The 72,089-nt window shown below is 46.7% G+C and overlaps 1 protein-coding gene across 1 annotated transcript; it reads right to left on the bottom strand.

Annotated features, from left to right (window-relative positions):
- Positions 1-40,901: 40,901 nt before the first annotated feature.
- LOC148524903 (cyclin-dependent kinase 5 activator 1-like) lies at positions 40,902-57,671 on the bottom strand. The gene is made up of 3 exons (XM_088471350.1): positions 57,380-57,671; positions 45,277-45,391; positions 40,902-41,736 (listed from the first exon to the last, which is right to left on the bottom strand). Exons 1-3 carry the CDS (start codon positions 57,669-57,671, stop codon positions 40,902-40,904), a joined length of 1,242 nt encoding a protein of 413 aa, XP_088327476.1.
- Between the last annotated feature and the right edge of the window lie 14,418 nt (positions 57,672-72,089).

The following is a 72,089-nucleotide window of genomic DNA, read 5'->3' as shown; positions in this document are numbered from 1 at the left end:
TGGCAGCCCCAGTTGCAGGAGAAAATGAAGAAGGAGCCGTTGACGTGTCACGTTCCGCTTCAGCTGACAGTGTGTTCACCAGCAGGTCTTTGCACCTCTGCAGGCTTGTGTCGGCCGGAAAGAGAGACACCACATAGGCTTTAAACCTAGGATCGAGCACGGTGGCCAAAACGTAGTGGTCTGATTTCAACAGATTGACCACCCTGGAATCCTGGCAAAGCGAATGAAGGGCTTCATCCACAAGTCCCACATGCCGAGCGGAATCGCTCCGTCTTAGCTCCTCCTTCACTTTCTCCAGCTGCTTCTGCAAAAGCCTGATGAGGGGAATGACCTGACTCAAGCTGGCAGTGTCTGAACTGACTTCACGTGTGGCAAGTTCGAAGGGCTGGAGAACCTTGCACAACACGGAAATCATTCTCCACTGCGCTTGAGTCAGGTGCATACCCCCTCCTTTGCCTATGTCATAGGTGGATGTATAGGCTTGTATGGCCTTTTGCTGCTCCTCCATCCTCTGAAGCATATAGAGGGTTGAGTTCCACCGCGTCACAACCTCTTGCTTCAGGTGATGGCGGGGCAGGTTCAAGAGTGTTTGCTGGCGCTCCAGTCTTCGGCACGCAGTCGCTGAATGGCGAAAGTGGCCAGAAATTTTTCGGGCCACCCAAAGCGTCTCCTGCACGCCCCTGTTGCTTTTCAGAAAATTCTGCACCACCAAGTTTATTGTGTGAGCAAAACATGGGACGTGCTGGAATTTGCCCAGATGTAATGCCCGCACAATATTGGTGGCGTTGTCAGATATCACAAATCCCCAGGAGAGTCTAAGTGGGGTAAGCCACTGGGCGATGATTTCCCTCAGTTTCTCTAAGAGGTTGTCGGCGGTGTGCCTCTTACTGAAACCGGTGATACACAGCGTAGCCTGCCTTGTAACGAGCTGGCATTTCTGAGATGCTGCTACTGGTGACGCTGCTGCTGTTGCTGCGTAAGGTGATACATCTACCCAGTGGGCTGTCACAGTCATATAGTCCTTAGTCTGCCCTGTTCCACTTGTCCACATGTCCGTGGTTAAGTGGACATTGTGTACAACGGCATTTTTCAGGACACTGAGGACACTTTTTCTGACGTTTCTGTACAGTCTCGGTATCGCCTGCCTAGTGAAGTGGAATCTAGACGGGATTTGGAACCGGGGACACACTACCTCCATCAATTGTCTAAATCCCACTGCACTAATGGCGGATACCGGACGCATGTCTAACACCAACATAGCAGTCAAGGCCTCAGTTATACGTTTTGCTTCAGGATGACTGCTGTCGTACTTCATCCTCCTCGCTAAGGACTGTTGGAGGGTCAATTGTTTAGTAAAAGTAGTGGTGTTCCTACTTCCTCTCTGGGATGATGAACGACTCCCAGCAGCAGCAACAGCAGCAGCGGCAGCAGTAGGCGTAGCAATGCAGGATCCTCCAGAGGAATCCCGGATAGGAGAGTCAGTCATGCCAGTGACATGGCCTGCAGGACTACTTCCGATCCTGACTAAGGAGGAAATTGACGAGGAGGGAGTTGACGGTGTGGTTTGCAGGCGCTTGGATACAACAGGACAACGGGATTTAGGTGTCCCTGGACTGCTTACGGTCTTAGCCAAAGTTTCTGAACTTGACAGTAACTTTTTATGAACGCGCTGCAGGTGCCGTATAAGGGAGGATGTTCCTAGGTGGTTGACGTCCCTACCCCTACTTATTTCACCTTTACATATGGTACATATGGCAAGACAGTTGTTGTCCGGATTTGGATAGAAATATTGCCAGACCAAAGAGGTGGAATGTTTGGTCTTCTGCCCAGGCATGACCGTGATGGGCTTTTTCATCCCACGGACAACAACTGTCTCCCCCGGAGCCTGATTTAAACAAACCACATCACCATCAGAATCCTCCTCGCCAACTTCCACCTCAGCGCCAGCTACACCAGTATCCTCATCCTGTTGTACTTCAACAGTGACATCTTCAATTTGCATATCAGCAAGTGGACTGTGGGTGCTCCTTTCAGCACTTGCAGGGGGCGTGCAAATGGTGGAAAGAGCCACCTCTTCCCGTCCAGTGCTGGGAAGGTCAGGCATCGCAACCACCACCACACTTGGACTCTCCTTGGGGATTTGTGATATCTTCTTAGAAAGCACAGTTCTTCGCTGTGCTTTTGCCAGCTTAACTCTTTTGATTTTTTTAGTGGGAGGAGGGCTTCCATCGTCATGTGAAGCTGAACCACTAGTCATGAACATACTAGGGATCGACCTTAGCCGTTCCTTGCCACTCCGTGTCGTAAATGGCATATTGGCAAGTTTACGTTTCTCTTCAGCTGATTTAAATGTCTTTTTCAAGGTCATTTTCCTGAACTTTGCCATTTGGGATTGTATGTGCCCTCTACTATGACATTGGGCATCGGCCTTGGCAGACGACGTTGATGGCATGTTATCGTCTATGTCATGACTAGTGGCAGCAGCTTCAGCACTAGGAGGAAGTGGTTCTTGATCTTTCTCTATTTTATTTTTATCGGAGAAAGTTTGGTCCTCCATTTATGTTATATCGATTTGATATATACGTACGGCTAAACACAGAAAATAATTTTTTTTTTGGTTTGGACTGGAGTGTACTTTGTGGGTTACAGCACCCTTTAACGGTCAAGCCAGCCGGCCCTTTACTTATGACACAGGCGCACGCTTGGCACTACTTTGTTGATGCACGTGCGGCTACTGCACACACAATTCACAAACACAGAAAATAATTTTTTTTTGGTTTGGACTGGAGTGTACTTTCGGGGGTTACAGCACCCTTTAACGGTCAAGCCAGCCAGCCCTTTACTTATGACACAGGCGCACGCTTGGCACTACTTTGTTGATGCACGTGCGGCTACTGCGCACACAATTCACAAACACAGAAAATAATTTTTTTTTGGTTTGGACTGGAGTGTACTTTCGGGGGTTACAGCACCCTTTAACGGTCAAGCCAGCCGGCCCTTTACTTATGACACAGGCGCACGCTTGGCACTACTTTGTTGATGCACGTGCGGCTACTGCGCACACAATTCACAAACACAGAAAATAATTTTTTTTTGGTTTGGACTGGAGTGTACTTTGGGGGTTACAGCACCCTTTAACGGTCAAGCCAGCCGGCCCTTTACTTATGACACAGGCGCACGCTTGGCACTACTTTGTTGATGCACGTGCGGCTACTGCGCACACAATTCACAAACACAGAAAATAATTTTTTTTTTGGTTTGGACTGGAGTGTACTTTCGGGGGTTACAGCACCCTTAACGGTCAAGCCAGCCGGCCCTTTACTTATGACACAGGTGCACGCTTGGCACTACTTTGTTGATGCACGTGCGGCTACTGCGCACACAATTCACAAACACAGAAAATTATTTTTTTTTGGTTTGGACTGGAGTGTACTTTCGGGGGTTACAGCACCCTTTAACGGTCAAGCCAGCCGGCCCTTTACTTATGACACAGGCGCACGCTTGGCACTACTTTGTTGATGCACGTGCGGCTACTGCGCACACAATTCACAAACACAGAAAATAATTTTTTTTTTGTTTGGACTGGAGTGTACTTTGGGGGTTACAGCACCCTTTAACGGTCAAGCCAGCCGGCCCTTTACTTATGACACAGGCGCACGCTTGGCACTACTTTGTTGATGCACGTGCGGCTACTGCGCACACAATTCACAAACACAGAAAATAATTTTTTTTTGGGTTTGGACTGGAGTGTACTTTCGGGGGTTACAGCACCCTTAACGGTCAAGCCAGCCGGCCCTTTACTTATGACACAGGTGCACGCTTGGCACTACTTTGTTGATGCACGTGCGGCTACTGCGCACACAATTCACAAACACAGAAAATTATTTTTTTTTGGTTTGGACTGGAGTGTACTTTCGGGGGTTACAGCACCCTTTAACGGTCAAGCCAGCCGGCCCTTTACTTATGACACAGGCGCACGCTTGGCACTACTTTGTTGATGCACGTGCGGCTACTGCGCACACAATTCACAAACACAGAAAATAATTTTTTTTTTGGTTTGGACTGGAGTGTACTTTGGGGGTTACAGCACCCTTTAACGGTCAAGCCAGCCGGCCCTTTACTTATGACACAGGCGCACGCTTGGCACTACTTTGTTGATGCACGTGCGGCTACTGCGCACACAATTCACAAACACAGAAAATAATTTTTTTTTTGGTTTGGACTGTAGTGTACTTTCGGGGGTTACAGCACCCTTAACGGTCAAGCCAGCCGGCCCTTTACTTATGACACAGGTGCACGCTTGGCACTACTTTGTTGATGCACGTGCGGCTACTGCGCACACAATTCACAAACACAGAAAATAATTTTTTTTTTGGTTTGGACTGGAGTGTACTTTCGGGGGTTACAGCACCCTTAACGGTCAAGCCAGCCGGCCCTTTACTTATGACACAGGCGCACGCTTGGCACTACTTTGTTGATGCACGTGCGGCTACTGCGCACACAATTCACAAACACAGAAAATAATTTTTTTTTTGGTTTGGACTGGAGTGTACTTTCGGGGGTTACAGCACCCTTAACGGTCAAGCCAGCCGGCCCTTTACTTATGACACAGGCGCACGCTTGGCACTACTTTGTTGATGCACGTGCGGCTACTGCGCACACAATTCACAAACACAGAAAATAATTTTTTTTTGGTTTGGACTGGAGTGTACTTTCGGGGGTTACAGCACCCTTTAACGGTCAAGCCAGCCGGCCCTTTACTTATGACACAGGCGCACGCTTGGCACTACTTTGTTGATGCACGTGCGGCTACTGCGCACACAATTCACAAACACAGAAAATATATTATTTTTTTAGCACTTGGGGGGAGCACCCCTGATGGACAGAGCACCCCCTGGACAACACTACAGCACTCCTTTAGGACTGGGACACTGCACAGGACTTTGGAGTGGACACAGCCCCTATGGAGAACTGACTGCACAACACAGTCCAGCCAGCCCCTATGGACTTTGAAGTAGTGGACACAGCCCCTATTAACAACAGCAGCACAGCACAACACAGCCAGCCCCTATGGACTTTGAAGTAGTGGACAACAGCAGCACTACACTACACTACACTACACTACACTACACTACACAGCCCTAACTCCCACCCTCCCTCTTCACTGTCCACAGCCGAGTGAGAAAATGGCGCCGACGCGGGTACCTTATATAGGATCCAAAACCCGCGAGACTCGGAAGGCGGGATGATGACGTTTTGCCTCGATTTCAGATCCGAGTCAGGCGGGAAAAGTCGAGCCTGACTCGGATCGGACTCGGATTGGGGGGGCTCGGGGGGGTTCGGATTTCAGAAATCCGAACCCGCTCACCCCTAGTGTGTATGCAGTGTACGATCAATGATGCACGCTCCCGCGGGTCGTTATCCCCAGGAGCATTTCGCAGCATGGCCCCCCCCACCGTCGTTTGTCGTGGCCAACATTGCCAATTGTGTATACACCTACCGATGTCGGCACCCCCGCCGGGCCCGCCACATCCAATATCGCTCATCACACACATCGTCTAGTGTGTATGAGCCTTTACAACGACAATTTAAGCAGTACGTTATTAAATGTCCCTCCATCCCTCTGATGAAATGTCCTTATTGTAGCAGTTTGTTTGATCTATCATTTTTATTTTCTTTTTATTATCACATATTGTATGCATCAATCCCCACCAAGGCTCGAAATCAAGCAATAGTCACAAAAGCAAGGGCGAAAGCTTAGCATGTTGTTCATCTTGATCTAAATGTTGTTATAATGAATGTACAATAAATGTAAAATGAATAAGTCAAATATTAAAAATATATACATTTGTTAATATGTGACCATAATTAAAACCATACATGCATATAATACCAGTATTATTAAAAAAAAATCAGACAGAAGGCTTTAACTAATTACTGTATACATACAGTGTATCCGGAAAGTATTCACAGCGCTTCACTTGTACCACATTTTGTTATGTTACAGCCTTATTCCAAAATGGAATAATTTCAATTTTGTCCTCAAAATTCTACACACAATACCCCATAATGACAATGAAGAAATCACATGTACATAAGTATTCACAGCCTTTGCCATGAAGCTCAAAATTTAGCTCAGGTGCATCCTGTTTCCACTGATCATCCTTGAGATGTTCCTACAGCTTAATTGGAGTCTACCTGTGGTACATTCAGTTGTTTGGACATAATTTTTGAAAGGCATACACCTGTCTGTATAAGTTTCCACACTTGACAGTGCATGTCAGAGCACAAACCAAGCTTGAAGTCCAAGGAATTGTCTATAGACCTCTGAGACAGGATTGTCTCGAGGCACAAATCTGGGGAAGGGTACAGAAAAATATCTGCTGCTTTGAAGGTCCCAATGAGCACAGTGGCCTCCATCATCTGTAAATGGAAGAAGTTCAGAACCACCAGGACTCTTCCTAGAGTTGTCCGGCTGTCTAAACTGAGCGATCGTGGTAGAAGGGCCCTAGTCAGGGAGGTGACCAAGAACCCGATGGTCACTCTGTCAAAGCTACAGCATTCCTCTGTGGAGAGAGGAGAACCTTCCAGGACAATCATCTCTGCAGCAATCCACCAATCAGGCCAGTATGGTAGAGTGGTCAGACGGAAGCCACTCTTAGTAAAAAGCACATGGCAGCCCACCTGGAGTTTGCCAAAATGCACCTGAAGGACTCTCAGACCATGAGAAACAAAAGATTGAACTCTTTGGTGTCAATGCCAAGCGTTATGTTTGGAGGAAACCAGGCACCGCTCATCACCAAGTCAATACCATCCCTACAGTGAAGCATGGTGGTGGCAGCATTATGCTGTGGGGATGTTTTTCAGCTGCAGGAACTGGGAGACTAGTCAGGATAGAGGGAAAGATGAATGCAGCAATGTACAGAGACATCCTGGATGAACACCTGCTCCAGAGCGCTCTTGACCTCAGACTTTCGACGACAGTTCATCTTCCATCAGGACAACAACCCTAAGCACACAGCCTAGATATCAAAGGAGTGGCTTCAGGACAACTCTGTGAATGTCCTTGAGTGGCCCAGCCAGAGCCCAGAATTGAATCCGATTGAACATCTCTGGAGAGATCTGTGCACCAACGCTTCCCATCCAACCTGATGGAGCTTGAGAGGTGCTGCAAAGAGGAATGGGCGAAACTGCCCAAAGATAGGTGTACCAAGCTTGTGGCATCATATTCAAAAAGACTTGAGGCTGTAATTGCTGCCAAAGGTGCATCAACAAAGTATTGAGCAAAGGCTGTGAATACTTATGTACATGTGATTTCTTAGTTGTTTTTTTTTTTTAATTAAATTTGCAAAAATCTCAATATTATGTGTAGAATTTTGAGAACAAAAATTAATTTATTCCATTTTGGAATAAGGCTGTAACATAACAAAATGTGGAAAAAGTGAAACACTGTGAATAGTTTCCGGATGCACTGTAATAATGACATCTAAGCAAAAGTCGGAGCAGCAAAATCTTTAGTATGATCATATCCGAATAATATCTGTAAGTCCACCAGAGTAAGTGATAAGCATACAGATACCACTGGAGTTAACTTAATATATATTAGGTTAATGTAAGTCTACTGGAGCATGTAATAACTAGGCAGGTGAAAGAATCACTCCAGTAAGAATACAGGATGAGTCTCCCATATCCCAAATATGGAATATTCTGAAATACTGAATTTTTTTTGAGATAATGACACCTTTGCTTTCTGATGGTTCCATGTGCACAAAATTTGTTTGTTACACAAAATTATTAAAAATATTGTATAAAATTACCTTCAGGCTATGTATATAAGGAGTATATGAAACATGAATGCATTCTGTGTTTAGACTTGGGTCCCAACAAGATATCTCATTATGGTATGCAAATATTCCAAAATATGGAAAAATCCAATATCCAAAATACTTCTGATCCCAAGCATTTTGGATATGGGAGACTCAACCTCATACTTGCCGACATTCCGGGAGGGAGCAGACAGGTCGGCATAGCGCGGGGATGGATTGGGTGGCATAACATAGAGGGGGTATAACCGGGGACATTAGGGGAGAAGCGGTGTGTGACATCATCATAGCCCGCCCCGCTACACAATGATGAGTTTACCGGCATTGTGAAGCAGGGGACGGGACTAGGACAATGAGATTCAACGCAAATCGCGTCATCACCCCTCTTCTCTCCCCCACTGCAGGTGTGTGTTTGGGAGGGTGCGGATCCGGGGTTAGGCGGCCGTTCTGGGAGAGTGAACAAGTATGCTCATCCTGTCCTGTACATCAGTGTATTCATCATTACTAAAAAAATTGATGGAGATAATTAGGTTTAGAACTCGCATGGAGTTCTACCTAATTACCGGAGGAATTCATCAATCCTCCTCCCCATAACTATCTATTCCGAAAAGCTATAATTTTTGAGATAGCTTTTCTGAAAATAGATACTTCTCCCTGCTTCTCCTACCTTACCCCAGCTGTAGTCAGTTCTGCGCATGCACAGCTTCTTTCACAGAAGTGGCACATGTGAAGTATTGATTACAGCTGCGGTAATTGAATTTAATATATATTTACTTTTCCAAGAAACTTTTATCCATGTTCTCCCCAGTGCTGCATGCTGCTGCAGATAGAAGCATCTCCCCTCTGCTCCCCGGTGGCACTTGTAAGTGCTTCCTCATTTAACTGTTTATAGTAAATAAATTAATTCATTATTAAGCTTACTTATAAGTGCTTACTTATAAGGGGAGATGCCTCCATCTGCAGCAGCATGCAGCGCCGGGGAGAACACAAGTTGAGCAGGAGGGACCCCGAATGAAGAGGTCGCGTGAGATCCCGAAGAACCTGCTGTATTCAGTAGGCAGCAGCTGCGGTAAGATCTGTCCTGCTATGGGAGGAGAGGGCAGCCTCTGTCAGAGGAGGAGAGGGAGGAGGAGTGCACAAGCCGGGGGAATATATGCTTCACAAGCTGCCGTGCCATCTAAACAGCAGCTTGTTAGCGCTTTCGGGGGGCTGTACGCCATCTGCAGATGGCGTACATTTACAGCATCAATTACATTTATTACATGAATACAGTTATTTCGACAGCCCCATATTATCATATGGGGAATGTGGAAATTAACGAAGACTGACTTAACCTGGAGATATTAGTCAAGACATACATAAATTAGAGATGTGTGCTGACCTCCGTGTTTTGGTTTTGGATCTGGATCTCCCCTGGTTTTGGATCTGGATTGGTTTTGCCAAAACCTCACCTCTGTGTTTCAAGTATGGTCGCCAAAATATAGTGATCTGATTTCAAGAGATTGATGACCCTTGGATCCTGTCATAGCGAATGAAGGGCTTGATCTACAAGTCCGGCGTACTTAGCGGAATCATTCAGTTTCAGCTCCTCCTTCAGTTTCTCCAGCTGCTTTTGCAAGAGTCTGATTAGAGGAATGGCCTGACTCAAGCTGGCAGTGTCTGAACTAACGTCACGTGTGGCAAGTTCAAAGTTTTTGAGATCCTTGCACAACACAGAAATTATTCTCCACTGCGCTTAACTAAGGTGCATTCCCGCTCCTTTCCCTATGTCATAGGCCATAGTGTAGCATTGGATGGCCTTTTTCTGCTCCTCCATCCGCTGAAGCATATAGAGGGTAGAATTCCACCTAGTCACTACCTCTTGCTTCAGCTGATGGCAGAGCAAATTCAAAAGTTCTTGCTGGTGCTGCAATCTTCGACACACAGTTGCTGAATGTCGAAAATGTCCACAAATCTTTCGGGCCACAGAGAGCATCTCCTGCACGCCCCTGTCATTTTAAAAAAAAATGTTACACCACCAAATTCATTGGGTGAGCAAAACATGGGATGTGTTCGAATTCGCCCACATGTAATGCTTGCACAATATTGCTGGCATTGTCAGAAATCACAAATCCTGAGGAGAGTCCAAGTGGGCTAAGCCATTTTGCAATGATTTCCCTGAGTTTCTCTAAGAGGTTCTCAGCGGTATGCCTCTTACTGAAACCGGTGATACACGTAGTAGCCTGCCTCTGAATGAGCTGGCATTTGTTAGCTGCTGCTGCTGTTTGCACTGTTGGGGGCAATACACCTACCCAGTGGGTTGTCACACTAATGTAATCTTTAGTTTGCCCTGTCCCACTTGTCCACATATCTGTGGTTAAGTGGACAGTGGGCACAACAGCATTTCGGAGGGCATTAATAAGTTTTTTTTTTTAATGTCCTTGTACAGATTGGGACTTGCTGTTCTAGAGAAGTGGAATCTAGAAGGGACATGGTAGCAGGGACACACAACCTCCATCAACTGTGTAAAATCCACTGCATTCATGGTGGATACTGGACGCACATCTAATACCAGTATAGCTGTTATGGCGTCAGTAATCTGCTGTGCAACTGTGTGTTTGCAATCATACTTTTTCCCCAAATCAAAGGATTGTGTGACAGTCAATTGTTTGGTTGAACTTTTTGAACTACTAAAAATAGTCTTCTTCCTGGTCCCCTTCGGGGGATTACTTCCGATCATGAATGAGGATGTTGGTGGTGGATATTGCAGGCGCATGGATCCAGATAGAAGGGAGCAGCAAGGTGACACTGGACTGATTGTTGTATGTTTTTTTGTCCCCAAAGTTTCAATACCCTTTCCAGTCTGATGAATGCGCTGCAAGTGACGTAACAGGGAAGAGGTTCCAAGATGGTTAAGGTCCTTACCTCTACTCACTGTTACATGGCAACGGTTGTCCGGATTTGGGTGGAGATGATTCCACACATGAGATGTGGATTTTTGGGTCCTTTTACCCAGGCATGCCAACAATGGGATTTTTCCACCTTGGGCAACGACTGTTGCCTGATTGTGATTTACAGTTTTTACACAAATAGCCTCGGCATCAACATCATCATCAACATACTCATCATCCTTGTTCTTATAGCCAACTACATAAATATCCTCCTCATCCTCCTTGTGCAATTCCACAGAGGCATCATCGATTTCTACGTCAGCATGTTGACTTGTGCTGCTCATCCCCACATTTGCAGAGGGCACACAAATGGTTTAAGTAGGATCCTCTTCAAGTACAGTATTAGAAAGGTCAGGCTCACACATGGCAACCGTGGACACACATGGACTCTCCTCGGGGATCTATGACTTTTCAGAGGCAATTTTAATTATTTTTGTACCTCTTCTACAAGCAGAAGGGCTTATATCATCACAACTAGAACCACCAGTCATAAATACAGGCCAAGGCCTTATCCTTTCCTTGCCACTTTTTGTAGTGAATGGCATATTGCCAATTTTTTGTTTCTCTAATACTGACTTTGATTTAGATTTTTTTTTTCTTTAACAGGGTAAAAGTAAATTTTTTAGGCTAACATTTTAGGCCTGACTTAAGCCCTAGTACATCGGCCTTCATAGATGACGTTGACAACCTTGCATCGTCATCATGACTGCTGCCGGCAACTACAAGACTGGTATGTGGGTCTTGTTCTCCTGTCATGTGACTGTCCTCCATACTCACTGCGGTCCTACAGCAGTGTCTCGAAGCAATTATAGCGCAGCTAAGTTGCGGCTAACGTACACAACCAACCACACACACAAAAAATTGTTTTATTTTCACACTGGTGGTGTGGCTAATACGTAATTACACACATACAAATAATGTTTTAATTTTCTCACTGGTGGTGTGGCTAATACGCAATTACGCACACACAAAAAATTGTTTTTATTTTCTCACTGGTGGTGTGGCAAATACCCAATTAAGCACACACAAAATTTTTTTTTTTATTTTCTCACTGGTGGTGTGGCTAATACGCAATTACGCACACACAAAAAAATTGTTTTTATATTCTCACTGGTGGTGTGGCTAATACGCAATTACGCACACACAAAAAAATTATTTTTATTTTCTCACTGGTGGTGTGGCTAACACGCACACACACACAAAAAATGTTTTTATTTCTCACTAGTGGTATGGCTAATATGCAATTATGCACACACAAAAAAATTGTTTTTATTTTCTCACTGGGGTTGTGGCTAATACGCACACACAAAAAATTGTTTTTATTTTTTCACTGGTGGTGTGGCTAATACGCACACACAAATTTTTTTTTAATTTTAACACTGGTGGTGTGGCAGGCTAACACGCACACACAAAAAAATAGATATTGTTTTTGTCACACTGGGGTGAAGAGCACCCCTGAACGAGGCAGCATCCCCTTGATAAATGAGACACAGGTAGCACAGCACTCCTGCGCACCTACGTTGCTGATAAGTGTGGCTAACAGGCGCGCACACACACAGAAATAAAAATAAAATACTTTATTTTTTTTAGGGATGAGCAGGTTCGGTTCCCTGAGAACCGAACCCGCCCGAACTTCTGTGATCCGAGGCAGATCTGAGTTGGCTCAGGTTTCCCGCCTGACTCGGATCTGAAAATGAGGATAAAATGTCATCATCCTGCTGTCGGATTCTCACGGGTTTTGGATTCTATAAAGGTTCCGTGAATGCCGCCATTTTTCATTCCGGCTGTGGAGCGTGAAGAGGGAGGGAGCTGGGATCTGTTGCTGACCTGGTGCTGACCATAGGAGCTGGCTGGCTGGCAACTGTTGTCCATATAGGGGCTGGCTGTTGTCCTGTCAATAAGGGCTGTTGTGTCTATAGATGGGCTGGCTGGCTGTTGTCCTGTCCATAGGGGCTGGCTGGCTGGCTGTAGTGCTGTGTTGTCCAGGGGGTGCTTTTTCCTTCAGGGGTGCTCTTCACCCACCCCCAGTGAAACTTTTTTTTTTCTGTGTGCGTGTTAGCCACACTTGTCATCAGCGTAGGTGCGCAAGGGTGCTGTACTGCTGTCTGTCAAGGGGTTGCTGCCTCTTTCAGGGGTTCACCCCCAGTGTTAAAAAAATAAATAAAAATGTTTCTTTGTGTGTTAGCCACACTTGTCATCGGCGTAGCTGCGCAGGGGTGCTGTGCTGTGCTGCTCCTGTCTGTCAAAGGGCTGCTGGTCCAAAAATAAATAAACAATTTTTTTTGTGTGTGTTAGCCACACCTGTCATCGGAGTAGCTGCACAGGGGTGCTGTGCTGCTGACTGTCAAGGGGCTGCTGCCACCCCCCAAAATAATATTTTTTTGTGTGTGCATGTTAGCCTCACCTGTCTTTGGCGTAGCTGCACAGGGGTGCTGTACTGCTGTCTGTCAAGGGGATGCTATCTCTTTCAGGGGTTCACCCCCAGTGTTCAAATAAAAAATAAACAATTTTGTTTGTGTGCGTGTTAGCCGCACCTGTCATCGGCATAGGTTCGCAGGGGTGCTGTGCTGCTGTCTGTGAAGGGGCTGCAGTCTCTTTCAGGGGTTCACTCCCAGTGTTCAAATAAAAAAAAAATTTGGGTGTGGTTGTGTGCTTAGTGAGTATGGAGGACAGTCACATGACCGGAGAGCAGGATCCACATACCAGTCTTGAAGCTGCCAGCAGCAGTCATGATGATGATGCAAGGCCGTCAATGTCATGTATGAAGGCCAATGTACCAGGGCTTAAGTCAGGCCAAAAAGTTAGGCTAAAAAAATCAACTTTTACCCTGTTAAAGCAAAAACAATTTAAAGCTAAGTCAGCTTTAGAGAAACAAAAAATTGCCAATATGTCATTCACTACACAAAGTGGCAAGGAAAGGATAAGGTATTGACCTGTATTTATGATGACTGATGATTCTAATAATAATTTAAGCCCCTCTGCTTGTAGGAGAGGTACAAAAAAATTAAAAATTGTTAAGACGAGTAAGACACCGGAACCAACTGTGTGCTCTGAAAAATCACAAATCCCTGCGGAGAGTCCAAGTGTGTCCGCTGTTGCCATGTGTGAGCCTGACCTTTCTAGTAATACTGTACTTGAAGTGGATCCTCCTTCCGCCATTTGTGTGCCTTCTGACGTAGAAATTGAGGATGCTTCTGTGGAATTGCACGAGGAGGATGAGGAGGATATTTATCTAGTTGGCGATAATAATGAGGATGTTGATGGCGAGGATGTTTGCGTAAAAACTGTAAATCAGGCAACAGTTGTTGTTGCCCATGGTGGGAAAAATCACATTGTTGCCATGCCTGGGCAAAGGACCAAAAAATCCACTTCTCATGTGTGGAATTATTTCCACCCAAATCCATACAACCTTTGCCAAGCCATTTGTAACCATTGCCAAGTAACAGTGAGTAGAGGTAAGGACCTTAACCATCTTGGAACCTCCTTCCTGTTACATCACTTGCAGTGCATTCATCAAATTGGAAATTGTATTTCAAATTCTAAAACTTTGGGGACAAAAAAAATGAACAACAATCAGTCCAGTGTCACCTAGATGCTCCCTTCTATCTGGATCCAAGTGCCTGCAATCTCCACCACCAACACCTGCATCATCATCAACATCCTCATTTTTGATCGGAAGTAGTCCTGCATCTAATTTCATAAACATGACTGACTCCTCTCCTATCTGTGATTCCTCAGAAGGATCCTTGAGCCTGTTGCTGCTGCTGGGGGTGGATCTTCATCCCAGAAAGGGACCAAGAAGACTACTACTAGTAGTAATTTAAAAAAACAATTGACTATTAAACAGTCCTTTGATAGAGGAAGTATAACAGCTGTCACCCAGTTTCACAGCGGATCACTGACTCTATGACGGCTGTGCTAGTATTAGATGGTGAAATAATAAAAAATGAGGACGATAGTGTGGAGGAAGTGCAAAAGGAGGATGAGGGGGAAATTTGTGTCCTATCTGACGGTAATGAGAATATTGATGATGAGTATGTTATTTGCGCAAATCAGCCACCAGTGGCAGCAGTTCTTGCTCATGATAAAAAGAAAGCCAGAAAAGCCACGTCTTGGGTGTGGAATTATTTTAATCTAAATCCTGACAACAGTTGTGAAGGCATCTGTTTAATTTGTAAAGCCAAAGTTATCAGAGGAAGGGACGTTAACCATCTAGGACCACCTCCTTGTTACATCATTTGCAGTGAGTTCATGCAATTTGTTTAACAAAATTATAATTAGCAAATTAATAACAAGAAGTCCAGTATCAGCTACCAGCAGTTTGGACCAACACATGCTATCTCCACCACCAACACCCTCATCATCAACCTCCTCCTTAATAATTGAAGGTAGTCCTTCCAAAAAATGTTTTGTGGGGGCCCAAACAAACCAAGGAGTTCAGCCACAAAAGTGTCAGTCCTAGTCGCTAAAGTGCTTGGTTTGTTAAACTGTGCATGTCCTTTTTTACATAAGAGTGGGTGGGAGGGACAATTCCATCTTGCACCACTTTTCTTTACATTTTGCACAATTTGGGGCATTGCTGAGTGACATTATTATGGTTTATTAAACTGCCACCCTGTCTGCCACTGCTGTGTGGTAATTTTTCATAGATGTCCTATATTTTTTTAAACTGCCGTGCGTTTGTGCTGCCGCTCTGTTGCTTACTTTAGCCAGCCAGCTCGCTGCAGCCTTTGGCCTATATTGGTGAAAAATAGTGAAATCAATATTGTGAGCTGTGAGGTGGTTAAAAATGCCTAGAAATGCCTGAAAATGATTGTTATTAAGGTTAATAATACTGTAGGAACAAAAACAGGTCCCAATTATGTGGTATTAGCTGTTTATATAAATTTTGGGGAAAAATACAGATCCAAAACCAAAAAAACAAAACACCAAGGAAAAAATCCAAAACCAGATTCAGATCCAAAACCAGGGGAGATCCAGATCCAAAACCAAAACCAAAACACGAGGGTCGCGCAACACATCTCTAAGTTTTTTCACACTGGGGGTTAATAGCACCCCTGATATACAGAGCACCCCCTGGACAACACGGCAACACAGCCAGCCCTTATAGACAACAGCCAGCCAGCCCCTATGGAGTGGACAGGACAACAGCCAGCCAGCCCCAGTATATATGGATGTTATAGACAACAGCCAGCCCCTATGGAGTGGACAGGACAACAGCAAGCCAGCTCCAGTATATGGATAACAGCCAGCCCCGCCCCCGATGGACATAAGCAGCCAGCCCCTGACACAACAGTTGCCTAGCCAGCCCCTATGCACATACAGTATGGACATAATAAGCAGCCAGCCCCTGACACAACAGTAGCCAGCCCCTATGCACAGCAGAACAGCACAGCACAGCCCCCATCTCCCTCAGCACAGTTCCTAGCTCCCTCCCTCTTCAATATCCACAGCTGGAATGAAAATGGTGGCGATCGTGGGACCTTTATACAATCCAAAACCTGCGAGAATCCGACAGCTGGATGATGACGTTTTGCCTCGTTTTCAGATCCGAGTCAGGCGGGAAAACCCGAGCCGACTCAGATCCCCTAAATTCGGGTGGGTTCGGATCTCTGAGATCCGAACCCGCTCATCTCTAACATAAACATGAATATGTAAAAATTACATGAAAAATGAAACTTTAGGGTTGATGAATAGACCCCTCAATTTTTTAGTAGAACTCTGTAAAACAGAATCAAATAAGATCACCAGTCAAATTGGGGATGTATCCTGTATCTCTGGCACCTGCAAACTTCTATAGGCAAATGGCTGGCATGGTATCTACTTGATTACTTACCCCAGATACTTATAATAACACATGTTATATAGTAGCTATTTAGGAATAGCTTTTTCTCCAAAATGTGTAATGGGCACTAAGCAAACTTTCCTGTCCATTTAATAAAATGGGTATACTTGGTTCAAGCTGCTGATGTTATCTTACTGTATAAAGAGGGATGATGTCACTGGAGGGATGCCCAAACCCCTGTCACTGAAAGGGTTAAATGGGAGTCAATCGCCATATTTAGCAGAGATCATGACAGCCGAGGACAGCTCGTCACCTAACAGAGTCATCTCGCTAGATTTAATACAAGCACAATAGTGTGTAATAGTTGGCGTGGCATCTGAAGGGTTGGAGTGTATACAGTAATAGGGCCAAACTCAGAGCACATCGCTCATCTTTTAAGTGGAGCGCAGCCATTTCAGCAATACACAAATGCTGTAAATAAATAATATGGTAAAATGGAGCATTACACACACAACCATTATTGTAGTATATTGCTTACAGATAGCACTTATCTTCCCTTTATTTTTCCCTTAAATGGACAGTAGAATATGTAAGTCTCTCGTATGCACAGTACATACCTAAGGACGTTTGTATTTTGTGTTGTACATGTGTGTACTAAAGGTTACCTAGCGGTTCCCACCACTGAAGTCAATGGTGGGAACCGCTCATTGGCTGAGAGAGGCGGAGGCTCACCTCTCTCAGCCGATGAACGCTCAGCCAATGCATTTCTATGGGAAATGTAACGGCTGAGCCCTCATTCGCGAGGTACCGTCCACATGTCTGTGTGGTAAAGTGTTCTCTGTTGTTTTCCGAATACGCTAGATGGCTACATGGACAGAAGCGGACCGGAACAAGGGGTAGGTGAGTATGGTATTTATTTTTTAACAGGTCCAGATCTTGGAATTTACTGGAGATGGGGACAGGCCAGGACTCGGGATAAGGTAGTGTGAGTGCAGGTGAGTGTGAGTGAGTAATCGAATGAGTGAGTGCATATGAAATAAAATATTAAAACCTTCAGTGTTCGTGTCCTGTGTTTCTTTTAATATATCTTTTGCAGGTGAACTACAGGTACCAGCGGGCCCTTAATGCCCCGCATGCTGGTACTTGTGGTTCTCCAAGTAACAGCATGCAGGGAAAGCTTGCTGGGATCTCTAGTTCTACTGTAAATGACAATATTATCTCATCTATTTTTTATCAAACCGACACCCACCGCCCAAAGGTGCCGGGGTTAGCCCTGGGCTATAATTCCAGGTCTGGGGTGCCCTGGAGAGGGAGAACCCCTTTATTGGTGAAAGGGTCCCAACACTGTGGCATTACACCCCCGCTAGAAAGAGTCCGGTGCTGGTTGTGGAAAATACACGTACAAGTTTAGAAAAGCAAGATTCTGGTTTGCTTTTAGGGGGGGGGACCCCACATAGTTTTTTATTATTATTATTATTATTATTATTATTATACTTTTATAGGTTTTTTTAACACAGAAGCATGCATGTATCTAATTGATCTGTGCATGTTTCTGTGTAACTCGTGCCTGCTTAGGCTTTACTCGCTAGCCTGAAGCAGGTCTTTTATTTTACGAGTTTTAGGTCAGTAATAGTGTGCGAGTTAAAAACCTGCACTCTATTACATTGCCCCAGTTGTACCCTCACAATGGCAAAACATCTGGATGTGTGTTTTGAGATTGTGAGTTGCGGGGGGGTGAGAAACATGTGAGTTTGCATGTTCTCACATCCTATTACACAGGGTGAGTTCTAAAAATGTACGAGTATAGCTCTATACTTGCACATTTTCCAAACTCGGACCCTATTACAATTGGACCCAGATCTTCAACTGTGACTTTGACCGTCATTCCCACCTAATGCAGGCTGCTGCCCTCTTACAAAGGGGTAAATGTATAAAAACTTCTAAACAGGACACGTGGAGAAGTTGCCCATAGAATCTAATAAGATACTAGTTATCATTTTATAGAATGTACTCAATAAATGAATGTAGATAATTGGTTGTTATGGTCAACTTCCACTCTAGAAGATTTGCTAAATCTTAGTCAGTATATTTATTATGCTATTGTGGTTTTTATCTGTATCAGTGGATTTTTAGCAGCACATAGATTGTTCATAGTCAGTGTTATTCATGCTAATTGTCACAGAATAATTGGGCCCCATTTCTATGTATCCCAGAGGGGGCCCTTCAGCCTTTAAATAACATACTCTGGTACAGCCCATCACACACAAGTTGTAGTAATCAACACTCACTTGGAGGAATTGCAATCAGTTATACCTAGGACTGCATCAGCCCCATTTACCTCTAACATACAAGTGGAACCCAGAGGTAAGTTACAAGAAACAATTGGAAGTACTGTTCACTACTGGCTCAGTGCTGTTTGGTATTCAAGAGTGGCCTTGAACATTCAGCACTGAATCTCCAGTGATGGACAATCCTGATCCTGTTAAAGGGAGAAAGCCCAGCCTGGGCTACCTTGCTATTTAAAAGACAAGATCCTTTTCTTAATTCACTATACACATTAATACAAGTCATCGGCAGAGTTCTTGGTGACCCACATAGAGAGCATGCTGCAGGTCATCGGCAACTTCTTGATGACCCACATCTAGAGGATACTGCAGGTCATCAGCAAGTTCTTGGTGATCCACATTGAGAGGATACTGCATAGTACGTTTTTCTAACTTACATCAAGACTCACGATCTGTCATGGACTATGTAGGGGAAAATTCCATCAGTGGATGGATAAAGCAGATTGCAATATGACTGCAACTAGGGGTAAATCTATGAAGCAGTGAAAATAGTGGAGAAGTGTGCCAGTGGAGAAGTTACCAGTGGCAACCAATTAACTTCTACCTATAATTTTATAGAATGTATTTGATAAATGCAACCTCAAAGCTAATTGGTTGTCATGGGCAACTTCTCCAGGTGGGCCAGATGGAGTGGGAATGTGTCCCCACACGATCTTCAGTCATCGGTTTGTTGGCTGATACTGCACATCGGGCCAAGTTATTCTCCCTCCTGCAGAGCAAATAGGAAACTTTAACCTAATCAGCAAGGGAAGGGTAAACATTGCAGAGCCAGCTGAGTTGAGATATACAATTTCCATTGTAGAATAAGTAGTAATAGTTTATTAAATGAAGAATGCGACACCTGTATTAGTTCATCTTTAAGAACATACTGAATTGTAGTATATACAGTACTTTGCTAGGCAATTACTTAATATGCATTGTAGTGACCTCCATACAATGCAGAGAACCGCAATATCATACAGAGCGCATAGTAGATTACGCCATGCAAAACAACCCATCCTAGTCACTCTTATGCAACACAGAGTACATCCCAATGACCGATATATAATACTGAGGGGGGGTTTCCAAATGTTGGATTTTACCATGAACCAAGAGTTCTCAATTCCAAACCACAAGTACCACCAACTGGTCATGTTTTGTGGATGTCTTTAATCATGAACAGGTGAGGTAATCTATTTTGCTGGGTCAGTAATTATCCCACCTACTTCCATAGACAGAAATCCTCAATACATGACCTGGTGGGGGTACTTCATGCTTGAGGTCTGGGAAACACTGCCATAAAGCAAAAATAAATAAATAAATAAATAAGGAGAGTAACCATATAACGAGTAAATAAAATGTACATAAACTGAACAATGCCTAATCAAGTCATGTGCTTCATTATGTAATCGGTATGTAATGCCGCTGGAACTATTCCCGGTGGACCAAATACCAACGCCGGGAGCATGAACAGTGAAGATCCCGACTAGGGCTCGTAAGTACCATAACCCTCCCCTCTCCCCCCCCTAACTCTAACCCTCCCTTAGTGGTGCCTAACCCTATCCTCCCCGGGGGATGCCTAACCCTAATGTCCCCCCAGTGGTGCGTAACCCTAACCCCCCCTTCCCGGACCCTAAACCTAACCCTCCCAGGGGAGTACCTAACCCTAACCTCCCCCCCAGTGGTGCCTAGCCCTAATCCCCCATTCCCCTAACCCTCCCCGTGGGGTGCCTAACCCAAAGTCCCCCTGGGGGTGCCTAAGCCTAACCCTCCCCCCCCACGGCTAACAGCTACAAAAGCCCCGGCTTACCATCGTTGATGCCAGATTTAGATGCCTATCTTTAGTCCATGGATGTGCTCCCAGCGTCGGGATTCCAGCGGGCGGCGGTATGTTAACCGCATCCTGTCCTTTGGATATCAGGCATATCTACGCTAAGACAGATCATTAGCACAATGTTTGGCTCAGCATAAAAATTTATATAAATATGGCGATAGTCGCATAGCGATGTGCCACGATAAACTGCTTTATATTTCAAAGGAAAACAAAAACATAATCTCTACTCTCATACTCACTTCTCCTCCTTGGTCAATCCATCTCGCCTCCTTAGGTATGCACTGTTTGCACCTCATCTCTCCTCTACCTCACTTCTGTTTTTTTAATTTCACATCAGCTCGGCACTGTACTCAACACCATGGGCATCATGCCACACCTCCCTCCCTACAACTCTACAGGGGTCTATTTATCAAGCAGTGAAAAGTGTGGAGAAGTGAACCAGTGGAGAAGTTGCCCATAGCAACCAATCAGCTTTGAAGTAGTATTTATAAAGTACAGTCTATAAAATAATAGGTAGGAGCTGATTGGTTGTTATGGGCAACTTCTCCACTGGTCCACTTCTCCACACTTTTCACTGCTTGATAAATAGACCCCTGTGTCCCTGAACGGAGATGTAACTTATGATCCCCAGTGTTGTACAACGGTACTAACCAATGTGCCACTATGCTGCCAACTATCTACTATTGCTATCAGATATTGATTCAGACCCGCTCGCTAGATGCGTTCGCAAGCAGCCGTCAGATGCCAAAGTATGCAAATCCGGCGATCGCACGGCAAGGCATTAGCACACCCACTATGTCTTGGCATGCGATCGCGGTGTGTATTTAGACGCCCACCAGCCTGTCTTAAGACGCCCACTTATACACGTCATCAACAGGAAGCGTATGCAACAATTGCTAACATCGAGTACCATTGAAAGCGTACGCAGCACTAGTGGCTGACCATACCCTACCGCAAGCACTGCGAGTGCTTCGGTGTGTAAATCAGCCATGTGACGTGTACTATGACGCTGCGTCTTAGTTATGCACGCCTCTGAAACAGCGTTAAGATGCTCAGATACGCCTACGTTTGCACCACCACTCCCCCGTTTCCATCAACCAACCCCTGTCACCACCCTCAAACGGCTCATTCTGTCACTCAATCTAGCGAGCCGTCTATGCTTAAGGGGCGATCACATGGACTGGTTCGCGCACGCGCACTGCGATGCGCACATTGCAAACATCGGCAAGCTATGTGCGCACGCATTCTGGCGAGTGGGTCTGAATTGGGCCCTCAAACCCTATCTCAATAAGAAAGCACTTGGTGATATGGATCACAGTGTGCTTATACATACAGTCAATGCACCGAGAAAGCATTAATTGCAGTAGGCTATGAGGCTCCTGTAGACAGGGGCGCTGAGAGGGGGGGGGAGCGGGTACAGATTACCCGGGCCCGGGCTTCCTGAGGGGCCCAGTGGGGGCCCGGGTCCCGCGCCACTCCCCCCCCTCACAGCAGCCCAGCACACAGCGTGTGCTGAGCTGCAGTTGGAGACTGCTGTGGCTGCTGAGCAGCAGCCACAGCAGTCTCCTATGCCTGTGGAGGGGGAGCGATCACACTGATAACGCGCCCCCCCTGGCTTTGCGCCGGGCTGAGGGGACTCAGAGCGCCCCCTCCCCCCAGCGCGCAGCACCGCTTCGCGGCGCTGCAAATCTTTTTTTTTCTCGGCAAGGTGGCGTGGCCACGCCTCCCCGATTAGGCCACGCCCCCTATTTCCGGGGTACGCCACGGCTCTTGCCGGGCCTGCCTGTAGAAGGAGGGTACTGCTGGCTGACAGTGCATGTTTGTACTTGTAGTTCTACGACTAATGGGCAGCCACATGTCTAAATGTGCTTCAGGCCTAAATCTGCCCTTTTGTATATTTTTATAGTGTTAGACTGAATGCAGGTCACGCTCTGATCATGTGAACCGCTACTTGTGATCACTAGCAGATTCCAGCACTAACTTCTTACATGTAGCGTCACACATCTGAGGCCTCTGTTAGTGTCTGTTTTGGAATTGTCGCCTAGCAACCAAAACACTTTTGGCCACAACTTCAAGTATATTAATGTGCCATTAAATCTTAAAATTACCAGCTCTTCTCAAATGTTTTGACAAACTTTTGTTGATGAAAACCAAAGCATTGTTTGACTGGCTGAAATCCTGAGGATTTGGTTTTCTTCATCAGTCCCCCGTATCACAGTTGTGAAACCACTGTAACTATACATCATCCATCAATTTAACATTGCCAAATGTGATTGCGGTCTGACAATAAACCCTGTCCTGATGTATCGCCCCTGCAGTATGCACAGTTTTGCATGCAAAATGCAGAATTTGTGCTTAGACAAATAGAAAAGATAGATGTACTGGCCCTGGCAGAGGAGTACCGGCTTAGGCGTACTCAGATGCTTCGGTACTTCCCCCTCCGCCGGGTGATGGACAACCCCGTCCACACCTCCCAGCGGGATGTAGACTACTCAACTGGGGGGCCAGGTGAGAAGTGTATGTCTAGGAGGGAGGGGGTACGAGGTAGTTCATGACCCGGCAGAGGAGGAAGTGCCGAAGGTGCACCTCCGGTGCCAGCACCTGCGCATGCCTGTGCAGATGACCATGGCTGCCCGATGGTGATCTGATGCTGTGTCAGACGCAGCACTTGGATCTGCAATGGCGGCAATGGGCGTCTTTAGCCGTCAACGGCGTTACCATTTTTTTATCATTGCTGCTGCATCCAAAGAAACCGCAGTGATACAAATAGCCCTATGTACACAATGAGTTTGAAGTCACTGGTATGTTATGCCTGTACCCTATAGGTAGTGTTGGTTGAAAGATTTAGCTCTCATTGATTTTGCCAGATAAGTATTTTGTGAAGCTAAGGGTGTACTTCTACAATCGGCATAATCCAACATGCTAAAAATCCTCGGCTCACCAATCCTGATAATTTTTGGGTCGGAATCAGCAAATTGATGATTTCCAACATGTTGGAGTAACACAGACTATCAGCAAAAACGAGCACTACGCCGATAGATTGTTGATGTACAGTATGGGCCCCTTTATCCCCCCAAAAAAAACCAGGTTGGATTTGTTCTAACCTTCTTTTAAACTAGGCAATAGGTGGTGCAGATTGTTATATGCTTTTATAAGATGAATAGTGTGCTAACCCATCTTCCAGTCTACACATCAGGGAGACTTTCTCATTTATACTGAATCTATCCCCCTACATACATATCCATGTTATGGGCTGCCAAATGTACATTCATGAGGCCCAGGGGCGGATTGGGATGGAAAACCAGCCCAGGAAATTTATGAAAGCAGCCCTAATTGGGTCATGGTCTGATGATGAGGTGGGGTCAATCAAGGGGGCAGTATCCCTCCTCATAAGGCCTACATAGTGTATGTCCCTGTGTTGGGGGGCAGGGTGGGGAAGTAATGTATACTGGGGGCAGAGACATCCTTAATTATGTGATGGGCAGACTCAGTGGTGCCCTCCGCAGATCCTGGTGCGCTAGGCAGCTGTCTAGAGCTGCCTAATGGTAGAGCTGGCCCTGGGGGTAGGGTTAGACACTAGAGGGAGGTTTAGGGGTAGGGATTAGGGTGATGGATAGTGGAGAAATACTTCTAACATGTCGACATTTCACTATGTTAATGAGTATCAACATAGTCATTGTCGACAATATGACCATGTAAACGTTTTCATGTCGATATGATGAATGTCAACCCGTTCACATACGCCTATCTTCAAATCGCTCTATTGGGCCTTGGACATTACAAGTAAGCCACGCCATACGCCACACACCTTTTTGTGGAATATGCGTCTTATTCTCATCAATAATGTGACAAAAGTAAAATAAGGTTGACATTCAAATAGTCGACACAAAAGAGTTTGATGCGTGATTTTTTATTTTATTTTACCCTAACCCAGACCTTGACCCCTAATCTAAAAATCATGAAAACCATGTGTCCACATTTTAACCCTGTCAACCTAAGTCCCTCTTGAACCAATTAACTGTCAACCTTTTAACCATGACAACCTATTGATTGGCGACCTTCTTCTATTGACCTATTAACTGTCTAACTTCTTAAGGTAGACCTACCGCCGGATACCAGGAACAATACCTTGAAACACATTGGGGGAAATGTATCAAACCTTCTAAAGAGTGGACAAGTAGAGAAGCTGCCCATAGCAACCACGAAACTTTGAGGTAGCACTTATTAAGTTCATTCTGCAAAATGATAGGTAGAAGCTGATTGGCTGCTATAGGTAACTTCTTTACTTGTCCACTTCTCCAATCTTTTGTATGGATACATTTCCCCCAATGTGTAATAAAAACAACTACTAATGAAAGAATAGCTAAAACAGGGGCATCCCAGTGCAATGCCAGAATACAGGAATCCTCTTGACTTAAACAAAGACCAGACATGGATCTGTCTTTCGTATGATCACTGTAATATATACTGTTCAGCCACCGCTGGGTTCTTTCCAGAATTACGTAAGAGGCTTCCAATGATATACTTGGGAAGCTGATCGGAATATACAGATCGAAAAGAAAGATATAATAAGACGATGAAGATCTCTGGAATGAATGTATGCCACTCTGCATACACGCAGATCATATTACTAATGTAATTGCAGTAAGGAATCACACAAGGAAAATGCTATAATGATCACTATACAGGTCTGCATTCTGTATCATATTCTGTATTTGTCTCCAGATGTCTCTAAATGTATGCCTGATGATTCATGGTTCTTTATGCTATTCCATTAAAGCTCATACTAATGTTAGGTAGGATACATGGTAACTACTTAGTGCTGGTGTGCTAATATAATGGAACACAGGAGTATATATATATATATATACACATATATATATATATATACACACACACAGACCTCACAACCAGGGGTGTAGCTACCATAGGTGCAAGGGGTGCGGTTGCTAAGGGGCCTGGCTCCCCCCTGCGCCCATTTGTTATGGAGTGAGTACTGGTGAGAGGAGGGACGGGGCTGATAAGTCTGGCAGGGGACCGCAGCGCTGATGGTTCCCTCCTATGATCTGGGTCTTCAGCCTGTGACTAGGAAGCAGTTTGCTGCAGAGAGATCATCAGCGCTGTCAGACTTATCAGCCATATCCCTCCTCTCATACCACTCTCCCCACCAGCATCAGTGAGGAGAGACACTGCTATGGGGGCACCATAGCAAAATGTCACTGCCCGTGGTGCATACTTGCCTACCTTTTGCTTCTCCTCCCCGGGAGAAGCCTGGGGAGAAGCAGGTGGGTTGTGATTGGGGCGGGGCCTGATGGTTTGCGTCATTAAACCCCGCCCCCTTCATGGCAAAATGTCTTAAAATTAAATAGGGGGTAGGACTAAATGCAATCGCCGCGGAAATTATTCCCATTCTGTCCACTTCACTATGAAGTGAGAAGAATGTGCGAGAAGTGCCTACCCATCCGGGGGTGCGGAGGGGTACCCGAAAAATCGGGAGCCGTGGTGGGATGTCGGGGGAGGTTGGGCATCAAAATGTTGCTATAGGGCCCCCATATGTCCAGCTACGCCCCTGCTCCCAACCATCCTGATATTATCAGGACAGTCCCACTTTTTGGGCGCAGTCCCACCCACAGGCCGCAGTGTCCCACAGTGGGGGGAGGTTACTGTAGGAGGCCTCCTCTCATCTGCTGCTCTGTTTATCAGGGCAAGCAGTGAATAGATGCCATGCTCATGCATATGGTGTATTTCAGTGCTCGAAGTGGGAATTTAGAGGTGGGGGTATGGAAATTTTAATTCCCCCCCACACTCCCTGCTACCCTTTTCGCCCCTGGTTCTCTCACCCACTGCACCTCTCAGTCTCCTCTCTCACCCCCTACCACCTCTCTCACCCTTTCTATTCTCTCTAACAGAATCCCTCTACCAGCCCCTCTCTCTGATTCCCTCTTACCTGCTACGGTGCATCTGGAATAGAGCCGGGGCCTGGGAGCATGGGGTTCCTGCTTCATTTTCACTACAGTATAGTCAACACCGGCCACCAGCCAATCTCGGCTCGCGGACTGGCTCACTTGCAAAAGAAGGGAAGGCTTTTTAAATTCAACCTTAGTCACATTACACCACACAGTAGTGTCCCTTATTCACATTACACGACACAGTAGTAGCGCCATATAACACAGTAGTAACCCTTATAACACATTAGGCTATGCAGTAGTAGTGCCCCTTATAACACATTATGCCGCACACAGTAATAATAACGCCCCTAACACATTATGCCACACACAGTAGTACGTAATGCCCTTTACAAATTATGCCACACCAGGGCCGTAGCTAGGGTAGTGCGGCCGGTGCCATCGCACATGGCACTATAGGTCAGGGGGGCGCTGTTTGGGCCTGTCAAATTTCTTTTTATTATCATTCTTGCTTGTAGCTTCCTCTTATTTCATCCCCAGCATCTCCTGGCCTCTCCTATCTCTTCCCTGGCCCTTCCCCATGAAGCCATGGCCCTTTTTTGGGTGCATTGTGTCCCTTTGAAAAATGAGGGGGGCACCAATGATCTTTCTGGCACAGGGCACCAAAAAGTCTAGTTACGGCTCTGTGCCACACACACGTAATGCCCCTTCCACATCAAGCCACATACAGAAATGCCCCTTCCACATTATGCCACACATAGAAATGCCTACACATAAAGATATGCTTGGCAGGTATCTCAGCAGCCGGTATGGTGTTTGTCTATTTCTAGAATTTATAACAGTGGGACTGAGAAAACAACAGAGATAATTAAGATGGCATATTAGGGAAACAGGCCTGTATGAAGTCAGCATCAAACGGTCCATTTCCTGAACTCACAAGATGTCAGATTACAACTGATACAGGTCTGGGCATTTCCAAGATGTCACAGTGTGGTGACGCCATCTACAGTTGCGCCCAAGTTCATTGTGGCCGACCTCAGCACAAACGTTCCTGCGAGTCGCGCCACGTGCCCGCTATGCTACGACGCGTCCCCGATCGCGGGAGTGCATCTCTATTAAGTCCTATGGAGAAGAGAATGCGCGTCCATGATCACGGAAGTGCGACTTACGTTATGTCCTATGGAGATGCAAATGTGCGTTTCCGATCGCGGGAGTCCGTCTCGCGCCACGCATGGCGCCAGACGCTACGCTACGGACAAAGAAGCAGCTGGGCAGATCTGTACATAGTGCTAGCCCATGACTTTTGGCACTTCAGTGTATTTGAAACTTCTACTAAGGCCTGAGTTTCCACCATTTATGATCAAGTTGGCAAACACGATTTATGATAAATTTCCGTGTTGTATTCCTGTCTATGGAAAGTACTTGTGAGTTGTTTTGATGGTGTAATTTCTTGTATTTGAGTTTTCGCCGTGTTTTACAGATCAAATTGTGCTTTTATACCATTGTTTGCCTTTGGTAAATCTCTGTGTTTGGTAATCAGGCGAAACATGCCGGGAATGCAATATCAGCCAGACACGATTCTCAGTAAATATACCCCTTACGCTCCACCATTCGGCTAATCTGGTTTCTGAGTATACTCAGCACAGAAAGAGTGAAAAAAGCACATTGTGAAAAACAAAGTACAGAAAATGAAACACATCATGTTAATACTGGGTACAAACAAATGCCAAATAAATGTCATACTGGTAATAAATATGTCTCGGCAACCAGTTATATATGATCATAAAATCATTGGAATTATTTGGTCCTGGCTTTCTCTGAAAAATGTGCACTGAGCAGAAGGTGGAACTGAATGGTTCCAGTCCCATTTCAAAGGCTCCATTTCTAAACTTGTCCTCGTTAAATTTGTAGAAGAAACAAACCAGGTACTCAGAGCTCAGAAAAGTATTCACATTGTGCTGTGCAATTAGCCTTGGTACCTTATAACCGTCCAATTGTATTTGACCACATACATAAAATGTGTTTGCAATTCATTTACAAAAAATGATAGATTTGTACAATGTAAATAAGCTTTCACTGGTGCATACACACGGGACGATTGTCAACGATAACAATATCACTGAATGATCTCCCTGCACCTTCCCGGAGTGCTGGAGGATCAATATCGATCATCCAGCACACCACCAACGACGGGCTAGCGACCCGCAATCATCGATCGTGGGTCCCTATGTAACCAGGTTGGCCTGCATGCACGGGCGATGGTCGATATCATTATCGTCCATATGTGCCCGTGCATTGCTGGTCGTTTGTGAGTTGGAAGGTATCAGAAAATGCACAATATGAACGATAATGATATGATCAATATCGTTATAGCTCATATCGTGCTTGCATCTCATGGTTGGATACATGGAACCACAATGTTTAAAACCTGTGGAGTTGTGCTGTATGTATTAGAGGGCTACTAAATACATATTCATGTTTTAATCCAGAGATTTTTTTGCTAATAAGTCATTGGCCCGCTGTGTATGAACTGCAAAATGCTTTGTCTTTGTACAGGTTTACCTACATCAGGGGCGGCCAAACTTTTGGACTCGTGATCTAATCAGAAAAGAAGGACGTGCAATACCAAAAAACGGGCGTAGCTTCGCGGGCAAGAGGCGTGGGCGCTGTCCTGACAAAATCATACATTGTTCCCCACAGGAAAATATAAAACACATTGTCCCACACAGAAAAGTTATACATAAATTAATTTCCCCAGCCCTCACACAGAAGACTACAGACCTGACCTGTCTTAGCGGTCTATTTATTAAGCCTTGGAAGGAGATAAAGTGAACGGAGATAAAGTACCAGCCAACCAGCTCCTGTTATTTTTCAAACACAGCATGTGACATGGCAGTTAGGAGCTGATTGGCTGGTACCTTATCTCTGATCATTTTATCTCCATCCAAGGATTAGTAAATAGACTCCTTAGAGAGAGTAGCTCCCAGTCCCCCCCTCCCCTAAGCTGTGGGCAGCACTGTCAGCCCAGCAGCAGACTCCAGAGCACTGCGGGTGCTGTTAGGTACGCCAGTCTCGATTGGTCCAGGGTTCCACTAGTCGCCGTACTGTGCCTCCTATGAGGTGGAGTCCTCTAGCCGGCTTTGCCCCATGCTCCCCCTTATTTCAGCTCTCTGCCACTGGCGCAAAGGACGCTGTTACATGTGACAGTCTCAGCCAATAAGAAGCATCAACCTGATTCTTACTGGCTATTGTGGTCACAGTGACAGGCGACAGAGACAGCCGTGGCTACAGCCAGCTGTGGCTTCAGTTTGCGTGCAGCTAGCCAATAAGAATCAACCTGAGTTTTAGTGGCTGCTGCTGGACATCCACTGCGATCGACCAGTCGAGTGTCCATGGTCGACCAAAATCAACCTTTTGCCCACCCCTGACCTGCAAAGTTTGGAAACTCACATCAAGGTGTACATCTACTTTTAGTTCTTGAGAAAGCTGCCTTTGTAATCTAGAAGTGTGCAGAGGTGGAAAAACCTGTGCAGAAATGTGACCTTCACATAAAAGTCCATCTTCCTTCCATTTTGCTAGTCCCTTCTGTTTAAAAAAAATAAACTTTTCAAATTTTTGCCCTAAAATGCTGCTCACTGTTTAGTATTCTGAACTTCATGACAGTATGGAGACATCTGGCCTTTTTAGTACGTACTACATGGAGCACTACTTTGTGTGTGACTAATTTTTTATTACATTGTTTGGAAAGCACATAGGGCTCTATTTACTACAATCCGCATATTCAATGCGGATTGTAGTGTGATATTACCAAGTGAATTCGCATTGCGAATTCAGGCAATATCACAGGGATTTACTATAAATCCCTTGCAGGGACAGAGCTTGCGATAAAGCTCTGTCCCTGCGGATCCCGCAGACTAAGAGCCCGCGCATGCGCCGACCCACCGTCGCTGCTACCCTCCACCGGCGGTAAGCCCTGCCCCCTGCGATCTGGTCGGATCACATTTCCCATTACAGTTATGGGAAATGCGATCTGCTTTACTAAAAATGAGTGATACTTAGGGGATGGAGTAGAATTTTACTAATTCTACTCCAATTGCCCTATAGTAACTACAGGTGATACTAAAATAATGTGAAAAGGGTGTGAAAACACCCTTTTTCACATTATTTTAGTAAAAATAATGTTGATAAATAGAGCCCATAGAGAGACATTTCACTACCAAAATGGACAATTAATGCACAAAACTCCTAAATATTTTAGTATAGCATTAGTGATTATTTGATTTTTAGTTATGTCTGAGTTAGCCCCCTTTGTTATGAAATAACATGGGGATAAGATTAACAGGGTATGTGTCACACACCGAATCCTGGGACCCCATTATTGGGTTTGGGATTGCCTTCTGCTGTCCTCCAGACACCTGCACGTATTCCATCCCTCGCTGCAGGCCTGGTTTCTCCCCGGCGGTTCCCGTGCCCAGTGTCAGATTAAGGTCCACATAGGCCTGGAGCTGAAATTTATGAAGGACCTATTGTGTGCCACTGTAGGGGGTGTGACCAGCCCTGAGTGTGACTAGTGATGTGGTGTCATAACCGGTGCTGCAGAGGTGTGGTCTGCACAAGGGGTGTGGGTAACGCCATGAGGGGCATAGTTAGCACCTGTACTATTTTTTAGCAGGAACTCAGTTCCTGAACCTCTCATTAACTATGACGTAATGTCCTGGGCTAAATGCGTGTGCATATATGTGTGTGTATATATATATATATAATATAATTTATTTATTGTTTAGCATAAGTCCTGATAAAAAAGCCCTGTGTGGCTTTGAAACATTGACACCTTGTGTGATATGCCATTCTAATATATATAGTCTATTCTGAAGAAGGAGTGCCGCCTCTTTATTCCTGGAGCTATCTGTGGCTTCCTGAGGGGTAAATAATTGCTATTGCCTGTTTGGAAAGGCACCCTTAAGATTACTTATCCTTGTCCAGAGTGCCTAGTGCCCAACTGCATAATTCCCTTCCCCCCTAGCTGGAGTACCCGGCGTTGCCTGGGATTTTAAGAATGTTTACACATCATCCTCCAACCAACCTCTCCTTAGGTAGGCCTCCCGAAAAGTGTGACAAACTTCCCCATCCACAGTCCTAAGGTCTTTTAAGGAAGTAGGACCTGTAACGGTGTAAAGCAAACTTCGGAGATAGAAGCATTCAAAATTTGTCGGATGTACAGTGTAAACACGGCCAAGAGCTTCTGTTGCTCTGATACCAGGATGACTGTGTACTTCCTGGTTGTTGGATCGCACTATGAAATGCACAGCAACCACTTCCAGTTCCTTATGCAGCTGTTTCCGGCATTCAGGGTCTCCATGGTGTATACAATTCATTCAATCAGTTTTACCCTTCAGGGGCTGACAAAGGAATGAACCGGAAGTAGCCTCTGTGCGTTCCATAGTGCGGTCCAGCAACCAAGGAGGTAGACAAAACAGTTTGGTCGCCACTGTTGACACCATCTAGTTGTGTAAGCTGATGCATGAACAAGTATAAATAAAAGTTTGTGCTGCAGAGCTGCGTTTTTGCATCCCAGTATAGTTGCCATCTTTATGGGGCTGACTGTAAATCAGATGGATCTCTCCTCATGGATGCAGATACCAATTTTAACCATATTCAGACTCCTAATAAGCCTGACTTAATAGCAATAGTGGTTCCTCAGTGCAGGTTTGCTGACTGTGTCGGCAGTGCAGGGGTATTCTCAATGCAGGTTGCCGTTGATGACGGCAGTGTGGGGGTGCCAGCGGTGTCCTCAGTGCAGGTTTGCTGTGTTGGCAGTGCAAGGGTGTTCTCAATGCAGGCTGCCGGTGGTGTCGCCAGAGCGGGGGTGCCAGCGGTGTCCTCAGTGCATGTGTGCTGACAGTGTCGGCAGTGCAGGGGTGCTCGTGGTGTCCTCAGTGTGGGAGTGCCAGCAGTGTTGGCAGTGTGGAGGTCGCTAAGGGTGTCCTGAGTATGTGGGGCAGCATTGCAGGCATGCCGGCAGTGTCAGCAGCGGTGGTGTCGTCAGAGGGGGATGCTGGCAGTGTCAAGCAGCGAGGGATGATGGGTGCCATCTTCTTTTGCTTCCTGTGTGCATATTAAATGGGCTTAACGCTGATTGGCTGAGAGCCGTGACAGATGGCTCTCTCAGCCAATCAGTGTTAAGCCCGCTCAATACAAAACCTTGCGACCCGACAGCGGCATTGCGAGGTTTTGCATCGGGTAAGGGATCCGGGACAGGCAGGGAGATCAGAGCTTGGCTCGGATCGCCCCGGATCCCCGAAATTTGGGTGGGTTCGGTTCTCTGACAACCGAACCCGCTCATCCCTAATAAATTCATACAGCATTTAAAAGGTACTGTAAACTCCATGCGAGAGCCATAGTAAATGATGCTCAGTGACTTAGATTATATACTACAGAATAAAATTCCATAATTCCTTAGTATGTAGCAAAATGCATGTTATAAAATCAAATTATGAAATGAAACAAAAATAAAATCTTTATATTACAACCAGGAAGTACACAGTCATCCTGGTATCAGAGCAACAGAAGCTCTTGGCCGTGTTTACACTGTACATCCCACAAATTCTGAATGCTTCTATCTCCAAAGTCTGCTTTACACCGTTACAGGTCCTACTTCCTTCAAAGACCTTAGGACTGTGGATGGGGAAGCTTGTCACACTTTTCGGGAGGCCTGCCTAAGGAGAGGTTTGTTGGAGGATGATGTGTAAACAAACATTCTTAAAATCCCGGGCAACGCCGGGTACTCCAGCTAGTGTGTGTGTGTGTGTGTGTGTGTGTGTGTGTGTGTGTGTGTGTGTGTGTATATATATATATATATATGTATATATATATATATATATATATATATATATGCAATGGGTACGGCATGCCAGCGGTCAGAATCCTGCCAATGGCATCCTGACAGGGTTAGGATACGGACACCTGTTGGTAGGTATCCTAACCCTCCCCCTTTAGTGCCTAACCGTAACCCTCAACACTAATCCTTGCCCTACCTTCGCTACTTACCTTCGGGATTCCGGTGGTTGAGATTCCGGCAGGATATTGACTGCATCATATATATATATTATATATATATATTTATATATTTGTGTGTATGTATGTGTGTATATATATATTTGTGTGTATGTATGTGTGTGTGTATATATATATATATATATATATATATGCCTCAGGTGAGCTTTATGACAGTCATCTGTGACTTTGCTCTTCCTTGGGCAGCTCACGGCACACAATTAAATGTCTCTCCTTCCTGTCCCTCCATCCCAGTCTCTTACAAAACCAGCCCAAGCTGCACCGCAGCCTCCCTACTGACAGAACATGTGCAGACAGTGCAGCGCAAACGGCCTGACAACGGTCACCCCCATTGAGAGTTGAGGGTTTAGGCAGTGCCAAATGAAGGTCTGCATGGCCCTGGAGCTACAATTCATGAATGGCCGTTTATTTTATTACCAGTTATTTATATAGTGCACACATATTCCCCAGCGCTTTACATTCCCATCTGTCCCTGCCCCAGTGGAGCTTACACTCTATGTACCCTACCATAGGCACACACATACACATTAGGGTTATTTTTTGTTGGGAGCCAATTAACCTACCAGGGAAACCAGGGCACCCGGAGGAAGCCCACGCAAGCATAGGGAGAATATACAGACGTCACACAGGTAGGGCCGTAGTGGGAATCAAACCTACTATCTTTCTACTTCTTTATACCTCTCTCTCTCTCTTCCTCGCTGCACTGCTCCTCTGGTAACTTATCAGAAGCAGCAGACGGTGATAGCCAGGAGGAAGCTCCGCGATGGCAGTGGTGAGAACAGTCACAGCCAGAGGCATATTATAATACTCCTTTCACCCTCTGACTCGTTGTGTCACATGGCTCCCGTACCCTTCTTCTTATGACAGAAGCATGTCTGTTCTCCAGCTCCCGGTTGTTCTTTCTACCTCCGCTGGTGGATAAGGGCTGGCAGGGGTGCTTTTAAATGTGGAGCCCACGGTGTGCCTGCAGCATTCACAGTGGCCTCAATAATTTGGTTATTGCAGAAGAAGTCCCTCTGGACAATGGGGGAGTGGACACTCAAAGGGGCTGTGTACTTAAGACACCTCCCATTTCAATCAGTGTAGTGTACCACACCAAAGTACCCCTTATACACATTATGCCACACAATAGTAGTGTACCTTATAACACATTAAGTCATGCAGTGGCTTTTATATATTATTCCGCACAGTAATGCCACTTACAGTGTAATGCCCCTTAAGGCTTACACATGATAAGCCTTAGTAGGAGGCTTACACATGATAAGCCATGATAGTAGGAGAGGGAGATGAGAAGGAGGGGAGAGGAGTGGGCGGGAAGGAGGGAGAGGGAAGGGAGGGGATTTGGATGGGGGTTGCAGATACAACACCTTGTTGCTTTTCCCTCCTGAACTGTGCGGAGCATGCGGTGATAGTAGCATGTACCACCTGTGAGGAGAGCAGATAAGTGGCTGGCAGGGACCCATAGTGTGCGCTGCCTCACGAAGGCAATGGCAGCATGCCCACAATGATCTAGTCTAAAAGGGGAGACCTGGGACACTGCTTCCTGGGTTTTTTTAGATAAATATTTACTAGTCCCACATCCTATTTGCAAACAGATATTGGTGTCCAATAAGGCGATCTCTGGTCCCTCTGCAGGATATTGTTACAGTGAAAAAAAAAATCACAAAACATTGCATAGTAAAACCCTGTCCATATATTAGACCTGCAAAGCAAAATAATACACCAACCAATTTTATAGAAGAAAACCCAAAACATTTTATTGTAAATGCAAAGAATATTATAAATTCAAGTCACTGTGTGTCAGTGCACAGTCTGGAGCTGATGACGAAGCTTGCTGTGTCAGAGCATAGTCTGGAGCTGATGATGAAGCATGCTGTGTCAGAGCACAGCCTGGAGCTGATGATGAAGCTTGCTGTGTCAAAGCATAGTCTGGAGCTGATGATGAAGCTTGCTGTGTCAGAGCATAGTCTGGAGCTGATGATGAAGCTTGCTGTGTCAGAGCATAGTCTGGAGCTGATGATGAAGCATGCTGTGTCAGAGCACAGTCTGAAGCTAATGATGAAGCCTGCTGTGTCAGTGCACAGCCTGGAGCTGATGATGAAGCTTGCTGTGTCAGAGCACAGCCTGGAGCTGATGATGAAGCATGCTGTGTCAGAACACAGTCTGGAGCTGATGATGAAGCTTGCTGTGTCAGAGCACAGTCTGGAGCTGATGATGAAGCTTGCTGTGTCAGAGCACAGTCTGGAGCTGATGATGAAGCCTGCTGTGTCAGTGCACAGCCTGGAGCTGATGATGAAGCTTGCTGTGTCAGAGCACAGCCTGGAGCTGATGATGAAGCATGCTGTGTCAGAACACAGTCTGGAGCTGATGATGAAGCTTGCTGTGTCAGAGCACAGTCTGGAGCTGATGATGAAGCTTGCTGTGTCAGAGCACAGTCTGGAGCTGATGATGAAGCTTGCTGTGTCAGAGCACAGTCTGGAGCTGATGACGAAGCTTGCTGTGTCAGAGCACAGTCTGGAGCTGATGATGAAGCTTGCTGTGTCAGAGCACAGTCTGGAGCTGATGATGAAGCTTGCTGTGTCAGTGCACAGCCTGGAGCTGATGGTAGAGCTTGCTGTGTCAGAGCACAGCATGGAGCTGATGATGAAGCCTGCTGTGTCAGTGCTCAGCCTGGAGCTGATGATGAAGCTTCCTGTGTCAGAGCACAGTCTGGAGCTGATGGTAGAGCTTGCTGTGTCAGTGCATAGCCTGGTGCTGATGATGAAGCTTGCTGTGTCAGTGCACAGCCTGGAGCTGATGATGAAGCTTCCTGTGTCAGAGCACAGTCTGGAGTTGATGATGAAACATGCTGTGTCAGAGCACAGTCTGGAGCGGATGGTAGAGCTTGCTGTGTCAGTGCACAGCCTGGAGCTGATGATGAAGCTTGCTGTGTCAGTGCACAGCCTGGAGCTGATGATGAAGCTTCCTGTGTCAGAGCACAGTCTGGAGCTGATGATGAAGCTTGCTGTGTCAGAGCACAGTCTGGAGCTGATGGTAGAGCTTGCTGTGTCAGAGCACAGCCTGGAGCTGATGATGAAGCTTGCTGTGTCAGAGCACAGTCTGGAGCTGATGATGAAGCTTGCTGTGTCAGAGCACAGTCTGAAGCTAATGATGAAGCCTGCTGTGTCAGTGCACAGCCTGGAGCTGATGATGAAGCTTGCTGTGTCAGAGCACAGTCTGGAGCTGATGATTAAGCTTGCTGTGTCAGTGCACAGCCTGGAGCTGATGATGAAGCTTGATGTGTTAGAGCACAGCCTGGAGCTGATGATGAAGCTTCTTGCTGTGTCAGAACACAGTCTGGAGCTGATGATGAAGCTTGCTGTGTCAGAGCACAGTCTGGAGCTGATGATGAAGCTTGCTGTGTCAGAGCACAGTCTGGAGCTGATGATGAAGCTTGCTGTGTCAGAGCACAGTCTGGAGCTGATGATGAAGCTTGCTGTGTCAGAGCACAGTCTGGAGCTGATGATGAAGCTTGCTGTGTCAGAGCACAGTCTGTAGCTGATGATGAAGCTTGCTGTGTCAGAGCACAGTCTGGAGCTGATGATGAAGCTTGCTGGGTCAGTGCACAGCCTGGAGCTGATGGTAGAGCTTGCTGTGTCAGAGCACAGCCTGGAGCTGATGATGAAGCATGCTGTGTCAGTGCTCAGCCTGGAGCTGATGATGAAGCTTCCTGTGTCAGAGCACAGTCTGGAGCTGATGGTAGAGCTTGCTGTGTCAGTGCATAGCCTAGAGCTGATGATGAAGCTTGCTGTGTCAGTGCACAGCCTGGAGCTGATGATGAAGCTTCCTGTGTCAGAGCACAGTCTGGAGCTGATGATGAAACATGCTGTGTCAGAGCACAGTCTGGAGCAGATGGTAGAGCTTGCTGTGTCAGTGCACAGCCTGGAGCTGATGATGAAGCTTGCTGTGTCAGCGCACAACCTGTAGCTGATGATGAAGCTTCCTGTGTCAGAGCACAGTCTGGGGCTGATGATGAAGCTTGCTGTGTCAGAGCACAGTCTGGAGCTGATGGTAGAGCTTGCTGTGTCAGTGCACAGCCTGGAGCTGATGATGAAGCTTGCTGTGTCAGTGCACAGCCTGGAGCTGATGATGAAGCTTGCTGTGTTAGAGGACAGTCTGGAGCTGATGATGAAGCATGCTGTGTCAGTGCACAGTCTGGAGCTGATGGTAGAGCTTGCTGTGTCAGTGCACAGCCTGGAGCTGATGATGAAGCCTGCTGTGTTAGAGGACAGTCTGGAGCTGATGATGAAGCATGCTGTGTCAGTGCACAGTCTAGAGCTGATGGTAGAGCTTGCTGTGTCAGTGCACAGCCTGGAGCTGATGATGAAGCCTGCTGTGTCAGTGCTCAGCCTGGAGCTGATGATGAAGCTTCCTGTGTCAGAGCACAGTCTGGAGCTGATGGTAGAGCTTGCTGTGTCAGTGCATAGCCTGGTGCTGATGATGAAGCTTGCTGTGTCAGTGCACAGCCTGGAGCTGATGATGAAGCTTCCTGTGTCAGAGCACAGTCTGGAGTTGATGATGAAACATGCTGTCAGAGCACAGTCTGGAGCGGATGGTAGAGCTTGCTGTGTCAGTGCACAGCCTGGAGCTGATGACGAAGCTTGCTGTGTCAGTGCACAGCCTGTAGCTGATGATGAAGCTTGCTGTGTCAGAGCACAGTCTGGAGCTGATGATGAAGCTTGCTGTGTCAGAACACAGTCTGGAGCTGATGGTAGAGCTTGCTGTGTCAGTGCACAGCCTGGAGCTGATGATGAAGCATGCTGTGTCCCTGCACAGTCTGGAGCTGATGATGAAGCTTGCTGTGTCAGTGCACAGCCTGTAGCTGATGATGAAGCTTCCTGTGTCAGAGCACAGTCTGGAGCTGATGATGAAGCTTGCTGTGTCAGAGCACAGTCTGGAGCTGATGGTAGAGCTTGCTGTGTCAGTGCACAGCCTGGAGCTGATGATGAAGCTTGCTGTGTCAGTGCACAGCCTGGAGCTGATGATGAAGCTTGCTGTGTTAGAGGACAGTCTGGAGCTGATGAAGAAGCATGCTGTGTCAGTGCACAGTCTGGAGCTTATGGTAGAGCTTGCTGTGTCAGTGCACAGCCTGGAGCTGATGATGAAGCCTGCTGTGTCAGTGCTCAGCCTGGAGCTGATGATGAAGCTTCCTGTGTCAGAGCACAGTCTGGAGCTGATGGTAGAGCTTGCTGTGTCAGTGCATAGCCTGGTGCTGATGATGAAGCTTGCTGTGTCAGTGCACAGCCTGGAGCTGATGATGAAGCTTCCTGTGTCAGAGCACTGTCTGGAGTTGATGATGAAACATGCTGTGTCAGAGCACAGTCTGGAGCGGATGGTAGAGCTTGCTGTGTCAGTGCACAGCCTGGAGCTGATGATGAAGCTTGCTGTGTCAGTGCACAGCCTGTAGCTGATGATGAAGCTTGCTGTGTCAGTGCACAGTCTGGAGCTGATGATGAAGCTTGCTGTGTCAGAACACAGTCTGGAGCTGATGGTAGAGCTTGCTGTGTCAGTGCACAGCCTGGAGCTGATGATGAAGCATGCTGTGTCCCTGCACAGTCTGGAGCTGATGATGAAGCTTGCTGTGTCAGTGCACAGCCTGGAGCTGATGATGAAGCTTGCTGTGTCAGTGCACAGCCTGGAGCTGACGATGAAGCTTTCTGTGTCAGAGCGCAGTCTGGAGCTGATGGTAGAGCTTGCTGTGTCAGTGCACAGCCTGGAGCTGATGCTGAAGCTTGCTGTGTCAGTGCACAGCCTGGAGCTGATGATGAAGCTTGCTGTGTCAGAGGACAGTCCGTAGCTGATGATGAAGCATGCTGTGTCAGAGCACCACCTGGAGCTGATGGAAGAGCTTGCTGTGTCAGTGCACAGCCTGGAGCTGATGATGAAGCTTGCTGTGTCAGTGCACAGCCTGGAGCTTATGATGAAGCTTGCTGTGTCAGAGGACAGTCTGGAACTGATGGTAGAGCTTGCTGTGTCAGAGCACAGTCTGGAGCTGATGGTAGAGCTTGCTGTGTCAGTGCACAGCCTGGATCTGATGATGAAGCTTGCTGTGTCCCTGCACAGTCTGGAGCTGATGATGAAGCTTGCTGTGTCAGTGCACAGCCTGGAGCTGATGATGAAGCTTGCTGTGTCAGTGCACAGCCTGGAGCTGACGATGAAGCTTTCTGTGTCAGAGCGCAGTCTGGAGCTGATGGTAGAGCTTGCTGTGTCAGTGCACAGCCTGGAGCTGATGCTGAAGCTTGCTGTGTCAGTGCACAGCCTGGAGCTGATGATGAAGCTTGCTGTGTCAGAGGACAGTCCGTAGCTGATGATGAAGCATGCTGTGTCAGAGCACGGCCTGGAGCTGATGGTAGAGCTTGCTGTGTCAGAGCACAGCCTGGAGCTGATGATGAAGCTTGCTGTGTCAGTGCACAGCCTGGAGCTTATGATGAAGCTTGCTGTGTCAGAGGACAGTCTGGAACTGATGGTAGAGCTTGCTGTGTCAGTGCACAGTCTGGAGCTGATGGTAGAGCTTGCTGTGTCAGTGCACAGCCTGGATCTGATGATGAAGCTTGCTGTGTCAGTGCACAGCCTGGAGCTGATGATGAAGCATGCTGCGTCAGAGCACAGTCTGGAGTGGATGGTAGAGCTTGTTGTGTCAGAGCACAGTCTGGAGTGGCTGGTTGAGCTTTCTCTGTCAGTGCACAGCCTGGAGCTGATGGTAGAGCTTGCTGTGTCAGTGCACAGCCTGGAGCTGATGATGAAGCATGCTGTGTCAGAGCACAGTCTGAAGCTAATGATGAAGCATGCTGTGTCAGTGCACAGCCTGGAGCTGATGATGAAGCCTGCTGTGTCAGTGCACAGCCTGGAGCTGATGATGAAGCTTGCTGTGTCTGAGCACAGTCCGGAGCTGATGGTAGAGCTTGCTGTGTCAGTGCACAGCCTGGAGCTGATGATGAAGCATGCTGTGTCAGAGCACAGTCTGAAGCTAATGATGAAGCATGCTGTGTCAGTGCACAGCCTGGAGCTGATGATGAAGCCTGCTGAGTCAGTGCACAGCCTGGAGCTGATGATGAAGCCTGCTGTGTCAGTGCACAGCCTGGAGCTGATGGTTAAGCTTGCTGTATTAGTTCACAGCATGGATCAGATGGTGGAGATTGCTGTGTATAGTATTTAGCCTGGAGTAATGTTGATTACTTGTCCAGTACTATACTAGGCTGCTCTCCTGTTCACCCTCAGCTTGGAGATCAACAAAGATCTGGATGAAATAATGGTGGTCGGCATGGAAGAAAAGCATCTTTGAGCTCATGAAATTAATGATGTAGAGGCAACGACTCCAAAAGTCTTCCTTTGAACTTTCCACTACGAATGGCTTCATTGGATAAGAGATCTCACTACCCACGTATGCGTAGGATATATACAGACATGTGGATAGAAATGCCAGTAGGTCTTGCTCACTGTCCAACTCTGATAGAATGAACTCTCGCCAGAGCATGTAGAGGAACACTACATTGGCCGGGTTGATGAAGCCTTCTTCCTGCCAGTATCGAGTGAGAGAGTCGTCTATACTTGTCATCCATAAAATGATATCTGTAGGTGACAGATTGTTCAGCTGGTGACACCTTCTACAGATGAACTCGGCAAAGCAGGTCAGGAGCTCGCTGGTGGATGCCTGCATCTTTGTGCATTTTGGATTCAAGCACACTTGCTGGTCTTCAACAACATTAGAAGCAAGCATCTTAGCAAAAGTGTTGTCTGAGGCCTGCGTGAAAATTGTTAAATCAACACAGGATAGAGAATCCTTCATGCTCTCTCTGATGAGGTGAGTGACATCGGTTTCACCATGTCTGCGTTGTCTCCTCTTAGCCATAAATCGCCTAAAACGCCAGATGAGCGACTGTCTTTCGACAGATCTTCCAGTCTTGCTGTTCTCGACAGCAGCATGATGGGTCCCGTTTGATAATTCTTCCTTGTGCTGACCTGTCTTTCGGAAGCACCGAAATGGGAGACAATTCCACATTCCTATTCTTTGTCCACGGTACCTGCAAGCAGAAATGTCTGCAGGAATCAAATTCAGATTCGGATCTGTGGTGGTTCTGACTGCAGCAGACAATCAGATAGGCACAATCCGTTTCCAGCACTTTGTGAAAGAAGCTGCCCGTTTGTAGACTAGGCAGCGCCTGAGTCCAGGAGGTTGTTGTCAGAGGTACTCTGCTTACATTGGGCATTGTGACACGGAATGATGATTGTGATGCGTTATTTATGCTAATGAGCTACTGATAACATTTCAAAAAGTGACATAACCTTATGTGAGTACACTGAATGTGCTGGCCAGGCAACAGCAGAAAACTATAGTAAACCAATCTAGCACTGATTATCTATGTCCAGTGTGTAAATATTAAGAGTAAAATCATTAACTGAATACGCAAGTCTGTGGCACCCAGGTAGCACAAGCCATCAAAATGAAATTATAGTTTTTGAAATTCATTATAGCAATTACCTAAAATAAATCATTAACTCTGAGGTTCTGTGTGAGATTTTTGTGTAATCCTAATAAATTAAAACCCCTTATAACAAACCGGTGTTAAACCAAAGTCCAAAGAAGAGGGAGTCAATTTACATTTCACTGACATAGAAAATCTAATTTATGTTGCCAGAGATTTGTCTTAACAGTGTTTTCTGTATCTGGTTTAGCTTATACACCCGGACCCTTTACCTTAGATATCAGTCACAGGTGAAGGTAAGGAGCTCTGCTCGCCGACTAAAACTGCATCTTTACAGTGAGTTTTAGGTCCAGAACATGCCGTGGCTTTGTCACCATAGTGAGAAACGTGTCCTGATGTATTAGATATGTACAGTACTATATATTATAAGGACACTTTTATGTATTCATTTTTATCACAGCTGAGGCGCCAAATTCAAAAGTGCTCTCTCTGGGGGAGATGTATTATAGCCGCATGCATCATGCCCCTAAAATTGTTCCTGCTTCACCTCTTTAACGAGGCAAAGCAGGAAGCGGTACTGACGAGATGTAATAACAAGTGATAACTCCCCCTCCGGCGCATTAGCCTAGCGCTGTGTCTTACCTTAGGCCGGCTCCACTGGGCATACACAAGATCTCACGTGCAGCCCGGAGTCGGCAGCCGCGGCAACCAGGGACGGTGCTGCCCCTGCTGTGGTGATAGGGGAACATCAGCTGTAGTCATACATTGGGTGGTACATCGGCGTGCTATCTTCTAGATAGCTGCGCCAATAATGACAGTGGTACATATCATTTTCCACCCATCCCCATATTATTACATGGGGAAGAAGCAGTATCAGCGCACATAACGTGCACTGATACCACTAATTTCCCTAACGCCTGTTCCTACATCTCGTCCTCTGTGCAGCTTGCGTACGGCTATCGGCGATGTATCAGACAATCTCTGCAGTGTGGATGAGGCTGTAACTAAGCAGACATAAAGGCAGCGCTAGACATTGTTACTGTGTGTATCTGCGCTGTAAGATGCCGGTGTCTGCTCTCACATACACACTAGTAGGTAACATGCTGTGTGTATTATAATAGTATACAGGATCGGATTATAGTCAGGGCGGATGGGGCCCCCACACCAGTGCCAGATTAAGTTCCAAAAGGGCCTGGAGCTGACATTTATTTAGGGGCTTTTGTGTGCTGCTAGAGGGGGTGTGACCAACGCTGTGTAGTGTGACTATTGATGTGGGTGCATAACTAGCGGTGTGTTTTGCACAGGGGGTGTGGCCTGTGCCATGAGGATCCACGGAGGGCACAGCTAGCGCCCTCCACGGAGGGCACAGCTAGCACCTACCTTCAACCACTTTATAGTGGAGCTATATCAAAAATATATATAGTTTTTTTGTAAAAGGGTGTGATCTGTGGGCCTGATTCAGAGACGGTCACAATGTTTTCATAAATGGCTGATTTTCTTCTACTGCGCATGTGTGAATGTCACACTGCCCATGTGCTGCAATGGCCTGCGACAGCTGTCACAGTGAGGATTTTTCTGCAAAGTAATTGACAGGCTTAGGTATTAAACACAATGTAATATGGAGGTATGTTACAATAATCAGCATTTTGTGTAACTTAAATGACTGAGGGGTCTAGTTACTAAGCAGTGTTAGGAGACAGAGTGAAAAGTGATAAGGTGCCAGCCAATCAGCTCCCAGCTGTAATTTTTCAAACACAGCCTGTGAGATGGCAGTTAGGAGCTGATTGGCTGGCACCTTATCACTTTTCACTCTGTCTCCAGTCCTAACACTGCTTAGTAAATAAACCCCTGATTGTTTTATGTATCTATGAGTTTATAATGTCTTGTGCCTTTTGCTAAAGATTCTACGTTGGCATTATAATATTATTTATGCTGTATAAACATTTAAGGCAGGCTTTAACTTTAAAAGGAAAAATGTGTTTAGGGGCCTATTCATGATCCCGAACAGACCTGATGCACATGCAGAAACGCTAGTCCACATGTTTTACTTTTCTGTAACAGCCGCCTAGGATTCAGCAAACTTTAGTTTGCTTGTGGTACCCAACAACAACTTAAGATGGTGGTGATTCCTGGATCCCCGCTCCTTCTAATGGGAAGAAGGTCTGAGGTTGCGAAGAGGGATCCAAGCAGATCCCTTCACCACCTCTGCACAGTGAGCCCTCAGGTCACACATGTGCAGTCAGCTGGGTCGTCTGGGGTAGTGTAAAGGTTGGTACACACTAGAAGATTTGTCGCCCTGATCCCGCGGATCAGGCCATCCTGGGCCTAAACCTAACCCTCCTCACTTAGTGCCAAACCCTAACCATCCCCCCTAGGGGTGCCAAACCCTAACCTCCCCCCAAAACCTACCACTAACCCCACTAAGCTTACTAAACCTAATCCTCCCCACATAGTGCCTCAACCTAACCTCCGCAGTGGTGCCTAACCCTAACCGTTCCCCCTAAGGGTGCCAAACCCCAACCTCCCCCCCAAAATCTAACCCCACTAAGCTCTCTAAACCTAACTCTAAGGGCTCCCCGGACTTACCTCATTCGGGCATGCATCCTTCGGCTTTCCGACGTCGGGATTAAGCTAGGCATCGGTATTTCGACACCTATCTTAAGTCCCTCATCGGGATACTGTTGTCGGTTATGAGACCGGCGGCATTGCAGCATCATATGGGACATACTCCAAGAAGACGACAACAGCACTGTCCTGCATAGTACGTATAGGAGAAGAACACAGTCTATGATGTCACTCTATAGGAAAAGGCAGCCCCATAACAGAGTGCCAGTACGCCATAACCCTGCGCCCCGTGCCACTTCACCAGGTAAATAGGGTGCTGCTTGGGGCATCCTAAGGGCACTCCGAGCAGCAGTACAGAGCCCACGGGACTGTGGGAGACATCATGCGATGCGCCTATCCCAACACAGTGCAGGAGATGGGAATAAGGAGTAGGGCACGGGATGCAGCCGCTGGTTCTGCTGTCAGGGCACCCCGCTCTGTGCGACTGTGAGTAGGGACTGCAAAACTGCTGAATGGGGATTAAAGTCTGAGCCTGTGTTTACATACATGAAACCATAATTAATGTCCACTCACTTCTCAAAATCCACCCACTGGAAGAGTTCTTTATGCTTCTGATTATCCCTTTCTGTTTTAGCTTTCTGCTTCTTCTTCTGGAGAAAACACTCTTTATATGGTTTATCTTCAATATCTACATCCCCAGGTAAAATGAATGTGCCATGCACAGGATGACATAACGGCAAATAAACTGTAAATGTGTACCTTTGACGTGAATAAGGGGGCGGAGCTTCAGATAGTCACGGTGGGTGGATGGCGCTTCGGTCGTCTGTGGGCGGGGCTTCGCGCACCTGGCGGCGGGGTGGGTAGTGGGTGAAACTGTGAATAGGTTGGGCCTCTCCCTCAGGGTATGAATGTGCTGAGCGTCAGACGGCCGCTTGTGGTGACAGGACATTTTTTTACCTGTCGACACTGCACTGCCTGCAATGAAGCTTGTGGGCCTATTCTTATGGGAGGCCTGGAGCTGGAGCTCCACCCGCCCCATTGTTAATCCGGCCCTGCCCGCGCCTCTGGTCTATGTGCCATGTTTTAATGAGGTCACCCGGACATCCACACAATCCTAGGTAGGCAGGTCCTGTACATATGATCGACTGGCCCAATAACCGGCAAGGGTGCCCTTTTTAATCTATCAGGTGCTGGCAATGAGTTACCAGTACAACTTCTCTTCGAGAGGCCTCAGTACTTTGGCTTCAGGTTCCTGTGTGCTTCATAGTAATTCCTGTGCAATCCTGAGATCCTGCTGCACAATTTTACTAAACCTGCACCGTACAATCCTGCTAATCTGCACTGTGCATTTCTGTTATCCTGCTGGGCAATCCTGCTAAACCTGCACTGTGCAATCCTGATATTCTGCTGGGCAAAGTTATACCTACATTGTGCTAGCCTGATATCCTGTTCAGTTCAGCAATACTGGATTCCTACAAACCTGTCTGGTGCAGAGCTGTACTTTTATTAGTTGTACCCTGCATCCTATTCCGAGTGTCTGCATTCATGCATCTTGTATATCTGTTAACTCTAGCTACCTGTGCAGCTGCTGCATTCATATAACTTATAATAAGGTGCTGAAAGGATTAGACAACAGATGTACACAGCTACTTTCTCTGACACTTAATTGAAGTAATTTACAAAGCACAAAACAGCCAAAGTACATTCACCTGTGTACTTTTGTGTGCTGCAAAGTTCATCTAGATGTCCTCCGAAGCAAATGGGTTTACAGAGCAAGATCACAGCGTTGTGTGACTGGTGCTGCAGCCCCATCACTGCTCCTTTCACAGGCTTCTGGGGTGCCACGAAGGGCACTGTCACATAACCGTGCTAGAAACCTCCGGCTGAGACCCATGCATCTCCCCATGCGCTTACGTCATCACGCCTTGCTGAGCCCCCCGCCGCTCCTGTCAGTGGAATCCAGAGTGGGGCCTATGCCTGAAGGTGGTTTCCTACATTCCCGCTGTTGCCTAGGTGTCCCAGCCACACTTCCATGCACTTCCTGCACTTCAGCGTATCAGACCTCCGGATCATGGGCACGGCCATCTTGGATCAAGTCAGGTGGTCCAGACCGATCCAGTCAGCAGCGCTCTCCAGTTGCTCCAGCCAATCACCAGCCGACCAGGGGTATAAAAGCCCTTCCCCTGATTCAGACCCGCAGAGTGGGTTGATGGTGCCCTAGTGCACATGCGCACGATGGAGGGAGCTCCGTCGTGCGCATGCGTGAGACCCGAATAGCGATGGCCAAGCCGTCGCTATGGGTCTCGCACCGAAGGGGGCGTGCTGTCGATGGTGAGTGAGTGACAGCACGCTCCCTTTGGTGGGCATGCCGGGGACGTTGCTACCCAGACGGAGGCTTTCCCATGGAAACGCCTACCGTCTGGGGCCGTCTGACACTAGTGATGTCAGTGGGAGTGCTTTTGGCTCTGATAGAGCCAAAAGCACTCCTGGGCTTGCGGCAGCGTGACCCTACCGCAGGGTCTCGTCGCAAGCCTGATGGTCACCCACAGCTATGCGAGCGGCCAGGAGGCTGCTCCAATATTAGGTAGGAGGGCCCTGATTCAGAGCGAGCGCTCTTGTCAGAGTGTCCGGCTCTGAATCAGGCCTTCTGTCTCACTGCCAGTTCAATAGTGCTCTTTGCTACAGCAAGACCTTTGTTCCTGAGCGCTGCTGGTTTCCTTTCCAGTTTGCCTGCCTCAAGTTCCTGTATACTCCAGTCGGAAGTACTCCTGCTTCCAGTCCAGCACACTCCATCCCGGAGTCCTATTCAAAGTGCTCACCCAATCCAGCACACTCCATCCCGGAGTCCTATTCAAAGTACTCACCCAATCCAGCACACTCCATCCCAGAGTCAGACTCAAGTTCCCACTCCAATCCAGCGTACTCCACCCTGGAGTCACATTCAAGTATCCAATTCTTATTCAGCAAACCTCAGCCCGGACTCTATTTCAAGCTTTAATATTCCTTGTCTAATTCTACAGTTCCAAGTCTACAGTTCTTGTCGACACGTTACTTCGTGTACTCCAGAGACTTTTGTGTTATAGTTTTATTCAGTATCCTTTGTTGTGCATCTCTGCATAGAGGACATTATTCTACATCTCATATTAAAGTCCTCATTCAGTTGTATGACCAAGAATTACATTAAACCATCTAAATGCCAACTACCCACTGGTCCAGGTGTCTCTGTTCATCAACCTAGTTCGGGTTCACCAATCCCAATTACCCAAGCTGTGACAGGCACCCAGCTGCTTTGGGGAGGCACCCTGCTCCCAGCCACTCTCCTCCGTGATGTCATGATGTCACATGTGTGAGCATGGGGAGTTTTACCGGCTAGCACACTGCGCAAAAGTACATTGCTGTGGCTGGCCACAATAGTTAGCACTCTGCAATGGACTTGATTTTACAACTAGCTCAGACCCGAGAGTCTTGAAGCCCATTCTATATGCTTAAAATGGACAAGGAAAAAGAGAACCTGAGAAAATCCAGCTTTCCCTTTATGTCACTATCTTATAATGACCCCCTTGAACTCCAATGACAGCCCTTGCACTTGTGCCATTTCCTCTATATCAATACCAACATAGAGAATCTCAATATTATGTTATTTATATAGCGCACACATATTCCGCAGCACTTTACAGAGAATATTTGGCCATTCACATCAGTCCCTGTCCCAATGGAGCTTACAATTTACAGTATATTCCCTACCATATGCTCACACACACACAAGGGTTAATTTTGTTGGCAGCCAATTAACCTACCAGTATATTTTTCGGAGTTTTTGGAGGAACCTGGAGCACCCAAAGGAAACCCACGCAAACACAGGGAGAATATACAAACTCCACACAGTTCGGGCCGTGGTGGGAATCACACCCACGACCTCAGTGCTGTGAGGCAGTAATGCTAACCATTACACCATCTGTGCTGCCCCTAACCCCTTTCACACATAAACCCCAGCTTTAACCCACCTAAAAGGCTCTGATCGGCCGTCTCAGTGGCGCTTTGAGTAACCCTCTGCTGGACAGAGGGTTACTCAGATGTCCAATGGTCACGTAGTTGATCCGATGCTGAATCCTCAGACGTAGCAGCAAACAACGGAAGCCGGCAGGAGGTATATTTTTATCCAAGCCTGCTGTGGTTTTGCATATTTTAGCACAGCCGCTGCTTACAAAGACGCAGCGGTTGTGGTAGCTTCCATCTCTTATCTTTTTAAAGGGGAGATTTATCAAACCTTCTAAAGATGACAAATGGAGGTGTTGCTTATAGCAACCAATCACATTCTGGCTATCATTTATCTAGTACATTCTATAAAATGACAGCCAGAAGCTGATTGACTGCAGGGCCGGTTCTAGGGGTGTTCGACCTGAACGGTCGCACAGGGGCGCCACCAATAGAGGGTCCCCAACATCTCGATTTCAGCAGGACATGCGCTAGGCATCCATTCAGTGACGGGAGAGGGCTGGGGGAAGCCCAGCTAGTGAGGCTCTCCCCAGCCTGAAGTTATTTGGAGGCAGACACGCCTCCTAATAACATCACGTAGGAGGGTGTGGCCTATTGTAATTAGGCTACGCCACCATTTTTGGTCACGCTCCGGAGGGGGCCGGCACAGGGTGCTCCGAACCCTGGAGCCGGCCCTGATTGACTGCTACGGTTGACAGTTCCACTTGTCCTCTTTAGAAGGTTAGAATGATTTTAATACCTTGCACTTAGTCACTGGACTGCAACACTTTCCAGAACTGAACCTATATTTGGACAGCAATCTCATTGGGTGGACCTCGAGATGTAACTGTCCCTTCCTCCATCATTGTTGCCATGTCATTATTCCACAGTAAGCCCTGGATCTGGATGTAAATGAGGCTGAGGTTTGCTTTAGGATCAATTGTTGGAATGCCATTAAATGATCTGGAAACGGATGAAACAGCTAATGACATCAGTAAAAAAATGAGAGAAGTGCAATGAAAAGTGTCACTTCTAGATCTTGCCTTTGATCCTTACCCCGTGTGAGTGTTTGTTATTATTGTCCAAAACCTAGCACAGATATAGCGTTTGCAAGGTTGATTTAAAAAAAAAGAAAAGATAAGTTACAAAAATCATTTCAAAATGTTTCAATTCTCTTCAAGATAAATGCTGGTTGACAAATGACATTCTTTTATAAGATTAGGTTTATATGACCCTGCTGTAGTAATAGCAGGGTGGTCCTCATTAGCATAGTAAGTCCAGCTATCTCTGGAAGAGCTAGACGTTCCTACAGAAGATAATTCTTTACCCTTGGGGCTAGAATGCTAGCAGACTTCTCATGCAGTTAGATTGTAATGCAATGAAACAATGCATCCATTGTTGTATCTATAGAGTATGTAGTATGTAGCCTTGCACAAGTTAACAGGCACATTTTATGGCACAAGGTTATACAAAGTGTCTTATACTTGGTGTATATTTGGATCAAACCCCACTGGTGGTGTATGATGGCAACTTAGTATATTAAGCAAAACTTGACTTTTCCCCCTTCCATGCTCTGGTGATGAATGTAGGATTAATAATATTGCTGTTATTTTCATACATGCGGTTCACATGCTCTTTTAAAAGGAGGTTCTGGACTGATGAACAGGCTGCTGTTAAAAGGTATTTAGAAGAGTTTATCTCACTAATAAGGGTCCTTGGAAAGAGAGACTGTGCTGTATGCAAGTTCTCAATTGGTCTCTCTGCACATTTGCACCTGCCCTACACCTGGTACCTGCATACAACCCTGCATGGCCTGTAATCCCACCTACTTACCCACAAAGTCTGATTGAAAATGCCCAGTTGTTGCCAGTTATATCCAATCAACCAAAAGTGGAGATGCAGCTGAGATGCGTACAACTCTGATTGGGCCCTAGTTGCTCATAGTTGCGTATGTTCAGCTCGGAGGTAAGATCCACATCAAAATGGACATAGATGCACCTCTGTATCAGACCCAATATGTTCTGTTGCATTTGTCATGCTTGCCAACAGTGAATATGTGTTTCTGCCATGTTCTCTATAAAAAGGAGGTAGGAAAGGCGCACAGCTGCATCAATTGGCGGTCACCCGTCTGCGACTTTATGCAAATGCTTCAACAAAGTCCTTCCCTTATGTACATCCGTGTGTCCGAATGTGCAAGGACATAGACGCCATCTTTCAGCGTCCGTACGCACTGTTATACCGATTGTTGCAACGTTAGACGCACGATTGGTCACACAATTGGAACTTGCACCAGACCTATGGCAGATGCACTTTCTCCATCTGAGTATGACCTCCTGCATGTGTGGTTGAGCATCTCTGTTTGCAACCACTTTCACCGACATGGCCACAACACTCCCATAACACACCCATAAGACAGACCATCTCTGTGGATGCGCTAAGACACCTTCCTGTTACCATTCAGGGACAATAAGTACATGAAATTGCAACTGTGACTCTGTATGGACACAATTGGGACACATGCGCTAACCCTCCCCTAGTGCCTAAACCTTCCCCTATTCCCTAACCATAACCCTAGTGCCTAACCATAACCCTAGTGCCTAACGCTTACCCTAGTGCCTAACCATAACCCTAGTGCCTAACCCTTCCCCTAGTGCCTAACCCTGCCCCTAGTGCCTAACCTTACCCCTAGTGCCTAACCCTACCCCTATACCCTAACCATAACCCTAGTGCCTAACCCTTACCCTAGTGTCTAACCAAAAGCCTAGTGCCTAACCCTTCCCCTATTGCCTAACCATAACCCTAGTGCCTAACCCAACCCTAGTGCCTAACCCTAACCCTACCTTTAGGCCACTTCCCCATTTTCGTCCGCGCCTAAGTCCTGTTCTGCGCAGGGCCAGCTCCCCCTGGAGCTGGCCCTGCTTACACACATCCGTAATACTTAGCAAGACTGCAAAAACATTGATAACATCAAGTACAATCGCAGCCTCATGCACACTTGCACAAGCTCTGACCTTACTCAGGAATTGCTAACCTCGTCGCACGCAGTAAGTACATAAGCTGCGTATGGCATCACAGTGGATAATTTATGCACGCCCATGCAACGACGTTCAAACGCACTGGCACTCCTGCCTTTCGCCGGCCACCCCCAAGCAGTACTTCCTGTCAATCACTGTGATGGGTCTGCGTAGCCACTGCGATAGCAGTCCCGATCACAGTGGAGTGTTCACGCACCACGATGCATACGCAACCACAGAATGCAACAATCAGCCGATGTGGTTGGTATGAGTTACTGTGTGTGATTCTGAGTCGGAGGCACGCCCCTGAAACTTGTAGCCACCCTATACCTGTTGCCACCCAGAAACTCATATCAAAATTGCATGGATCTTCATTTAATTTCAATCTGCATCTCCTGGCGTTAAACTTCGGGATGCATGCGTGTATATCAGATTCGGGCGCTTGTGCAGAGGTAAAAAGATGGTGCTTCGCCCAATGTTTTACTTGCTTCTGATTTAGAATCACCCCCACTGTGTGAATTTATAAGGAATAAAAATTTAAAGCAGCATTCCCATTAAAAAAATACTCAGGTTATAAGAAGCAGCTTGTTAAGTATCTTTTTCCCTGGTTTGCTTCTTCAGACTGATATTATTGATTGATAGTTGTGCAGATTTTCCATGGTGTTCATGGCAACCACAGTCACACGGCACATGTTGTGATGATAGGGACAGTGGCAAACGCAGGATTTCTAGAGGGGGGTTTCCAAATGCTTGATTTTAAAGCGAGTGTGGCCAGTCCATGAAGAGGGCATAATTAGCACTTATCCAGCTTTGCGTCATACAAAGTATATTGTGTCACAATTCCAACACATACAGGACCAGTGATTACAGTAAGCCATTAGATGCGGGAGCAGGGCTATCCTGTCTGAGCTGAATGTTTTTATTTTAGATGTGGACACCATTCCAGAGCATGGGAACAAGTCCGGGAGCAGCAGAAGAACCTAGCACTGCCCTGGACATATATGTACATATTGGGCTCTATAGCAGCACATCCCTAACAGTGCATGTTTTCCAGATCTCCTAGTTGGTGCACAGATTATTTATTACTGAATGATACATGTTAAAAGATCTACAGGTGGTGCTAATTATTTAATTTGTGATACTGAGAAGTACATGCAGCGCTAGTAAAATTCTATTACATTACTATTTCTGTTGTGGTCACATTGTGTGCTGGGGAGGGGGGTTTCCAGGCAGACGGACCCCCCCCCCCCCCCTGCGTTTGCCTATGAGGGAGGCTTTGCTTTTACTGTGAGCAATGCCCTCTTTTCTTTTATCATCTTGCCCACTCCCACCTCAACTACTTGAGCATCCTTGTATCATTCTTCTTGCATGTTCTATATGACACTTGTTTGCTATATAACTTACCTACTACACTTTATGTACAGTATTATGCTTAATATCTTGCTATTCATGCATCTATGCTCCCAAGATATACTGTAATTTGTCTTTACTAGTTTTTGTTTCACTTGTTTGACCTCTATGTTTTTATACTATGCTCTATTTGCATAATCTACCGTGCTACGGAATTTGATGGTGCCATATAATGAAATAATAATATTCAGAACTTCTCATTAGCAATGTTACCTTTGCTGGGACACACAGTGTTTACTAGTTCAGTTTTACAGTGACTGGAATATGCGAATGGAAATTTTAGGTGATTATAAATTTCTTCTCCAGCAGTCACTTGAGTATTGCCCTAATCGTTTCCAGTAACGTACTGTGGTAAAAATTCCTTTAGTATATCATCTCTTGAGCTTTTTTTGTCACTTTGGTTTATACAGTTTCTCAATATAATTGTTCTCTGTAGTTTGCAGTTTACAAATGTGCAATGTATTCCGACCACATCTATAAACATACATATATCTTAAAGGAAAGCCATAGTGCAATAATTAAATATATGATGTATAAATAATGATAATATGCAGTTAAAGGTAACAGTGTATAATTGGCGTGGGTCAGATATAGATTTTGTATATTGTAGACTTGCGCCCCTTATGACTGGAGAGGATAAATGGGGAGTGTACAAGTGTAAACTGAGTACACGGCCTGATTCAGAGATTTCTGCAGTTGAGTGATTATCGGTAAACCGCGCATGTGTGTAAATTGCACTGCGGTGCGTTTTTACTCGCAGTATGATTGACTTGCACCAGGTGTCACCCTCTGAGAGAGTGACATCAAAATGCCAGCTCCTCCTCAGTGACAGGGAGCTGGGTGTTGCACGCTAACATCACAATTCAGCACTCGGCTCCCGGTCACTGAGGAGGAGCTTACGGTGCAAGAAGAGTCTCTGGGGGCAGCTCGGTATCTCCGGGCAAAAGCCGTAACTAGGGTGGTGCGACCGGTGCCACTGTACAGAGTGCAGGTGCCCTGTGGGTGGAACCAGCCGCCTCCCACCCGGAATCGCCTATCTGTATGCGCCACTGCCTAGCGCCCGCTACAATGTATAATAGTAGCTGTGCGCCCAGCTCTTTCTCTGCTGGCACAGGGCACCATAACGCTTAGTTACGGATTTGTCTCCAGGAGTGCCATGCCCCCAGAGTGATGAAACCTCGGGTTGTGCCGTCAGTTCCTCCTGCTACTTTATTGGCTGCACTGGCTGTCACTGATCACAATGCCACCACTCATTGACAGTTAGGGAGCGTTTGAGAGGATGTAGTGGGGAATAGTGGCAAAAAACACAGGGCCTGATTCAGACCCGCTCGCAAGCGCTGAGCGCTCGCAAGCGGGTCGATGGTGCCCTAGTGCACATGCGCAAGACCCGCATAGCGACGGCCAAGCTGTCGCTATGGGTCTCGCACCAAAGGGGGCTGTCGATGGTGAGTGACATGAGGCCGCTCAAATTTTAGGTAGGAGGGCCCTGATTCAGAGCGAGCGCTCTTGTCAGAGCGTCCGGCTCTGAATCAGGCCCACAGGCCTGTGGCGACCATTTAGGTTGGATGTTACACCCTGTATCTGTGATCCCGAACACAAGAAATATGGCTCTGGCATCTCTGTTCCTGCGGCCATTCTGTGGGAACATAGGCTCACACAAGACAGCGACAATGGAATGATCTGTGACTGATGCTGCGTCTCTGTACGCAGATCCTTGGCTTTGTAAAGTTGCCAGTGGGTGGCTCAATACATCTCCCAGTGTCTGCCGCATTAGCATTTGGGGGCAGAGAGAGTCACAGAAATGGAAAGGGGCGGAGGCACACATGGGGAGGTGGCAGAGGCATAGATATTGGGAGGGGGCAGAGACAGGGGCGTATCTATAATGGGTGCAGGGTGTACGGTGCACACGGGCCCCCGGGTCCAGGGGGGCCCCCGCACCGCACACCCATATTATTTAGAACTCACCTGTCCGTGGTCCTGCGTCGGTTGTCAGCGCTGCACAGAACACCGGAAAATGCCCGTCGCCGCCATTTTTCCATCGATCTGCGCATGCGCTTTAGACTCTGGGCACACTCTAGTGCCCGGAGTCTACTGCTTCTGCGGTGGCCGGCCAGCTGCATCAGTCGGCTGTCGGGGAGAAAGGACAGGGCCCTGCACAGGGAATGCACATGGGCCCCCTCCTCTCTTAAGACGCCCCTGGGCAGAGGCACATACGTAGATGGGGCTGAGGCACGAGTGGTAAAGGGGACAGTGGGACAGAGTGTATATTGGGGAAAAGAGCAGATGCACACATAGGAAACTTTTAAGCAACTCTATACACCGCTGTCTTACATTTCCCTCTTCTGTGCAGTGCACACTATGGGCCTGAATCTGAGTCACACGCAGCTGCGTCCATGTCTGTGCCTTTTCCCATCGCACGTCTGTGACTGTATGCAAATACTGCTACCAGCCCTTTCCTGGCGTAGAGCTGTGCGTCTGAATGTGCCAGGACTGAGATGCCCACTTGCAGCTTCTTCAGACGATGTACTTATTCCTGGTGCATCTTTATAAGCAACCATCAGTTGCACCAGGCCCATGCTAGGCACAGGTGCAGCTTGTATCCTGGGAATGATTATGCATCTGAGTTTGCAACCGCCTCAGGGACACGCCTGCGACACTCCCATGACACGCCCATAAGACGATGGGCCGTCTCTGTGTGTCCCTATAGCCTCCTCCTAGTCCATACTTGCCGACAATCAGCTCCAGCCTTCCGGGTGGGAGCTGATTGTCGGCTAACAGCGGGGGGGCGGGGGCGGTCATTGGGGGCGGAGCTGGGGGCGGGCCAGCCAGAAGGTGGTATATTGGGGGTGGAGCTGGGGGCGGAGCCGCACGATTGCGTCATCATGGCTCCGCCCCTCTTCACAATGTCGTTATTTTCGGCAGTGTGAAGCAGGGGGCGGGGCCGCGATGACGCGATTCAGCGCAAATCGCGTCACAGGCTCCCCTGCTGCGGAGGCTTCTGGGAGGCTTGCCTGCCTTTCCAGGGGGCCGGGAGCGGCACCCGAAAATCGGGAGGCTCCCGGCCAAATCGGGAGGGTAGGCAAGCCTGTCCTAGTCACCACCCAGGAACACACAATACATCTTCAAGGCATTTCTAAAACCGTACATCTGAATGGCAGCTGCTACTCTGCGCGCACGGACTCTTGCCACGTGAGCAGTGCGAGTTAGACGATAGAAATCAAGAAATAAATAACAACTGATCAGACTATACCATAAAAGATCTTTGATTTATTTTTATTCTTTAAAAAAAGTTATATACAGCTTTCATGTGACCTCTCTTGCAGGTATCTGCTGTACAATACTCCTTATAGCATCACATTACCTATTTATTAAAGCTCCAGACACCTGCTTGGCACTCAGGCTCCTGTGACATATGGTTAAACTGAATATTTCCATTATTATTGCCATCGCTACTGTATGTTTAGACAATATGGAGCCGCTGCTAAGTGCTAGGAGCAAAACTGTCTAAGGTATAAAGGAAAAATACTACAGATCATAAAAGTTGATAAATAGCTGTTTGGCTTTTACATACTGTATAATCTGAGGATCACACTTTATAAATCTTCCCATTCAGATTGCGTGTCCCTGAAAAACATCTTGTTTAATCTGGTAACCTGATTATCACACAGCATTGGACGAATGGTTTGGCTATGTATTGTTACCGCACGTAGTACTACATGTGCTTTACTTTTTTAATATTTTGTTTTTCAATTTCTTGTCAATTAATCTGTACACTTATAAAATAAATCCCATATAAGTGGTATCATTAAAAGAATTTACATGGATTCAAGTAATATTACTTACCCAGTGCTGAAACAGGACGGAGAGGTGAGCTGGGTAGGCACACCCAACCCCCAGCGCAGGTGACATCATGATGTAAAAGAACAAGCACTGTGAGCTGGAACAGGGTACATCTTAAGGACATTCCCTGAGACTTTCTATGTAGTGGAGTTCCTCTCCTGGCACACAACAAGCTGTTGCAGCAGTGACCATGCTGTCCCCTCGGCTTTGTGTCTTGTATGGCAGCAATGGTTGCACACCTCATCTCTAGCATCTCTGGGAGAGGCCCAAATGGAAGGTTTGATGGTGCAAAGCATGTCTTTCCTCCTGTAGCATAATTCCGCAGTATCACTGCACTGGATCCAGAATGAAAAGAGGGCAGGTGTTTGCTCTATACGGATGACATCACTGTCTTCTGCACAGACCAGCGTTCAGTGACAGCACTCATCTATACCTACCTAAGAACTTTGGCCAAGCTTCAGGGGAAAAGGTCAACTGAGGGAAGTCAGATACGATGCTCTTCGGGCAGCAGCATCTGTCAACTTCTGCTACATTCCCCTTCACTATCAAGTCTAGTATGGTAGAGAAGATGTAGCCCAGAAATGTTGGGATGAGAGAATGCCATCCATTCCAACGAAGATTGGACTGTGGAGCATCAGAGACCTCACCATTGAAGGGAAAACGAGATCCTACCTGTTCTGCAGTACATGATGCAGACCTAGACAGCTCTGGTTGCGGTCTGCAGGCCATCCCAAGGGCAGTATTTTACTTCATCTGCGGCTCCATGAGGGACATAATTAAGTGGTCAGTTATGTACAAGAAGTCCCTCAAATGTGGGATGGGAATTTCTGACATCCAAACCATGCTGCGAGCCTTCTTCGATTGTAACTTCATTCACAGGACTTTATGTGTATAGACCATCAGTCTGCAGGAAACTCAAAGTCTCACTTCTTCCTCCTACACCATTTGAGGGGCCTCGGCTGGGACAAGTGGGACAGCTCCTTTCCTTACAACTGGGACACTCCCTGGTTCTACCTGGCCAAGTTTATGAGGGAGCACCAAGTTAAACCTGACTTGTGGAAACCTAATCCACAAGCTCATCAATGCTGACACAATGAAGTGTGCTCCTGGGCTCTAAGTTGCAACAGCAAAACATTTGGGAGAATGTGGCCTCGACGATGCTCACAAATAGACACAAAGAATTGGCAAGGACAGCCATCCAAGGACGCCTGCCCTTCTGGTCTTTCAAGTAACATGTGTAGATACACACATTGCCCCTGGTGCATCCACCATGAAGAAACACCTCTTTTGGAACTGTCCGTCTGCACAGGTTGGATGCCCTGGAACAGGAACTCTGAGACAGTGTGCCCAGGAACAGCCATTCATTCCACTATTAAGGACGAAGGACTATTTCCTGTCACCCATACCTATGGGAAAATCCATGAGGCCGGATGCCTTATGAACTGTGTTAAGGACACTTTGTAGCTTGCCGGAAACCGTCTCATTCTGAAAAGGGAGAAAATGTCTCTTCCAGGGTGATCCACAGTCTGCTAAAAGACTATTCCACCATTGAAAGTCCTGAGGAAGAAGATTAAACTCCTCTCCTTCTTCCCTCCTCCCCATATGTGACTGTGTTCAACTAAGGTTTGGCCTGTGACTCCCCTCCCACACCTCTTCTCCACATTGCTGATGTTTTATTGATGTGTTTTTCTATATATGATTATGCACCCTTTCCTTATGTATCTGTCCTTCAAAAAGCTTTGTGTATGTGACTTAGGGCTCTATTTACTACAATCCGCATTTGTAATGCAGATTGTAGTGTGATATTACCGACTGAATTCGCATTGCGAATTCAGGCAATATCACAGGGATTTACTACAAGTCCCTTGCAGGGACAGAGCTTGCGATAAAGCTCTGTCCCTGCGAATCCCCTGCGCAAAAAAGACAGACAAGTGCCCACGCATGCGCCGACTGGCCACCGCTACTACTCCCCGGCGCTAAGCCCCGCCCCCCGCTATCAAGGACCCCCACCCCGCAACAGGGATGCTCCATTTGCCGGGCACCCACTGATATTTGTTACCAAGGGGCACCTGGCCCCCTCCCTGCAGCGACAGCCGAAAGGCGGAGCTCACTCCTGAGCTCCGGCTCCTGCAGAGAGCACTATGGAAGGGACGTCATGACGTCTCTTCCATAGATCCGTGGAGCCGCGGTCGGATCGGACCGGTCGGAGCGGACGGCAGCAGAAGCAGGAGCGGGGCTTAAGGTACGTATTGTGTTTGTATTTTTTTTTCAGAAGCACCAGCACTGGGGGCACGACTAGAGAGGCATTACTACTGGGGGGATTACTATAGGGGGCATTACTGCTGGGGGCACTAATAGATGGCATTACTAATGGAGTCATTACCAATTGGGGCACTACTATTGGGGACATTACCAATGTACTCACTACTACTGGGGGCACCACTACTGGGGCCATTGTGTAAGGGGCACCACTGCTGTGGGCATTGTATAAGGGGCACTACTACTGTGGGCATTGTATGAGGGGCACTTCTACTGTGGGCCTTATAAGGGACACTAATTTGGGCATTGTCTAAAAGGGGCACAACTGTGTGTCATAACATGAATAAGAGACTACTACTGTGTGGTGTAATTTGAATTAGGGATAATGTATTATAAAGGTAATTACTGTGTGTGGCATAATGTATTATACAGGGCATTACTGCATGTGGCATAATGTGTTATACAGGCCCATACTGCGTGTGGCATAATGTATTATACAGGTTATTACTGCATGTGGCATAATGTGTTATAAAGGCCCATACTGCGTGTGTCTTAATGTGTTATAAGGGGCATTATTGTGTGGCTTAATGTGTTATAAAGGGCATTGCTGCATGTGGCATAATGTGTTATAAAGGGCATTACTGTGTAAGACATACTGTGTAATGTGCTTTACTGCGCATGGCAATTATTCACCATGAGGGGGGGAGCTTGGGGGAATCCCAGCACCTCCGTAAGTGCTCGGCACGCCCCACAGTGTGATGAATTGGGGGTGTTCCGCAAGGACACGCCTCCTTTCCAGAAGGGCGCGCAGAGGAACGCCATCTAAAAAAGTTATTTCTTTTGTTTTCATTGGGGAGGGGGCGCAACTTGGAACTTTCGCCCTGAGCTCCACAATGTCTAGAACTGGCCCTGCACATCACCACTTGTAACTGAGCATTCACATCAACAGTCTGACAGGGGACGGTCCCACGAACACAGACACTTCATCTGGCCAGAAATTAATTACGCAATTGGGCATTGGTTTATTACTGCAGTAGAAAAATACAGCCACAAAGTTATTAAGTTCGAGTTAACAGAGTCAGATCAAAATGTTAAATATTCTTAACAAGTTGTATGTTCATCGTATATGGACAAATGTTTATAGAATATGCTATTTGAGCCTGTATTTGAGCTTCTTTAGATGTAATCACAATAAATGTACTACCTGCCTACATGTGGTCAATAAGACAAAATCAGTGGTTTCAAGTGTCTCAAGAAAAGAATATCCAATAGTCATTTATTAATTGTAATCTGAGTTATGTTATTTACATGCTTTGCTGCCCGTGTAACATGTACTATGTGGGTCGCACCATGAGGAAACTTAAATATAGATTTATGGAGCATAGGAGAAATGTTCTAAATAAATGTACTAACCACAGTGTCCCCAGACACTTTTTAGCGTTTCATGGAGGGGACCCTGCGGACTTACGTTTGATTGGATTAGAACACATATCCACCACGGTTAGGGGAGGGGATAGGTATAGAACATTGTGCCGCCAGGAGGCTGCTTGGATCTTAAAAATCCAATCCTTGCAGCCTCAGGGACTCAATGAGACAATTGATTTAGAATTTATCTGATGTGGGTCTAGAAGGGTGAGCACTGGTCTGTATGTGACATGTCTTGTGTATAATTATATGTTTGCTCCTAACAGTGAGTTATAGAGGAGCAAATTAATAATGTATAATATGACTGAACTAACAGTTCATGTGCAGTGTACTTAGGTGACTTCTCTCATATACATCTTGATTCTTGTCTTCACGTTTATCATATCTGAGGGTCTCTTTCTCATACATGGGATGCGAATTATGGCCTGTCTTTATCTGTCAGAACAGTGTGACATAGTATGGGGTTTTCCCTATTGCTAAGTATCTCTCAGTCTACTTTGCATTTTTTAACTTTTAATTTATCAGGGGTCCTTTGGACTCTTTTGGTATATTTATATGTTTATTATTAATTTTATTTTTAGTTTTATGTATTCTGGATAAATCTAGCATGTCAAATTATGTTTATGTTTAAATGTTTGCATTTTTTATGGGAGTTAGTATTAAAAAATGATTATAAATAAATAATATAAATAAACAAATAATATGTGTATGTTTAGCATAGATTAATATGTATGCCATCTATTATTATAACAAATAGCTTTATGGATTATTTTGCTGATTGTTTATAGCTGTAGGGATGTGACCAGAGAGGTCCTTGTTATGTATATATATTAGGGGTGAGCGGGTTCGGATTTCTGAAATCCGAACCCCCCCGAGCCCCCCCGATCCGAGTCCGATCCGAGTCAGGCTCGACTTTTCCCGCCTGACTCGGATCTGACATCGAGGCAAAACGTCATCATCCCGCCTTCCGAGTCTCGCGGGTTTTGGATCCTATATAAGGTACCCGCGTCGGCGCCATTTTCTCACTCGGCTGTGGACAGTGAAGAGGGAGGGTGGGAGTTAGTGCTGTGTAGTGTAGTGTAGTGTAGTGCTGCTGTTGTCCACTACTTCAAAGTCCATAGGGGCTGGCTGTGTTGTGCTGTGCTGCTGTTGTTAATAGGGGCTGTGTCCACTACTTCAAAGTCCATAGGGGCTGGCTGGACTGTGTTGTGCAGTCAGTTCCAAAGTCCTGTGCAGTGTCCCAGTCCTAAAGGGGTGCTGTAGTGTTGTCCAGGGGGTGCTCTGTCCATCAGGGGTGCTCCCCCCAAGTGCTAAAAAAAATATATATTTTCTGTGTTTGTGAATTATGTGCGCAGTAGCCGCACGTGCATCAACAAAGTAGTGCCAAGCGTGCGCCTGTGTCATAAGTAAAGGGCCGGCTGGCTTGACCGTTAAGGGTGCTGTAACCCCCGAAAGTACACTCCAGTCCAAACCAAAAAAAAAATTATTTTCTGTGTTTGTGAATTGTGTGCGCAGTAGCCGCACGTGCATCAACAAAGTAGTGCCAAGCGTGCGCCTGTGTCATAAGTAAAGGGCCGGCTGGCTTGACCGTTAAAGGGTGCTGTAACCCCCGAAAGTACACTCCAGTCCAAACCCCCAAAAAAATTATTTTCTGTGTTTGTGAATTGTGTGCGCAGTAGCCGCAAGTGCATCAACTAAGTAGTGCCAAGCGTGCGCTTGTGTCATAAGTAAAGGGCCGGCTGGCTTGACCGTTAAAGGGTGCTGTAACCCCCGAAAGTACACTCCAGTCCAAACCAAAAAAATAAATTTTTTCTGTGTTTGTGAATTGTGTGCGCTGAAGCCGCACGTGCATCAACAAAGTAGTGCCAAGCGTGCGCCTGTGTCATAAGTAAAGGGCCGGCTGGCTTGACCGTTAAGGGTGCTGTAACCCCCGAAAGTACACTCCAGTCCAAACCAAAAAAAAAATTATTTTCTGTGTTTGTGAATTGTGTGCGCAGTAGCCGCACGTGCATCAACAAAGTAGTGCCAAGGGTGCCCCTGTGTTATAAGTAATGGGCCGGCTGGCTTGACCGTTAAAGGGTGCTGTAACCCCCAAAGTACACTCCAGTCCAAACCAAAAAAAAAATTATTTTCTGTGTTTGTGAATTGTGTGCGCAGTAGCCGCACGTGCATCAACAAAGTAGTGCCAAGCGTGCGCCTGTGTCATAAGTAAAGGGCCGGCTGGCTTGACCGTTAAAGGGTGCTGTAACCCCCGAAAGTACACTCCAGTCCAAACCAAAAAAAAAATTATTCTCTGTGTTTGTGAATTGTGTGCGCAGTAGCCGCACGTGCATCAACAAAGTAGTGCCAAGCGTGCGCCTGTGTCATAAGTAAAGGGCCGGCTGGCTTGACCGTTAAGGGTGCTGTAACCCCCGAAAGTACACTCCAGTCCAAACCTAAAAAAAAATTATTTTCTGTGTTTGTGAATTGTGTGCGCAGTAGCCGCACGTGCATCAACAAAGTAGTGCCAAGAGTGCCCCTGTGTCATAAGTAAAGGGCCGGCTGGCTTGACCGTTAAAGGGTGCTGTAACCCCCGAAAGTACACTCCAGTCCAAACCAAAAAAAAATTATTTTCTGTGTTTGTGAATTGTGTGCGCAGTAGCCGCACGTGCATCAACAAAGTAGTGCCAAGCGTGCGCCTGTGTCATAAGTAAAGGGCCGGCTGGCTTGACCGTTAAAGGGTGCTGTAACCCCTGAAAGTACACTCCAGTCCAAACCAAAAAAAAATTATTTTCTGTGTTTGTGAATTGTGTGCGCAGTAGCCGCACGTGCATCAACAAAGTAGTGTCAAGCGTTCGCCTGTGTCATAAGTAAAGGGCCGGCTGGCTTGACCGTTAAGGGTGCTGTAACCCCCGAAAGTACACTCCAGTCCAAACCAAAAAAAAAATTATTTTCTGTGTTTGTGAATTGTGTGCGCAGTAGCCGCACGTGCATCAACAAAGTAGTGCCAAGCGTGCGCCTGTGTCATAAGTAAAGGGCCGGCTGGCTTGACCGTTAAGGGTGCTGTAACCCCCGAAAGTACACTCCAGTCCAAACCAAAAAAAAAATTATTTTCTGTGTTTGTGAATTGTGTGCGCAGTAGCCGCACGTGCATCAACAAAGTAGTGCCAAGCGTGCGCCTGTGTCATAAGTAAAGGGCCGGCTGGCTTGACCGTTAAAGGGTGCTGTAACCCCCGAAAGTACACTCCAGTCCAAACCAAAAAAAAATTATTTTCTGTGTTTGTGAATTGTGTGCGCAGTAGCCGCACGTGCATCAACAAAGTAGTGCCAAGCGTGCGCCTGTGTCATAAGTAAAGGGCCGGCTGGCTTGACCGTTAAAGGGTGCTGTAACCCCCAAAGTACACTCCAGTCCAAACCAAAAAAAAATTATTTTCTGTGTTTGTGAATTGTGTGCGCAGTAGCCGCACGTGCATCAACAAAGTAGTGCCAAGAGTGCGCCTGTGTCATAAGTAAAGGGCCGGCTGGCTTGACCGTTAAAGGGTGCTGTAACCCACAAAGTACACTCCAGTCCGAACCAAAAAAAAATTTATTTTCTGTGTTTAGCCGCACGTATATATCAAATCGATATAACATAAATGGAGGACCAAACTTTCTCCGATAAAAATAAAATAGAGAAAGATCAAGAACCACTTCCTCCTAGTGCTGAAGCTGCTGCCACTAGTCATGACATAGACGATAACATGCCATCAACGTCGTCTGCCAAGGCCGATGCCCAATGTCATAGTAGAGGGCACATACAATCCCAAATGGCAAAGTTCAGGAAAATGACCTTGAAAAAGACATTTAAATCAGCTGAAGAGAAACGTAAACTTGCCAATATGCCATTTACGACACGGAGTGGCAAGGAACGGCTAAGGTCGATCCCTAGTATGTTCATGACTAGTGGTTCAGCTTCACATGACGATGGAAGCACTCCTCCCACTAAAAAAATCAAAAGAGTTAAGCTGGCAAAAGCACAGCGAAGAACTGTGCTTTCTAAGAAGATATCACAAATCCCCAAAGAGAGTCCAAGTGTGGTGGTGGTTGCGATGCCTGACCTTCCCAGCACTGGACGGGAAGAGGTGGCTCTTTCCACCATTTGCACGCCCCCTGCAAGTGCTGAAAGGAGCACCCACAGTCCACTTGCTGATATGCAAATTGAAGATGTCACTGTTGAAGTACAACAGGATGAGGATACTGGTGTAGCTGGCGCTGAGGAGGAAGTTGGCGAGGAGGATTCTGATGGTGATGTGGTTTGTTTAAATCAGGCTCCGGGGGAGACAGTTGTTGTCCGTGGGATGAAAAAGCCCATCACGGTCATGCCTGGGCAGAAGACCAAACATTCCACCTCTTTGGTCTGGCAATATTTCTATCCAAATCCGGACAACAACTGTCTTGCCATATGTACCATATGTAAAGGTGAAATAAGTAGGGGTAGGGACGTCAACCACCTAGGAACATCCTCCCTTATACGGCACCTGCAGCGCGTTCATTAAAAGTTACTGTCAAGTTCAGAAACTTTGGCTCAGACCGTAAGCAGTCCAGGGACACCTAAATCCCGTTGTCCTGTTGTATCCAAGCGCCTGCAAACCACACCGTCAACTCCCTCCTCGTCAATTTCCTCCTTAGTCAGGATCGGAAGTAGTCCTGCAGGCCATATCACTGGCATGACTGACTCTCCTATCCGGGATTCCTCCGGAGGATCCTGCATTGCTACGCCTACTGCTGCCGCTGCTGCTGTTGCTGCTGCTGCTGGGAGTCGTTCATCATCCCAGAGAGGAAGTAGGAACACCACTACTTTTACTAAACAATTGACCCTCCAACAGTCCTTAGCGAGGAGGATGAAGTACGACAGCAGTCATCCTGAAGCAAAACGTATAACTGAGGCCTTGACTGCTATGTTGGTGTTAGACGTGCGTCCGGTATCCGCCATTAGTGCAGTGGGATTTAGACAATTGATGGAGGTAGTGTGTCCCCGGTTCCAAATCCCGTCTAGATTCCACTTCACTAGGCAGGCGATACCGAGACTGTACAGAAACGTCAGAAAAAGTGTCCTCAGTGTCCTGAAAAATGCCGTTGTACACAATGTCCACTTAACCACGGACATGTGGACAAGTGGAACAGGGCAGACTAAGGACTATATGACTGTGACAGCCCACTGGGTAGATGTATCACCTTACGCAGCAACAGCAGCAGCGTCACCAGTAGCAGCATCTCAGAAACGCCAGCTCGTTACAAGGCAGGCTACGCTGTGTATCACCGGTTTCAGTAAGAGGCACACCGCCGACAACCTCTTAGAGAAACTGAGGGAAATCATCGCCCAGTGGCTTACCCCACTTAGACTCTCCTGGGGATTTGTGATATCTGACAACGCCACCAATATTGTGCGGGCATTACATCTGGGCAAATTCCAGCACGTCCCATGTTTTGCTCACACAATAAACTTGGTGGTGCAGAATTTTCTGAAAAGCGACAGGGGCGTGCAGGAGACGCTTTGGGTGGCCCGAAAAATTTCTGGCCACTTTCGCCATTCAGCGACTGCGTGCCGAAGACTGGAGCGCCAGCAAACACTCTTGAACCTGCCCCGCCATCACCTGAAGCAAGAGGTTGTGACGCGGTGGAACTCAACCCTCTATATGCTTCAGAGGATGGAGGAGCAGCAAAAGGCCATACAAGCCTATACATCCACCTATGACATAGGCAAAGGAGGGGGTATGCACCTGACTCAAGCGCAGTGGAGAATGATTTCCGTGTTGTGCAAGGTTCTTCAGCCCTTCGAACTTGCCACACGTGAAGTCAGTTCAGACACTGCCAGCTTGAGTCAGGTCATTCCCCTCATCAGGCTTTTGCAGAAGCAGCTGGAGAAAGTGAAGGAGGAGCTAAGACGGAGCGATTCCGCTCGGCATGTGGGACTTGTGGATGAAGCCCTTCATTCGCTTTGCCAGGATTCCAGGGTGGTCAATCTGTTGAAATCAGACCACTACATTTTGGCCACCGTGCTCGATCCTAGGTTTAAAGCCTATGTGGTGTCTCTCTTTCCGGCCGACACAAGCCTGCAGAGGTGCAAAGACCTGCTGGTGAACACACTGTCAGCTGAAGCGGAACGTGACACGTCAACGGCTCCTTCTTCATTTTCTCCCGCAACTGGGGCTGCCAGGAAAAAACTTAGGTATCCTAAGCAACCCGCTGGCGGTGATGCAGGGCAGGCAGGACCAAGTTTGGACATCTGGTCCGGACTGAAGGACCTGGCAACAATTTCTGACATGTCTACTGTCACTGCATATGATACTGTCACCATTGACAGAATGGTGGAGGATTACATCGGTGACAGCATCCAAGTAGGCATGTCAGACAGTCCATACCTGTACTGGCAGGAAAAAGAGGCAATTTGGAGGCCCCTGTACAAACTGGCTCTATTTTACCTGAGTTGCCCCCCCTCCAGTGTGTACTCCGAAAGAGTGTTTAGTGCAGCCGGGAACCTTGTCAGCGAAAGGCGTAGGAGGTTGCTTCCACAGAATGTGGAGAAGATGATGTTCATCAAAATGAATTATCAGCTCTTCCAGGGAGACCAGCCTCCAGAAGGTACAGAGGGACCTGTGGTGGTGGATTCAAGTGGGGACGAGTTAATACTTTGTGAGGATGAGGATGTACACACTGAAGAGGGTGAGGAATCGGTGGATGAGGAGGATGAGGATGACATCTTGCCTCCGTAGAGCCAGTTTGTGCAGGGACACATTAATTGCCAGCTTGTTTTGTGGGGGCCCAAACGAACCAATCATTTCAGCCACAGTTGTGTGGCAGACCCTGGCGCTGAAATGATTGATTTGTTAAAGTGTGCATGTCCTGTTTATACAACATAAGGGTGGGTGGGAGGGCCCAAGGACAATTCCATCTTGCACCTCTTTTTTTCTTTGCATTATGTACAGTTTGGGGCCTAGTTTTTCTAACTGCCATCCTGCCTGCCACTGCAGTGTCACTCCTAGATGGGTCACGTGTTTGTGCCGCCCACTCGTGTCGCTTAGCATAGTCATCCAGCTACCTCGGTGCAACCTTTTGGACATAAAAACACTATTGTGAGGTGTGAGGTGTTCAGAATAGACTGGAAATGAGTGGAAATTAAGGTTATTGAGGTTAATAATAGCATAGGAGCAGAAAAACCTACAAATTCTGTGATTTTAGCTGTTTTTATGCTTTTTTTCAAAAAAATACAGATCCAAAACACAAAACCCAGAACCCAAAACACGGAAGGGTGGTTTTGGCAAAACCAATCCAGATCCAAAACACGAAGAATGATCCAGATCCAAAACCAAAACACAAAACACGAAAAGTGGCCGATGCACACCCCTACTATAAACACATCCTTACAATGCACTCGCTATATAGTAGGGGAGAGCGGGTTCGGATTTCTGAAATCCGAACCCCCCCGAGCCCCCCCGATCCGAGTCCGATCCGAATCAGGCTCGACTTTTCCCGCCTGACTCGGATCTGAAATCGAGGCAAAACGTCATCATCCCGCCTTCCGAGTCTCGCGGGTTTTGGATCCTATATAAGGTACCCGCGTCGGCGCCATTTTCTCACTCGGCTGTGGACAGTGAAGAGGGAGGGTGGGATTTAGGGCTGTGTAGTGTAGTGTAGTGTAGTGCTGCTGTTGTCCACTACTTCAAAGTCCATAGGGGCTGGCTGTGTTGTGCTGTGCTGCTGTTGTTAATAGGGGCTGTGTCCACTACTTCAAAGTCCATAGGGGCTGGCTGGACTGTGTTGTGCAGTCAGTTCTCCATAGGGGCTGTGTCCACTCCAAAGTCCTGTGCAGTGTCCCAGTCCTAAAGGGGTGCTGTAGTGTTGTCCAGGGGGTGCTCTGTCCATCAGGAGTGCTCCCCCCAAGTGCTAAAAAAATAATATATTTTCAGTGTTTGTGAATTGTGTGCGCAGTAGCCGCACGTGCATCAACAAAGTAGTGCCAAGCGTGCGCCTGTGTCATAAGTAAAGGGCCGGCTGGCTTGACCGTTAAGGGTGCTGTAACCCCCGAAAGTACACTCCAGTCCAAACCAAAAAAAAAATTATTTTCTGTGTTTGTGAATTGTGTGCGCAATAGCCGCACGTGCATCAACAAAGTAGTGCCAAGCGTGCGCCTGTGTCATAAGTAAAGGGCCGGCTGGCTTGACCGTTAAGGGTGCTGTAACCCCCGAAAGTACACTCCAGTCCAAACCCAAAAAAAAATTATTTTCTGTGTTTGTGAATTGTGTGCGCAGTAGCCGCATGTGCATCAACAAAGTAGTGCCAAGCGTGCGCCTGTGTCATAAGTAAAGGGCCGGCTGGCTTGACCGTTAAAGGGTGCTGTAACCCCCAAAGTACACTCCAGTCCAAACCAAAAAAAAAATTATTTTCTGTGTTTGTGAATTGTGTGCGCAGTAGCCGCACGTGCATCAACAAAGTAGTGCCAAGTGTGCGCCTGTGTCATAAGTAAAGGGCCGGCTGGCTTGACCGTTAAAGGGTGCTGTAACCCCCGATAGTACAGTCCAGTCCAAACCAAAAAAAAAAATATTTTCTGTGTTTGTGAATTGTGTGCGCTGTAGCTGCACGTGCATCAACAAAGTAGTGCCAAGCGTGCGCCTGTGTCATAAGTAAAGGGCCGGCTGGCTTGACCGTTAAAGGGTTCTGTAACCCCCAAAGTACACTCCAAACCAAAAAAATATATATTTTCTGTGTTTGTGACTTGTGTGCACTGTGGCTGCACGTGCATCAACAAAGGAGCAGCGCCAAGCGTGCGCCTGTGTCCCATAAGTAAAGAGCCGGCTGGCTCATTTCTTAAAGGGTGGTATAACCCACAAAGTGCACTACTCTCCAGCAAAAATAAAAAAATATTTTCTGTGTTTGTGTGCGCTTTAGCCGCACGTATATATATCAATATAACATAAATGGAGGACCAAACTTTCTTCGATAAAAATAAAATAGGGAAAGATCAAGAACCACTTCCTACTAGTGCTGTTGCTGCTGCTGGGAGTTGTTCATCATCCCAGAGAGGAAGTAGGAACATCACTACTTTTACTAAACAATTGACCCTCCAACAGTCCCTAGCGATGAGGATGAAGTACGACAGCAGTCATCCTGAAGCAAAACGTATAACTGAGGCCTTGACTGCTATGTTGGTGTTAGACGTGCGTCCGGTATCCGACATTAGTGCAGTGGGATTTAGACAATTGATGGAGGTAGTGTGTCCTCGGTTCCAAATCCCGTCTAGATTCCACCTGCATCCTCAAAGCAGCAGCGACAAGCGTGCGTCTGTCTGTTAAAGGGTGGTGACACCCTCAAAGTGTGCTACACAAACAATAAAAATATTCTTCTTCTTTTTTCGGTCTTTGTGAATTGTGTGGGCTGTAGCCGCACCTGCATCCTTAAAGCAGCAGCGACAAGCGTGCGTCTGTCTGTTAAAGGGTGGTGACACCTCAAAGTGTTCTACACAAACAATTAAAATATTGTTCTTTTTTTTTCGGTCTTTGTGAAATGTGTGGGCTGTAGCCGCACCTGCATCCTTAAAGCAGCAGCGACAAGCGTGCGTCTGTCTGTTAAAGGGTGGTGTAACTCTCAAAGTGCTCCAAAAAATAAAAAACTATTTTTTTAATGTGTTTGTGACTTGTGTGCGATGTAGCCGCACTTGCATCCTCAAAGCAGCATCCACAAGCGTGCGTCTGTCTGTTAAAGGGTGGTGACACCCTCAAAGTGTGCTACACAAACAATAAAAATATTCTTCTTTTTTCTGTCTTTGTGAATTGTGTGGGCTGTAGCCGCACCTGCATCCTTAAAGCAGCAGCGACAAGCGTGCGTCTGTCTATTAAAGGGTGGTGACACCCTCAAAGTGTGCTACACAAACAATAAAGATATTCTTCTTTTTTCTGTCTTTGTGAATTGTGTGGGCTGTAGCCGCACTTGCATCCTCAAAGCAGCAGCGACAAGCGTGCGTCTGTCTGTTAAAGGGTGGTGTAACCCTCAAAGTGTGCTCCACAAACAATAAAAATATTCTTTTTTTTTTTCTGTCTTTGTGAATTGTGTGGGCTGTAGCCGCACTTGAATCCTCAAAGCAGCAGCGACAAGCGTGCGTCTGTCTGTTAAAGGATTACATCGGTGACAGCATCCAAGTAGGCATGTCAGACAGTCTGTACCTGTACTGGCAGGAAAAAGAAGCAATTTGGAGGTCCCTGTACAAACTGGCTCTATTTTACCTGAGTTGCCCCCCCTCCAGTGTGTACTCCGAAAGAGTGTTTAGTGCAGCCGGGAACCTTGTCAGCGAAAGGCGTAGGAGGTTGCTTCCACAAAATGTGGAGAAGATGATGTTCATAAAATGAATTATCAACTCTTCCAGGGAGACCAGCCTCCAGAACGTACAGAGGGACCTGTGGTTCCAGCAGGGACGAATTAATACTCTGTGAGGATGAGGATGTACACACTGAAGAGGGTGAGGAATCGGTGGATGAGGAGGATGAGGATGACATCTTGCCTCCGTAGAGCCAGTTTGTGCAGGGACAGATAAATTGCCAGCTTGTTTTGTGGGGGCCCAAACGAACCAATCATTTCAGCCACAGTCGTGTGGCAGACCCTGGCGCTGAAATGATTGGTTTGTTAAAGTGTGCATGTCCTGTTTATACAACATAAGGGTGGGTGGGAGGGCCCAAGGACAATTCCATCTTGCACCTCTTTTTTTTCTTTGCATTATGTACAGTTTGGGGCCTAGTTTTTCAATGCCATCCTGTCTGCCACTGCAGTTTCACGCCTAGATGGGTCACGTGTTTGTGCCGCCCACTCGTGTCGCTTAGCATAGTCATCCAGCTACCTCGGTGCAACCTTTTGGACATAAAAACACTATTGTGAGGTGTGAGGTGTTCAGAATAGACTGGAAATGAGTGGAAATTAAGGTTATTGAGGTTAATAATAGCATAGGAGCAGAAAAACCTACAAATTCTGTGATTTTAGCTGTTTTTATGCTTTTTTTCAAAAAAATACAGATCCAAAACACAAAACCCAGAACCCAAAACACGGAAGGGTGGTTTTGGCAAAACCAATCCAGATCCAAAACACGAAGAAAGATCCAGATCCAAAACCAAAACACAAAACACGAAAAGTGGCCGGTGCACACCCCTAATATATATATAAGGTTAAGAACCATTTCTATATTGTTCTTATGGGCCAGAGTCTCACTAATTACAGACATCTGGAGTCAATCTATTAAGCTGATTATTTGAGCTATTTAGCTCTGACCTGACCCATAGATTCATACTTCTGCCTCTTGAAACAGCCGCCGGTGTGCGGAGAAACTAGTTGAGGACATGGACCACTTGTGAGAGCTGAACCCAATTGCTGCCGCAGACTCATCCCCTGGGACTATTTCCATATATCTCTCCCACTCACACATCATACACACAGCTGAAGACACGCACAGCCTCCTGTGAGTGA

Source organism: Taudactylus pleione, unplaced genomic scaffold (genome assembly GCF_031769625.1).
Source record: "Taudactylus pleione unplaced genomic scaffold, aTauple2 ptg000114l, whole genome shotgun sequence".
NCBI lineage: Eukaryota > Metazoa > Chordata > Amphibia > Anura > Myobatrachidae > Taudactylus > Taudactylus pleione.
The sequence above is the reverse complement of the archived record's forward strand: the minus strand, read 5'-3'. Positions and strand labels throughout refer to the sequence as shown.

Excerpts from the sequence above, each read along its gene's own strand:
- LOC148524903 (XM_088471350.1), bottom strand. The coding sequence starts at position 57,671 with ATGGCCTGCAGACCGCAACCAGAGCTGTCTAGGTCTGCATCATGTACT. Across the intron at positions 45,392-57,379 it reads AGCTTGGCCAAAGTTCTTAG|ATATTGAAGATAAACCATAT; the intron begins GTAGGTATAGAT and ends CTGGGGATGTAG. Across the intron at positions 41,737-45,276 it reads CAGTGGGTGGATTTTGAGAA|GTACCGTGGACAAAGAATAG; the intron begins GTGAGTGGACAT and ends TTCTGCTTGCAG.